Source organism: Choloepus didactylus, chromosome 5, assembly GCF_015220235.1.
Source record: "Choloepus didactylus isolate mChoDid1 chromosome 5, mChoDid1.pri, whole genome shotgun sequence".
In the NCBI taxonomy this organism is placed as follows: domain Eukaryota; kingdom Metazoa; phylum Chordata; class Mammalia; order Pilosa; family Megalonychidae; genus Choloepus; species Choloepus didactylus.
In genome coordinates this window covers 104,783,695-104,855,783 of record NC_051311.1, presented here as the reverse complement: position 1 = coordinate 104,855,783, position 72,089 = coordinate 104,783,695, and the positions used below count along the sequence as shown (strand labels likewise).

The window sequence follows — 72,089 nt, the reverse complement described above, 5'->3', positions numbered from 1 at the left end:
AAGTTGGCATTTAAAGCAAAAGATTCCAAAAAATCCATTCTCCTATTATTAATTTGAAAATAATAAAGAGCTACTAATTATTAATCCAAAATGACAAGTGATAAGTTAATATGATTAATCTGAATGTTTTGCTTTAACGATAACCTTTGAAATTTTTAAACTTGTTTAAAATCTAATTGAAAGTCATTGAAACAGAATAAATTTTTAAATTGAGTTTACAATTTGACCTACTGTCATGAAAGATGAAATTGTTTAACCTAAAGAATACCCCAGGGTGAAGGTAATTGAGAACAGAAGAGGGGTATGGAGGAGGCTGAGGGGAGAAAGACTGAATAAAAGAGAATTGTGGAATATTCTTAAGCATCTTTCAAAAAATAAATTCACTGCCTCCAGATTCACAGGCAGCTGGCCTGGTTCAAGGCAAAGAGTTGGACTATACAAGTGTTCTGGTTTGCTAAAGCTGCCGTTAGGCAATATACCAGAAATGGATTGGCTTTTACAAAGGGGATTTATTAGGTCACAAGTTTACAGTTCTAAGGCCATAAAAGTGTCCAAACTAAGGCATCAACAAGAGATTACCTTCACTGAAGAAAGGCCAATGGCATTTGGAACACCTCTGTCAGCTGGGAAGGCACATGGCTGGAGTCTGCTGGTCCTTTCCTCTCAGGCTCTACTGCTTTCAGCTTCTGATTCCAGTGGCTTTCTCTTTATGTGTCTCTGGGTTCTCACTTAGCTTCTCCGGTGCAAACTCTGGGCTTCATCTCTTAACTTAGCATCTCCAAACTCTTTCTGTCTGCATCACCAAGCATCTGGGTCTGTGTCGGCTCTGAACTCTCTCTCTCTTTCTCTCCCTGAGCTCTCTTAAGGACTCCAGTAAACTAATGAAGACCCACCTTGAATGGGCAGGGTCACATCTCCATGGAAATAATCTAATCAAAAGATCCCATCCATAATAGGTCTACCCCCACAAGAAATGATTAAAAGAACATAGTCTTTTGTGGGGCACATAACAGAGTTTACATTCCAGTGAGCCATGATCCTTCCAAACCAAGGGGCAAGATGGTCCTAAATAGTATAGGCCAACATCAAAATATCTATTTCCAATATCCACTCTCCAGGTCCTTTTGGCTTCTCCAGAACCTGTCTATTGTTAAATCTTCCTACTGAGAATCAAAATTTCATGTTATTTTATTCACTAAGAAATATGTCAACAAAAATATTCCATATATTTTGAGTATTTAATGTCCTAGAAGATTTTTAAAATGCAAATATAATAACAAATTCCTGTGGAAAATGTATGTCTCTCTACCTCAAGATACAGTATACTAGGAGGTGTATCCACAAAACACAGAGTGCACAACTATCCTTGTTAGTATATAAATGTGGACTCTTGGGTGTTTTTTTTTAATTGAAAAAGTTGCAAATGGGCATTATGATCTTAGAATATAAAACCAGAAGGGAGATAAATATCTTTTCTATAAACATTACATTTTTCACAGATGAAAACACTAAGGCCCATAGAGATGGAAAGACTTGCCCAATACTCACAGAGAGACAATGGCAGATCCATGAATAGAAACTGTGTGTCCCAATGTCATTCTTGTTCTGTTGATACATCACATCAATATGTGCTATATGTTTTCTCTCCTGTTTGCATAAAAAGTAGGCAAGTTTGCTGGATGCCCAAGTGTCTGTCTTTGCTGGGCTGTGACAGATAATGACAGGTACCTAGTACAGTGTCTGGCCACGGTACGGACTCAATGAATAGGGGTTGAACGTTGAATGCCTCTGTGAATACATTCACCTGTTGGCATCAACTACATCCATTAATGTAGAAGAGAATCCAGCGAAAAGCCTGAGACCCAGAAGACATTTTTTTGAAAAAAGAAACCCTCTGTTTTCTTGTCCTTCATATGCTAGAGAGGAAAAAGAGTTTCAGATGTACCGTAATGTAAAAGCATTACCATAATTCCAAAGAACTTACCCACGAAAAGGGAACTGTTTGGCATTTAAATAAAGGTAAATGAATTAATAAAATGGATAGGCTAAGAAAACATAAATTACCAGATGAAAACACAAATTATTAGTTATGAAATTCAGTTTCTTGATACATAAATATTAGGCTCTCTCAGAGAAACAGAATAACACAGTTTAAGATCATTCTTTGGGCTCCCATGGGGTCTACACCCAGGCAGAGGTAGCTGGAGAGTGCTACCTGTGGCCCACATGTGACTTCATATTGCCTAAAATTACGTGAATTTAAGGGGCACTATTGAACAGGAATTCAAAAATGAACATTCAAGGTTGAACCTGATTCATAAAAAGAGAAACATGAATTAAAACTACACCCTTTTCACCTATCACATTATTAGAATTTAAAAGTTTGATAACACTCTATTGGTCAGACTGTGGGGTATAAGGCACTCTCATATATTGCCATTAAGATTAACCCCTCCAGAAGATAATTTATCAATATCTATCAAAATGACTACTGCAATTTCACTTCCATGAATTTATCCCACATACATATTTGTATTTGTGCAAAATATAATGTTTAAATATTTTTCATTGCTGATTGTTTATGATAGTGAAAGATTAGAAACAACCAAGCGTTCATCTAAAGGGAGCAGTTAAATAAAGCATTATACATTGATATAAAGAATAATATTTACAGCTGTAAAAAAGAATAAGCAAGCTCCCTATGTACTGCTATGGAAAGATCCCCCCAAGAAAATTTGCTAAGTGAGAAAAGCAATGTGTAGCACATTATGTATGGCATACTCCCTTTTGTATAAGAAAGAGGGAAAAAATAAGATACTAGTATTTGCTTATATAGAAATTTATAAATTCTGGAAGAATGCATAAGAAACTGACAACACTGGTTACTGTGGCTCAGGGAGGATAGGAAATGGGCAGATAAGGGGCAAGAGTGGGATGCAGGATTTTCACTGGGAATCTTTTTATTTTCTGTAATTTTTGAAAAATGTGACTTATCTTTAATTTTAAAAAGTGGGAGTGGAGGTGGAATGGATAGGAGAGGAGACGAATGATGGCAAAATCTAAATAATTAATAGTGATTTTGTCACAGTGCTCAGAACTGATGTGGGACATCTCAGTAGGGAGTCTGGGGCAAAAGTAAACAGGTAAGACGGATGGGCAGAGCAGTCAGAGAGAGGGGAGAAGCAGAAAGTACCCAAAGCCAAACCAAGGCACTCACAACTGAACACAAGATTGACAGGAGAGAGGAAGCTGACTGGACTTTTGTAATTTGGGGATCTTCTGGCTTTTTCTAAAATGTAGTTGGATTTGGAATGTGGATCTGGCTGAGTTGAAACATAACAGATCTTGAAAATACCTTTACCTGTTAATGGACTACATACCTGTCCTAAGCAGATGATATGATAGGGGAGACCGTTGTAAATGGGCATAAAAATTAAGGCAAGATTAATGAAAATCTTGTCCTCCCAAGAACTAATGTACACATACTTCATATATGCATAGTGGTCTAATTCTATGGCCAAATGTTATAAATCCTAAGGCCAATATATTGTGAATCCATTTTTACTTAACTCTAGAGAAATATAAATACGAACTTACCAAAAACATAAAATGAAAAACAAAACAGTGTACTTGAAGATTTGTTGACAGGAGCATATTAACAATAACGATATTCTCAATCCTACACTTGAATACTATAAATAAGAAAATCACTTGGACAAAAGGATGAAAATATGATTCTTCACTGCAACTTTACTGAGCAGAAGCATGATTTTATTCCCATGGTCCTTGGCATAACCAGTTAGTTCTACTAAGAGATTTCCCAAAGCTCTTGGCAACTTGTTTCTCTTTAAATCTAAACATTATTTTCTTTTTTGAAATAAAGTCAATAAGACAATTACACAATTTACACTTCAGTTACTTTAGACATAATTTTTATAATATGCCATTGAGTTCTGCAAGCCCAAGAAAAGAAAGGTCTTGTAATTCCTCCTCCTCCAAATATGTCACAGAATCACAGCGCCAGAAAGTTCACAAGATGTTTTCTCTGGCCACTGTCTACCAGAGAAATGTACAGATTTATGGTATAGTTTCATTTGTTCTATTCTTCCTACCAAAGAATACTGATGTTTCTGATATTTTCCATCAGTAAATTTTCATTTTAAATTTTAATACTGAACTTAACCATGAACCCCAGGAAAGTCTTTAGTGCACCGGTTCTCAACCAGGGGCGATTTTGCCACTCCGTCCCCCCAGCAGGAACTGTTTGGCAATAGCTGGAGCCATTTTTGATTGTCACTTTGTCACTGCCAGGGAGGATGAGAAGAGTTCCTATTGATATCTAGTGGGTAGAGGCCAGGGATGCTGTTAAACATTCTACTATGCACGGGAAACCCCCTCTCCCCAACAAAGAATTGTCTAGTCCAAAATGTCAATAGTACCAAGGTTGAGAAACCTGGTCTAGAAAGAAAAGAGGGATAATTGAATTTATATTTTTCAGATGAAATTTGGAATTCTGACTAGAGCACATACCTGAAGTATGCGTCTGTTAAAATATCCATTCTTAATGTTAATTTTTGTTTTAAGTATATCTCAATTCCAGTACTTTAGAAAATGAAAATAGGACCCTGCTTTTTCACGTGCTTGAGTTTAATGGTATTTGCATTTTGCGCTAGGAAACATTTTCATTTGCTCACATTTCTGAGTCAAAGGATAAAGACAGCTTTGGGAACAGAAGGGATAAATCAAAACATGTCCATGATTTCACTAAATTTTCTTCCTGCTACAAACCACAACCAAAATTGTCTTTATCTGTGACATGCACACCTGTATTATTTTACAATTTGACGTATTATGCCAGCTCACGCCCAAAACATTAGCCAGATCTATACAACCAGAGCATAATTAAATGAGTCAGTCATTTACATTCGCTGTGGTTCACAGAGTGGCAAGAAACACAGGCTTAACAGACATGTTTTCAGACCCCCACTGCAGCCAAGTGGTGAAATTGTGATTAAACAAACTAACCAAACATTTTGGGCATATTCAATCTGTCAACAATTAGTAGAGATAGTATTTTCAGATTCATTTTTACCATTCCCAAATGTCACGGTTCCTTTTCAAATAATTCCTCCTGCCAAAAAAGCTTAACTTTTTAATCTAGGTCAAGTGGAGATAAAAGGTAAACAAACCACTGACATGGGAATCCATTGACCTCTGTTGAACTCCTTATACTGGGGAATCTATAATTTACTAAATGAAGCCAAGCAGAAAAATAAACATGGGAAGACCTAGGACTTTGGACTTGTGTGGTTTATAGAATAATACCTTTGATCAAATAATACATACTAATAGCAACATTTGATTATTTTTCAGAAAGAAGAATCAGTAAAATTCAATCTGAGCATGCAATTTTCTAGCAAGGTAACTACGAGATGAATTTTAAATTGTGCTTTCACAATAATGTGGAAATAATGTTCACACTAACATTATTTCAACTTAAATTTCAATAAAAATAGACAGTTGTGCTATTGAGTTTGCATTAAGTTTTATGAATATCAATACCAATAATTCACAAAGCTATTTAAAAGATATCTGAGACCATGTGTGTGCCAAAAACAACTTTGTGCCCTTTGGATTTTGTATATCATATAAAGCATATCATATACCCTCGGGAAAAGAAGACTCATATATAAAGTTGCATTATTTTTTCAAATTGGTAGAGATATACCACAGACTGTTTTGTTTTGTTTTTTTCCATGACTTTCTCACCTTTTAACAATTGGTCCTGAGAGTCAAAGCATATTAAGTTCAAGTCCTGACCTGACTTCTATGCTGTGAGTCACCTTGACAATGTAAGAATCTGACCTAGATTCACAGAACCTCGTTGCTCTGCTGGTGTTCTGAGGGGCCAGTGTTGGGGGGTGGGGGTGTCTTTTAATGGCCCTCTACCTCCAGTACATGCATTCCCATTGCTGTCCCTGATTGGTCTCATTTTTGTCCCTGAAGGACAACATTTCTTTCATTTCCATACCCTACAGCACAGCCCTCATGGAGTAAGCTGCAGCTCAGAAAATGTGAGCCGAATTTTTTAAACTCTCAAAGAATGAAAAAGAGGAGCTAAATGTCAGTTAAAGAAACTTGGAAACAAAATGGTGCCCTGTGCCTCTTGGAGATCATCTGAGAGATATTTGCCAGTGCCCTGTTTAAAGTTTCCCTCCCCTGTTTGTACCCCCTTGTCCAAGGTCGATAAGCTGATGCCCATCCCTTACTGATGGAAAAAGCAATTTTGAAGAACAGTAATACTGACTCACTTTTTCAGTTCCCTATAGTACATAAATGTCTTTCAGATATTCTTTCATTCAATCCTCCTAGTAACCATATAAATTAGATGTTACTATCACTATTAATGTAATTTCTGTAGCTGTGAGGGAACTTTAGTGAATTGGCAAAGTAAAGGACTTGGGGTCAGAAGAAGTGAGACTGATTCCTAATTGTATCTTTTCTATAGAAATTCAGTCAAACTGAATTTTAGGCCTCATTAGCAAATTAGGCCTAAAACAGACATATCATGGAGTTACAGGGAGAACTAAACAGTATAACATAAGTGAAAGCATCCTACACAGTGCTCACAGCACTGTAACTGTGCTTAACTTAACTTAACTGCATTTTTATAATGCAGTTTTTGATTTGGTTTTGTTTGATCCATTATTTTAAATGAAGACATACTGACTCACGGACATTAGGGAACTTCCCCAAGGCCCCACAGTCTAGTGTGGTAGAGCAGAATTGAAATTTAAATCTTTGAAGTAGCTACTACAGTGGATCAACCAGATCCTCTCCAACCCTCACCCCCACCCCAGCCCACCCCACTCCCAACTTCTTAAGCAATGCCCTCATGCCCTCAGCGGTTCCTCAGGTTGCTGGCTGACAGCTCACAGCTGCATACCTCTCAGGGAATTGCCTTAAGCCTGAGGTAGCTGCTGAGCCCAAGGTTGTGCCTCCTCCCCAGGGGCACCCTATATCCAATGACTGGTCCCTGAAGAGTACAAAGGACTCACTTGTTTGTCTCAATTCTGGAAAATGCTGAAGGACCATCCCAGTTCCAGATCTCCCCATAGAATCAGCCGAAATCCCTGTTGCAGTTGCATCATATCTCAACTTTGCCCCCTGCCCATTCTTCTGTGCTTCCCTCTCACCCCTCACAGGTGCTGACCCCAAGAAGCCTCCCTAATAAAACTCCCATTCATAAATCTCCATCTCAAAGTTACCCAGCAACTAGACTTAATACAGTCTCCTGACTCTAAATTCCATTTTGACAGCATTATGTATGAGTGTGGGCAAAAATTTATTCATGATAAAACTATAGCTGCCTGCAAAGATATCGATAAATCTTTCAAGAATGTTCCAGTAAAATAGAATCCATATATTTAGATCATTGAGGATCAGTGTCAGGATCATGAAGAAGGGAACCCAAAGCAAAATTAAACACCAAAAAAATACTCCTTGCCACCTATTTTATGGAAAGAGATACAAAGTGGAATTTGCAACTAGAATGCCTAGGATAACAACTCTCAGAGAAAAAGAACAGAGATGCACCCAGAAGCCCCGGCTTCAGTGGTATGACTCCATTAAAGTGCATAAACAAAGCATGCTGGTGACTGACCACAAAGTAGTTTCCATAGAAAGTTGTCTGTACAACTTTGAGACATCATGTTGAGAACCACACACTTTATCCACAGGAGCTTCTCAGAGCTGTTGTGTTTCTACTATCACTGTCCCCCTGACTAAAACTGATTGTTCAGAAGGTGCAATACCTGAGTCAAGCTGAGCCAATTAAATTCTCTCTTCCAATAATTTGGATTTTTAATGAAATGGCCCAGAAACTGTTGGTTCAATAATGTAAAACTTCAGAAGATGGAATATAAATGGTTCCTTCTAAGGCTCCATTTGTAGATTCTGAAAAAGATGCACCATTAATTTTTCAATAAGTTTGCTAAAATAATCTGAGTTGGATTGTGTTACTCAAAATCCAAAGACATTTAACTACTCTAATTCCTCTGTAAAATTTGGTATAAAGTCCCAGCATTTTTAATTATGCCTTTGGCAGAGAAAGAATATCAATCTGTCCAAACTGACTCCCACATGGCAATAATGGTAACAACAACAGGAAATTTCAAAAAGATGGCCACCTGAAGAGAGGCTTATGGGAAGATGGCTGAGTAGAAGTTCCAGAAATCAATCCCTCTACCAGAACAACTACTAAACAGGCAGGAAATACTCAAATCAACTATTTTGATACTCCATAGTCCAGTAAACCCTGCAGCATCTAGGGAAAAGTGGTAAATTGTGATAAATTCCAGTGATTTGTACTCTCTTCATGGCTCAACCGTCATTCATCCCCCAGCTTCCTGGCAGGCAGCAGTAAGGTACTGGCATGGCTTACTGGTGCTAGAATGAGACATCAAAAACCAGTTCCCCTGGTCTGAGTGTATACAGTCGAAGAACTGGTCACTACTCTTGATCAGCTACTTCAGTTCACTGAGGGCCTGGCTCTGAGAGCAGCCATCATTCCAACCCATACCAGACCAAGGCAGCAGAGGAGACTTAAAGACAGTAACTTCCTCAGAGTTGCAGAGGGCAGCTGAAGAACTGCATTTGCTGGGCAGGCGCTGAGACAAGAAAGCAAAGCTTTGAGGAGCCACTGGGGAAGCTCCTGGTGCCCTTCCTGATTCCTCTCCCAGCCCCTCCCCAGGGAAATGTGGATTTAGCTCTACATTTGTGGGTCCCTGGCTTTGTTTTAGCTGGGAAAGACTGACTCAGGAAACTACTCTCCAGAGTTTTCCCTCCAGAATTTTCCCTCCTGGCAAAAGGAGCTTGAGACAACAAAAGAATTGAGTCTGGCTGCCTAGGGCAAATGCTTACCTGCTTTAAGTCCCACGGAGGAACACCCAGAAGAGGGAGAAGTTCTGTTTTCTGGAAAGTAGAGGGAGCATTCAAATACCTGTAAACAGGGGAACTGCTAAGACCTCTAGCAAGCACAAGCCCAGGACAAGACAAGGCCCAGAAAAGACAGGGAGGAGCCTGCACTTAGCATTTGCATTGAGCTGACCCTCTTCATAGGAGGACTGAACTCTGATGGAGGGCACCAACAAATGCAAAGTCAATTTGCCAAGATGGTAAAAGGTATTTTTTGTTTAAGTTTGCTTGGGTTTGTTAACTCCCGACACTCAAAAAGCGTCTCTGCCAAATGATTACCTGAATACAAATTCAAGAAAGAGACATCTCAGGGTATAAATCCCAGAGTTCATAGTTTAAAATATTAAAATGCATAGTGTGCAATAAAAAAGTATAAGACAAACAAAGAAAAAAGAAATAATAGCCCATCCAAAGGAAGTGAATAAAAATCCAGAAAACATCAACGAAGAATACCAAACGGTGGTCATATCAGACAAAGACTTTTAAAAAATGATCTTTAATATGCCAAGGAGATGAAAGAAAACACAGAGAAAGAACTAAAGGATATCAGAAAATAAAATGAATTAACAATATGAGAACCTCGATAAAGAGATAGAAAATTTAAAAAGGAACAAAACAGAACTACTGGAGTTGAAGACTAGAATAACTGAAGTGAAAATTTTCCAGGAGGGTTTCAACAGCAGATCGGAGCTGGCAGAAGAAAGAATAGGTAAACTTGGAAGTCAAGACCATTGAAATGAGTTAGGCTGAAAAGCAGAAAGGAAAAAGAATTACGTAAAAGTGAAAAGAGACTACGAGACCTGTGGGAAACCTTCAAGCATACCAATATATACATTATAGGAGTCCCACGAGGCCACTCAGAAATTCCACTCTTACATATAAATCTAAAAGAAATGAAAACAGAGACTCAAACAGATGTCTGCATAATGAGGCTTATAGTGGCATTATTCACAATTGTCAAAAGATGAAAGCAAGCAAGTGTCCATAAATCTATGAATAGATAAACAAAATGTGGTATATACTCACAATGGAATATTATTCAGCCATAAAAAGGAATGAAGTTCTGATACATGAAATAACATGGATGAACCTTGAAGACATCATGTTGAGTGAAATAAGCCAGACACAAAAGGACAAATATTGTATGCTCTCACTGATATGAAATAATTATAATAAGCAAATTAACAGAGTCAGAATCTAGAATATAGGTTACCAGAGGACAGGGTGGTGGTAGGGAATGGGGAGTTAACTCTTAAATTGCACAGAGTTTCTATCTGGGGTGATGAAAGTGTTTTGGTAATGGGTGGTGGCAATGGCAGCACAATATTTTGAATGTAATTGAAAGCACTGAATTACATATTTGAATGTGGTTAAAAGGGGAAATTTTAGTTTGAATATATGTTACTAGAATAATTTTTTTTAAATCCATGGAACAGTACAATACAAACAGCAATCCCTAAGGTAAACCATGGATTCTGTTTAATAGCACAATTCTAAAAATGTGCTTTCATTAATTGTAACAAATGTACCACATTAATGCAAGGTGTTCATAATAGGTTTGGAGCTGTGTGCACCCCAGAAAATCATGTTCTTAAACTTAATCCATTCCTGTGGGTGTAAACCCATTGTAAGTAGGACCTTTTGATGAGGGAGGTTACTTTCAGTTAAGGTGGGGCTGACCTCAATCAGGATGGATCTTAATCCTTTCACTGGAGTCCTTTATAAACAGAGTGGCTTTCAGACATACAGGGAGAGAAAGCCACAGAGGGAGAAGCCAGAAGCTGAACAGAATCCAGACGAGAAGGGCGAGGCCAGGAGAGGCCGCCATGTGCATTCCCATGAACAGAGATGCCCAGGACCAAGGATCACTGGCAACAGCCCCAGAATGCCACAGTCTTTGGGGAGAAAGCATCATCTTGATGATGCCTTGAGTTGGACTTTTTCGTAACTTCAAAACCATGAGCCATTAAATTCCCATTGTTTAAACTGACATCTTGCGTGGTATTTGCTTGAGCAGCCCAGGAAACTAATACAGGTCGTATATGGGAACCCTGTACTTGATGTATTTTATGTATGATTTTTCTGTAAACCCACAACTACTTTAATTTAAAAAAAAAAAATTATATAAAAAAAAGGATGTCCACCTGTCTCAATGCCATGGAACAGGACCATGAACCTAGAAATAGGAAAAAAAATCCACATCAGCAACAGAAGACTCTTAAGGGGCCATGACACTTCTTTCTCAAAACCCTCCACTAGTTTCCATCACAATTCATATAAAATCCAAAGTGTTTACATTGACCAGACTCTACATTACCCAACTTACCTGAACCTTGGGCATCTCTGAATTCATCGTCTCCTCCTCTCCTCTTCACTCACTCCATCTGGTACAGTGGCCTCTGCTTTTCTCAAGCACCCTCCCACCTAAGGGCCTTTGCACTTAGTTTCCCCTGTAAGAACAACTACATATCCAACAGATATGACTCATGCTCTCTCTTTCTTCAGGTCCCTGTTCAAATGTCATCTTCTTAGAAAGGCCTTCCCTAACTATTCTATACAGATAGATCTTTATCCTCTTAGCCTTTATACTTACCGAGCATTACATTATAAAAGTGCTGCATATTTGTTAAGTATCTGTCATCTCTACTAGATTGTAATCTCTATTATGGTCATGATTTGTATGTTTGTGTTCAATGTGAAATCCACACAACATAGTAGGTTCTCAATTCATATTTATTAAGTGGATGACTAAATAAGTGATTAAAATCTAAGCACTGAGATATTTCCACTCAAAGGCAGGAGTGTCACGAGTCTGTGTTCAGGACTGTGAATTGCTTCAGTCCCTTGTGTCTTTTACATTGTACGTTAACAGCAAATACATCTCCCAAGAGAAGAGTCCTGGTAAGCTGAGGCCCACAGAGAAAGCAGCTGTCCCTCTGAGGGAATTTCAGCACATACCAGCTAGGGGACAAGGTAGTGAGCACTTTGAGCCTTTAGGAAGTCAGAGGGCGTCTGTGAGGTGGAGAGTCAGGTGAATTGAATGACTGCAGCCAGAGTAAGGCAGCAACCATCACTAGCAAGGGCAGGCCCAGGCTGGATTGTGGAAGAGGGAAACAGAAAGGAGGCGAACAACATGCCAGTTCTACTGAACACTTGCCCTGAGAATTGTGGGGTTTCTCTTACAGGTCTTATTTCTCTTGTGTATCAGGTTTTCCAACAACTCTACAAAACCTGGCTTTGAAATTTGGCAAAAATGTGTATCTTCAACTTATTCCATAGTCTCACTTCACCTGCAAAATATGTAGTTTCCCATAGGTTCAAAGGAAAAATCAAGATCTTATATATTAAACTTTACATGTCAAAGAATGAATTTTGTTAGAGAGTTTTTTAACCTTCTTAAAAGCCCATTTGTTTGCAGCACAATGGGCCAAAGCAGTAGTACAGCTGCCATTCTGATATACACATCAAGTGTAAGTTGAATTACAGTATGATCTCTAATCAAATATGGCTGGGGGACAGCACGCTCTGAGGCACCAGTGCCACAAAATCACAGGTGCTTTACCCCGCTGGCCATGGACTGAGCACCCAGGGAGGCTACAAGAGGCTTGGATGAGGATGTGTTCCCAAGAACTAAACTCACATAACTGGTAAATACCAGTTTTCTTGTATGAAGTATGATATGTGAGTATAAGTATACATGTCTTCTTATGTTAATTTCTCTCTTTAGATAGATAGATATATGAGAGATGATGATGATAGGTAGATGGATGGATGGTTAGATGAAAGAAAGAAAGAAAGAAAGAGAAAGAAAGAAAGAAAGAAAGAAAGAAAGAAAGAAAGAAAGAAAGAAAGAAAGAAAGAAAGAAAAGAAAGAAAGAAAGAAAGAAAGAAAGAAAGAAAGAAAGAAAGAAAGAAAAGAAAAGAAAGAAAGAGAGAGAGAGGAAGGCAGGGAGGGAGGGAGGGAGAGAGAGAGAGAGAAAGAAAAAGAAAGAAAGAGAAAGAAGGCAAGAAAGAAAGAGATGGATGATAGATATATCCTTATTTTACTTAGTAGTTGGAGACCATACTAGTTAGGAATGGAATATAAAATTTATGTTGCCAAGAGCAACAAAAATATAAAAATGTACACTTAGAGAGTGAAAATAGGCATGATCTTTGGGGCAGGAAAATATATTAAAAGGCTCAAAAATGAACTAATTTGATTTTCCTATTTTATTTCTGGGAATTTAGACTAAGACAATAATCACAGATGTTCACAAAGTTCCAGTGACAAAGACATTGACATTGTGTGTAAGTATGAAAATTTGGAAATGACATAAATGTCTAGCAACAGGCCTAAATGAGAAAAATAAGCTATGAACATCCATGCAGGGAGATACTATGAAACCATTAACATGACATTTAAGATAATATTCAAAGGCTTTAAAAAAAATTAAAACAAAGTTTTAAGTTTTAAAATGCATTTTAGTTTTTAAAATATGGTATAATGCCTATTTTGTTAAAAACAAATTAGTAGTTTCACTCAAAAAATTCTGGAAGGAAATGTACCAAATGTTAATAGTGTTTGCCCATGAGTATTTGAATTATGCACAATTTTTATTTGTTGCCCTTGTGCCTTTATTTCAAAATCACCTATAATGAATGCATATTATCTTTTAAATTAAAAAAAGTTATTTTAAAACTATATGATAAAGAAAGTGCACTTTATAAGCAGCATAAGATTGAAAAGCAGATGTTCGTCACAATGGCAGAGAATAATTTATATCATACTCCACAGAGATATAGTCCTATCTTGTCCCCTGAAATTATAACAAATAACAACCACTCTTACAATGGAGCAGTGTCAGTATGCTAAAATGGGAAACCAAAGTAATATTAATAGTGCCAAATTCATATGTCAAGGAAATGCAAAGTTCCCTAGAGAAAGATGCTGGTAGAATAAATAATGTTCTATTGGTAAATTGTGCTCCTAAATGTTGCATAAAGAGAACAAGTTTTAAAAGCATTTAAAATATTAATCACCATACTGATTTTTTTAATGTATGTTGGTATTTTAAGAGTTACATGTTCCAAGATTCATATAATTACCACATAAAAAATTGGTGAAAAGAAATAAATTTGCAAAATTTTTGTCCACATAACCACATTTAAATTTTTGTTTCCATGTATGGATTTATAAAATCATATCTGCAAGTTTATGAATATATCCCCTCTTCAAATGTAACTTCGTTTTTAATTTCTCCCTATCTTGAGCTTGCCTGCTCCCCAACACACACATACACACTCATCCACACACACAGCCATACACACTAGACACACAATTCCATCCTATTGCCATATCAAAAGCAACTAGCATTTCTTTGTAGTTTCATCTGATAAATTTTCTGCTCTCTAGACATCTGGTCACAATGAAGCATATGTTGTCAATTTTTGCAACCTAGGAAAAATCCAAAGGAAATTGAGTTTCTGTGATTCATACAGTCACTGCTAAGCTTATGAACTCCTCTTTTATATTCAAATCACACTGACCAGTACGTTGATTAAAGGAGAAAGGAGTCAGAGTAAAGTTTCATAGAAATAGTCACCTTTTCCTCATTGATTTCAAAGAGGACTGTGATCAATTCTGCACTTTCATTCAAACCCAGGAGGACAAATTTTCCCAGACCTGACAATTTATGAAGGGATTCTTACAGTCGTGCTGCAGGAAAAAAAAAAAAAAGAGAAGAGAAAAGAGCATGTGCCACACTCTGATTTGGGGGAATCAGGGAGTATATCAGCTAAGGAGAGAACATTCCAATCCGTGAGCTTCTCACCTGTGGAGTTGTTTAAATGAACACAAATTCTTTTCTTCTGCTCTATTTCTTGTTCAGTGACTCAATACCTCACAATCCCTATTGAGAATTCTAAAGAAAAAGAGTTCAAAGTGTGTAAAAATAAGATAATGTTTTAGTTTGAGCTCCCCAAGATGTAGACCCTGAGGCAAGGACTCAAGTGAAAATCATTTATCCGTGAGGTTCAGGAAACTCTGGTAGTGGAGTAGGGAAGAGATACAAAAAGGGAAGTTAGCCAATAGAGAATATGCTTCCGGTTAGTTCTTGCTGCATAGCAACCCACTTCTCTTAGTGGCTTAAAATAAATAAACACAATTTCTCACATATGCATGAGTCAGCTGGGTGGTGTCAGGACAACTCAGATGATTTACATTCAGCTGGCAGCTCTGTTAGGGCTAGAGGGTCTTCATGTCCAGATAAAACATCTAATGGTTGGCATGCTCGCTGGCCTAGGGGGCTTTAGCTAGGATAGCTTATTCCTAAATCGTCTCTCATCCTCCAACAGGCCAGCCCAGGCTTCTTTACCTGGCCGTCTCAGAGTTCCAAATAGCAACAAGAGAGCAATCCCCAGTACAGTTGTATGTAAGTGTTTTTCAATCATTGATTGTATTACGTTTACTAATCTCCCATTGGCTAAAGCAAGTCACCTGGCCAACTAGATTCAAAGACTGGGGAAATGGGCTCCAATTTCTGATGGGGAATCTCAATGTCACATGACAGGGAGGAGGAGAATTTGTGGTCACTTTACAATTTACCACTATCACCTGGAATAGTGGGTGACAAGAACTTAATCCATCAGAGAAACAGAATTAATCCATGCATTCTTATTAATCCATCCCACCTTTGGCCCAAGGAAACCGGGATATTCATACACCAGTCTCCATCAGTAGATGGAGAGCTGGTCCCAGGATTAATTCCCCAGCACTTCCAGCTGGCTGCACAGGAGCAGGCAGAGCAGCTCGGGAATGGTGCTCAGGCACATTGTGCCCTAGGATACAGTCCTCTGGCATTTGGGAGGTTTTTGGAACAACCAGAAGCAATAAGTCCTGAGGATACTAATATGGCTGTGTCCATGTATGATACAAAGAGCACATATTTACCTTCCAAAGTGATTCAAACCCTCTAAGGCAGTTAGCTTCAATTAGTCCATTTCTAATTCTAATTCTAACTTTTTTTTTTTTATTTATGAGGGCAAAATGCCTGAAAAGTGTCATTTGATAGCACTTAATTGTTGGGGAGTGGAGGGTGGGTAAAAGAAAAAATAGTCACTCTCTGGACCCCGTTAAGCAGCCTCCTACCAAGTGGGAACATCTAATTGAGAATTTGAACTAAAAATCAACTTGTTCAATTAGCACTACTCAATGTTCACACACACCTTCCCTCCTCACACAGAGGGAAATGAACTATGAGCTAGCCTGGTTTTAGACAGCATCGCACTGCATCCTTGCAATGCAGCAATAATTAAGGAACCAGTTTTTGTCAAATATTTTCTGAAGTAGAATTATCAGAGAAGAGTAGTGATAACATTATTTCAATCTCTTTGAGCCGGGTGTTACCAAAGACTCAAGTCCACATGTGATGTTAGAAATGTAACATTTTTAGTTCACAAAATATTTTTGTTTAGTGGAGTTAGAGATAGTGTAGTGTAGTAGTTAAGATTAACTACTGAAGCCAGATTGCTTGGGTTGAATCCTGGCTTGGCCGCAAACCAGCTGAGCTCTGACAATTTACTAAGCTATCGGGGGTGGGGGGCTCCATTCTTTTATTTGTAGAATGAGGATGATACTGTTTCCTAACCCAAAGAATTGCAGTGAGAATTAACACATGTGACACTCTTAGAACAATACCAGGTAATTGAGTTTTAGCTATTTTTACTACTGAATTACCATTTCCACATACCAAACAGTGCTCTATTGGCATGAGTTAACAAGTATTATTTGAAAACAGATGGAAAAAGTTCATAGATACATTTTACAGACTTCCAGATGTTAGTTAATACCATAAGGAAATGAGAATCTATGAAAATTAGAAGCAAGTGGCTTTGGCCTCAGTGGATTCAAACTTCTGTGACCCTTGATAAGAAATAAATTTTGCACTGCACATGGATGTGCATTTACTATACCCACATCTGCACCCGCATAAACAAGCATAAACACAAGTATACATGCACACACGCAAAATAAAATTTCATGAAGCAGCATGAGTAATATTTTTTACTGTCTTCTAATTCACTTTATGAAAATGTTGGTAGGGATCTGCTGTTAATTTCACGACCTATTAATGAGACATGACCTGCTGTTTGAAAAACACTAGACAACTATACAAGAAAAAGACATGAGACAATTACATGAGAAAAATAGGTGCTCTTGCCATTTCTGGCTATTCTTCAGCCGTGGTTTGCCTCAGTATAAAGGGAAACAAGGACTCTTTCGTGCCTTCTTGCAGTCAATTAGATCAAACTACCATGCTCTCAAGCCCTGATATCAGCTACTCACCCTTCTTGACACATTCTTTAACATGTCCTCACCCTTCTGAACATGTTGGACTTGGGGAATGAATGCTCCCGCTAGAAAATAAAGACCTCTATCACCTAGAGCTCTTCTGTCTGTGGCCGACATGGGAAGCGTGAGGTTATGGGAAGAAGGGGTCATCTAAACCTCTGGAGAACCGTGAAGAGCCTTTCACCTGCTCCAGCATAGAAGGTATGTCCACTGCCCTTTCGACCCCTGACCTTTTATCCAATTTTGGGGGGAAGCAGCACAGAGCACAACATCTAACTTAACCCTTGGCAATTACACACATAACAAAGTTTTAGAGACTGAGATGGAGGCCAGATGAAGTATATTTTTAGACAAATGGTGTTTATTTCATGCAACAAAATCACTTTTGCTATTTCATCTTTTCTACTCATGCCAGCTGTACATCACTAATTTCTACCTTTAAACATGATTACATATCTTATATTTCTGAGACATCTCTACTCCTTGATTTCCAGCCTTGGTAAATTGAATTGGAAACACAAGAATTTCCCCTCACAAAGTACTTTAATAGTTCTTTCAAATTCAGATTACACACTTAGGCCCACTTCCTATCTCACTCCCTCATCCCAGGAAAAAAAAAGAAAAAGAAAAAGAAAAGAAACACAAGCAAGTGTTATATAGTTTGCTAGTCAAATGAAACTTAGTTATTTAGATTTTTGAATTCAAGTATCTTCCATCGACGCTTGCTAATTGTGGCTGAGGGGAATAATGGAAATACCCTTCTTAATCTCTTATTTACTCAAACATTTCCATACATGCAACCATCCCCACCACTGAAAAAGTTCTCTATAATAAATATCTATCCATATATAGACTGACGTTTTTACTGATTCCAGAATTGACACATTAACTCAGACTTTGTGTCAGGAAACTTCTGACTTAAATTGGGCAGTCAAAAGTAATAAAAATATCTTCACAGTGTTACAAAAAGATACTCTTCTGGAAAATGGAGGACTGACAGTTTCTGCTTCACTACGCCTTGAAAACCAAAGACAAACAAGGACATTTTATTTGGATGCCTCTATCAAATGAGGCATAGTTTTTAAGCAAGGCCTTGAAGAAAACAAGGGAGCAGTTTATTTAACATGTGTTTCTCATTGACCTTGTGAGGCATCCGCCATCCAGCATCTTTAATAAAAGAACACTGTGAATAAGTATGTTCTCTTGCTTTTGAATTTTGATGGCCTTAGAAGCCACTCAAGCTTCACCTTTGTGGTTAATGTGTCATCAGAATCTATTTCCAGTCATCTGTGGATAGCTTTGTTGTAGCTTCCAATTACCGCAGTATATAGGCTTTTCTCTCATGCTCATCTTACTACCTAAACCAAACATTCTACTTATTAAGAAGGAATTTACTTCATGTAAGATCCATTTTTAAAATCTTTTAACTTTACCTTTTCCACAGTGCTTGAATAATGCATTTAACATCCCAGTCTTAATCTTACACCTGAAATCTACCTCATTCAAACTTTAGAGCTTGACAGTTACACTCATGTTCCCACCCACCCCCCCTTGATTTCTCAAAACAATTGATTACATATGAAAAAACGTTATTACTTAAGGGAGAAGGGAACCCACAAAATTTAAGACTGACTATGCAAACACCTGTTTCTCAACATATGAATCTTGTTAAGCTAAAGGCATTAAATAAAGTCTGTTTTGTGGCTTTGTCCTCATCTAGTACCAAAAGGAAATTCTAAATAAAAACAGCAAATCAAAATTTGCTGTTCCATTCTATCATACAGAACCCCTGCACTATGAGGAGTTTAATTTCAAGGACAAGGAACAGAATTTCAAGGACAAAGCAATGCAAATAGCCCTGGCTAGATCATATTTCATACAACCACTAACCAAATTATATCACTAATAAGATTTTTTTTAACTTGCCAGAAGAGTTTCCAAAATTAGCAGAATGATCAAAAGATGAAAATTTATACATGCACACCTTGAAGTGTAAACCTCTTTGCAAAAAAATCTCAACCTTGATATCTTAAATCTCTTTATAAACAAGGAAGTATAGCTCCCCCAAAATGTTAGTGGCATTTTATTTGTATAAAATGAAGAAGCATTAAATAGCTAACAAGGGTAAAAGACATCAAATATATTTCATACATTGTTCAATCCACATTCCTTTCATTTTTAGATACTCCTCCTGAAACTCTTGAGGCCCACATCCAGGAAACCTTTCCAAATGACTCATACATTTGAAACTCTTATTGTTACTACACTCCTCCCTGTTTAATTCTGGTGGTTTCCAAGAACTGTCACATATCAACTCCCAATCTTGATCCTGATTATCAACTAACTGATTACCACTTCTCACACCATCTATGATATAACTGAGTAGAAGAAGAAAGAGAATGGGGTTAGAAAAGTAAAATGAGGAAGGAAAAGACGGAGGAAATGGGAAGAATCAACGGAAGTAGAAAACAAGTAAAATTACTATTAAAATAGAGCAAAATACCCCATTCCATTCTTTTCTTTTTCCCCAACTTACTGAATTCAGTAGTCACGCATTAAAAACTTTTCTAAGAATAATAGCTAATGCTTACTGAGACTCTGTTAAGAGCCAGACATTCCTCTAAGTACCTAACAAATATTATCTCATTTAATACAACTCTGCAGAAAGTACTATATTAATTACTTTACAGAGAAGCTCAGGCACAGAGAAGCTAAGTAACTTGACCCAGATCACACAGTAAGCACCAGATCCAGGATTCAACCCAAGTAATCTAGTTCTGCAGCCGGTACTTTTAACCAGCAGATTATGTTGCTTTTCTGTGTGGCAGGATATGCTCACTACATCCACTCGTGGATTCCACACTCATGCAAAGGGGATCCTCAGGTGCATTCCGTTAATAAGCTTCATAAGGAACAGACTCTTTACTATGCCTGCTTTAGTTGCTTGAAAGGTACACAAAACTGGATAAATCATAGTTCAAGTCTTAGATAAATTCAGTCTAATGGATAATATACAATTGCGGCACAGTGAAAACAGTGCTTGTGGACCCATATCCAAATGCTATTAAGGACCTGAGCACAGAGTGGCTAACTTCTTGGAGAATACTAGCGAGGCGTCACCGTGAAGGTGATAAATGATCCAAGTTTTTAAAGAACAAGTAGGAGTTTCCAGAAGATAGGGAAGGGGAGGAGGAGGAGGAGGAGGAGGAAGAGGAGGAGGAGGAGGTTTGGAATGATAATAATGAATATTCATTTATTAACAAATTTTTATGCACATATATACAAGACTTTGTACTAGGCCCATGGAAGACATAAAAATAAATAAAATACAATCATTTCTTTCAACAAATTTATAATCTAGGAGAGAACATAACACAGAAATGAATATTACAAGGTTATATGTGAAAAATGTTCTAAGAATTCCATAGGTTGAGCCCTTAGTTTGTCTAAGGGCTTCTTAGCATGAATCAAAGAATTCTGGGGAACTGATAGCTGTTCTACTTCTACAGTCCTGAGTTAGCTGAACTAGCCTCAAGAGTCTGAGGATGTTGGGTAAGGATTGAATGTACTGTTGCAATAATAATTTGCATTATGTAACACTGCGATGGATGAGATACACCTGGGCCAGGTGAGGGGAGCAGCCAGCACATATCCAGACCAGACTATGTGCAGGACTTCTGTAGCCTTATGCACAAACTCTGAGTGTAAAAGGGAAAAAGTTACACTTCCAGAAGGATTTGTGATCCCCACTCACAATTGTTTGCATACCCTGTGGTGAGATGGAGACATTAGAAACTTGCGTCTTTGTCCTGGACAATGCTACTGATCTTGCTATTATTTATTCTAAATGTACTTTCTACTGCATCCTTCAGTTAATTAAAATCTGTTTGATTTATCAAAGGGTATCTATGTCTGGTCTTTCTGTCAATTCAGGCCTACTAATGAACAATATTGCTGTTGGACAAGCGAATAAACAATTATATAGGAGTTCAGAAGAAGATGAGGCCCCTGTTGATTAAATAATCAAAGAGTTCTTGTAGGAAATTGCATTAGGATTAAAACTGATTGAATCTATCATCAAACAATCAAAATTTCAATCTGACTCAGACCTTCCTGGTGACACATTCACTCATTAGATATTAGTAAATTCAAAAATACTGGAGTCCAATCTTGCTGGCCTGGGGTCTTCCTGCACTTTGCAAAGGTAAATTTTGCAATTTACCCATAAGGAGAATATTCTTAGTTCCCTCATTCCCAGGTTCTTGCAGGTATTTTACTACAGTGATCAAATTTATCAATGATAACAATGAACAGCTACTGTATTATTAAAGATACTATGTATTAAGTATTTTTTAACAAAATACTAATATATAATTTTTAATACTATATAATCAGAATATAAGTACATAGTATTTTTAAGACTATGGTCTCATTTGATTCCCCCAGTTACCTTGTGAAATATTAGCCAGGTTTAGTGGACTTGCCCCAGGCCACATAGCTAGTGTAGTTGAGCCAGCTCTTCTCTGTTTTCTCCACATTGAGTCCCAATTCTGATAGTAGTGGGAGGTAAGGTGCAGTGAACCCATTTTAGGAAGTCTTCTGAATCACTGACCTTTTTCTCTTTCGCTGAGAATTGCCCTCCCTTCATCCTTGCAGGGATGCCCAGTCATGGGCAGCCATGCTATAGAGCATAACATCTCACTCAGGCCCTGCTTAACTGGGCATCAAATATACCCCAGACCAAGCTGGAAAATCTGATTTCCTAAAAGAAGACTTTGGAAATTGGCACCAAGATAAGGCGAGTCTGTCTCTCCACGTGCCAAGAAATAAGATACGTGAATTTAGAGCCATAAGTGGCCACATTCTACCCTGAGAACAAATATTACAGAAAATGGCCTGCAGAGAGAAGGATGAAACAGAAGCACAAAGAGTATCAGGGAGCAGACACCGAGAGTGCCCAATGGCTTTGCAGTCTGTCCCAGTCTTTTGAGGCCTACTTGCATTCTTAGCCCTATATCCCATTTTCTTTAATCCAGCTTAAGTTGGTTTCCCTTATTTAAAACAAAGATCTTAACTACTAATATTGCAGAATCAGTGTAAGGCCAGTTAGTAGCAGCCCATTCACGAAGATACACTTGCCAAAAGAAAGAAAAAGAAAGGAAGAAAGGAGGGAGGGAGGGAAGGAGGGAAGGAAGGAAGGAAGAAGAGATTGTTTTCTATACATGTTATCTGTAGCTGCAACCTCTCAAAAATTCCCACTATGCTCTACCCTAGGAATGGGAATAGATTCATAGCCTGGGTTCCAAAGGTATATGCATGTGCTTGGTACAGAAATAATGGATTTGGTTGGGTGAATGTTTTTCCAGACACCTAAACAGTGCTTTGGGTAAATGAACCAGGTGGTAACAAGAAGGACAGAATGAGTTTGGAAGTGAGGTGGGAGGGATAGAAAAGAGGGATCAGTTAGAAATTGCTCCAAGTAAGACAAAGAATGGGCCTGAACAAAGAAAAGACTGTAAGAATATAAAGAAGATATGATATGAGTAGTGCTGAGAAGGAAGAATGGATGACACTTAGCAACCAATTGGCTATATGGCATACTGGGGGAGAAGGAGTCAAAGATAGTTATCCCAGTTCTGGGGCCTGGTGACTAAAAGAATGATAAGACCAGTAACTAAAATCTGAAATCAGAAGGGGGACAGGTTAAGGATTGCATATCATGTGTTCATGAGTTTTCTGCCTGGCATGGATGGAAATATCTACCAGTCCCGCAGGAAAGACAAGACTGGAACTACGGCAATGAGAGTTGTTCAGCAGAGCTGACAGTTGACATAAGGTCACTAAAGCAGGACTGTCCGGAGAGAGGGAAAGAAGGACATGAACAGAGCTGTGGGGGAGGGTCCACATTTAGGAATGAACAGATTGGGGGAAAGGTGACTGGAAAACAAAAGTAAAAGCAGGAGGAAATCAGGATAGCATAGTATCAGTGATGCTAAGGGAGAGAAGAGTTTTAAGAAAGAGGTGGTCAACAGTTTTAAGCACCTCAGAGAATTCAGGAGAATTGAGAATTTGGGAATAGTCACCAAAACTCACAAATTAAGGGGTTGCTTAGTACTGTCAGTGGTGTGATGGGAGAGAGTTTCAAATTACAAAGATGCTGAAAGTAAGTGGTTAGGAGCAAGTGAGGAAAACTTCAAGTGTTTGGAGATGAAGAGAAGCAGACAGAGAAGGGAGGCCTGGGCAGGAGGCTTTTCCTGTTCCTTTTTTTTTTTTTGGATGTAGGATGTTTGGCTTGTAGGCAGTGGAGAAAGGAGCAGTGAACCCAGAGACTGAAATGCATAAGGGTAAAGTTGGTGGAAACAAGATCCTGGAGTGAGAAAAAGCACAAGAGGAAGAATGAACCTAAGAAGAAATGTCTGATTTGGAGAGGAAGACAGTTAAGAGAGCATGATGTTCAAAAAAAAGAGCTCAATGTCTTCATCCTTCCTCTAAAGTCTCAGGTGAGATTTACCTAGGGTGGTGATGACGTTAACATGTGAAATCATATGCAAGCTTAGTTCATAGCACAGGCCTAGCATGGGATAAGCACTGAACAAACACTTGTTGAATGAGTGCGCTCATCTGATAATCAAATATATGTATGTGTGTGTATGTAAGTATATAGATAGATATTTTTGTTGCTGATGGTGTTTTAAAACTAGTTGAGAAAAGAGAGAGCATTCCATAGCCATTAGCACTAGGCAAGAGTCAAAAACAACAAACTGTGCTTGCCTTGAACATCAGAGAAGAGGAATGCAATTACGTACCATATTTGCATTAATTCAGCCACACCTATACAGTCAGAAAGTCATATAATCAGCAGAATAATTTGCCATTATGGGAGGCAAATAACATAAACAGAGAGCATTTTAATTACTATAAAGGAAATTCCATGACACTCTTTCCATGAACCTTTCTCTAATGTCACTGTTTTCCTATGCAATGATTTTATACCTTTCAGCAAAAACATTCTGGATGTTATTGTTCCCCATTTCCAGTGACAAATCAAATAAGGTATGTCCACATATGAGCAAGGCAGAGTAGAGATTCTCACACACTCAAAACCAAAACTCAGAGCTACTGATGATTAATTATTATATTATTTGGCAGAAAACCTAGTAACACTTGCTCAATGTAACTTAAAGAGCTGGTACACAAAATGCAAAGAAAATGTAAAGTAATTAAAGGAAACAAGGGCTTGAACAGTATTGGAAAACTGGAATGTTACTCACTGTCTTTCACACTATGACCTTGAAAAGAAATTTGCTAAACAACCCAGTTTTCTGAAGCAAATGATTTAGTCTCCTCAGACAATTGTCTTTCTTTCTAAGGATAAATACATGAATTTTTAAGTTTTTCTGTGACATAGACCTCTTGGCAGTCAGGTGAAGGCTATGGACTCATTTTTAGATTAATACTTATAAATGCATAAAATAAAATTGTTTTGCAAAAGCATTATACCAAAATACCGTTATCAAATTATTAAAAGAAAGATTTGTGATATGGTAATATGCAGCTTCTTTATTAATATATTAAATAACAAGATTGGTAGTGGGTCTAATAATTACATAATTTCAATATGGTAATAAGATGAACAACATGTCAAGATAACTATAAAAATGTAATGTAATATGAAAATATCAGTGATTTCTATTGATTCTATATACTGAAGTATTCCATGGCTCCATGGTTTAGAGCCTAAACTTGTAATTGAAAGAAATTCCAAGTTTCCATTTGAGCTTAATTAAAACAAAGACGTTATTTTTCTACCATCTGAATTCATAAACCCCAGGTTAAGAACCTTGGTTTTCCCATTTATAAAAACTATAAATTTAGTTGGTGTTCTCCAACTGTTACTAACTAAGCACAGGCTTTCACATTCTAGAACTATTAAAAGTTCATTTGAGTCTGCAGAGAGCACAGGAAGAGAACTGTGGCCACAGCTGTCAAGTGGAAGGTTAAAGGCCACAGATGTGGTGAACCGCTGGTACACTCTAAAAAGCAATGTCCAAGAAATTCACTTTACCACTAAACTGGCTCCAAGAATGGCCCCTGGAGAAGGATGAGTACAATAGAGTTTCTTCAGTTATCCAGAAAAAGTATGATTTGTTCTCTGTGCCCTGTGAACACATAATGTGCAAATGACACTCAAGTATCGACAAGCGTGTTGCTAAGTATGTGTTCTTTCCATAATATTGTGATTAAAACTTCTCTAGATGGTCCCAAGCACCATCAAAAAAAAGAAAAAAATGGCATTAGTTTGAACAAAATTGAAATCAGACATTGTTCAATAAAATACGATAATAATGGGAATTTTATAATATGTGCCTATATAAAACACACTTGAAATATTAAAAAGCAAACTATAGATATAGAGATTTCTCTTTGTTTAATTGACTGGTTGGTTGGTTGGCTATTGCCGTAGATACTGAGTTGTGGTTACTGTAAAGAGTGGGAGAAATAGCTCTTAAACCAGCTACTGGGAAACAGGAAACAACCATAAGGAAGCATTAGTCAATAACAGGAGAGAATCTTCAAGGACTCACTCAAGCCAGAATTTCTTTTCCTAAAATCCCACACCCAAAAATGAGCTGGGGCAACTCAAAAGAGAAAGATTTTTTTTCCGACAGTATTAGTAGAATTCTTCTGTATTTTTTAAAAATCTGCATATCATAAATCCCTGGAATTTGCAGATTTGTGCAAGAAACACAGCAAGTATATTAACTACAGAATAGAAATTGAGTTGCTGCAGACTGTATAGTTGAGACAGAAAGTTATGATGATACTTTAAGGACTTAAGTTTGAGGAATTATAAACACAAATCAGGCTCTCCCAGCAATCATCTCTGAAATAAGATGTGCCCAGGCCAATACTCCAAGGTGTAGGCCAGTGTAGGATGTAAAAACAGGATAAAGACAAATGTCTCCTTAGTCACTGCTGCCTGAGGGTGTTCCTAACTCCTTAATGAAATGGGCTGTGTATCACTCAACCCATGCTGGAGCTGACTGAATGGTTTAAGATATGCTGTGTATATTTGTGCTAAAACTAACTCTTGGTAAATTTTAAATAATCTATAGTTCATATGCTATGAGTGAGTATCCAAATCTTCCTAACTAATGCTTTTTATTTTTTCATTCAGTCCTAAGATATTGGGGGAAAAGATTCTCAATGTAGAACAAAGGGGGAAAAAATGGCACCTGTATTGACTAGAACAAGTGAAATTTGCAATCATATTGTTCAGAAAGCAGAGACTACCTGATATTCAGGTATGGATATTCTTGTTTAGATCCAACACTCCTTACATATCCTAAGATCTTGGAAGTTGTCAAGGTGCTAGGGTATGGTGATGTGGCCTTTTTTCACATATCCAATTTCATATTTTCCATATGTTCAAAATAGAAAGCATACTGTCATTTAAAAATTAGAAGTATGCATGCAAAGGTGTGAATATTTTATTAACCTATTTGTTTATTTTATTTAATGATATTTTCCAGTTATTTGTAGATGTATAAGCTTCTTAGACTTACTAAATGGACAAACACTCTGTTCTATAGCTCCCCTAAAGCTATAGATGTCTTATCTCTTCAGCTAAATTGTAAACTTGTTAACAGGAAATATTCCATCTTATCATTCTCTGGTATCTCTCTCAATGCATAGCATAGTTCTGGGTGATCAGTGAATGAATCCACAATCAATGCCAGCTACTAGATTTCCTATGCTTTGTACTAAACGGTTGTTCCTTCTTGTGGAAAGTAGCACTTACAAAAGTAATAATGCTGAAGGGATTCATGTAAGATAAATGCTGCTCAATACTTTTCCCACTGAAGTAACTAAATCCAAGTCTGGAGAGCCCCTAAATGTGCTGGTACTCGCTGTGCTCACATCTCTCATTTGTAAAATGGGAATTTTGAAGTGTACCTCTCTCAGAGGGTCAACGTGATGTTTAAATGAATTAATATATGCACAGTGCTCAGAAGGGTGCCTGGCACATAGTAAGCTCTATACAGGCACTTCTATTCACAGTGTTGTTGGTATTATCATTATTATTTACTAGCCTTCCAGAAATAGGTTTGTTTGAAGGACAAATGCAAGAATGCATCATTTATTCGGCATTGTTGGGAAATGTCTTCTAAATTATCAACATTACTACTTTTAAGTAGTAAATCAGTCACTCAGTATTTATTGAGCATTTACTATGTGCCAGCCACAGTTCTTAGCTCTAGGAATATAATAATGAAAAAGAGAAAGTCCCTGCCCTCAAGTAATTTGCATTGCAGTAGGAAAAGAAATATACAAACACATAAATAAAAAGAAATAAGATACTGTTCTAGTTTGCTAATGCTGCAGAATGCAAAACACCAGAGATGGATTGGCTTTTATAAAAAGGGGGTTTATTTGGCTATACAGTTACAGTCTTAAGGCCATAAAGTGTCCAAGGTAACACATCAGTAATCAAGTACCTTCACTGGAGGATGGCAAACGGCGTCCGGAAAACCTCTGTTAGCTGGGAAGGCATGTGGCTGGCGTCTGCTCCAAAGTTCTGGTTTCAGAATGGCTTTCTCCCAGGACGTTCCTCTCTAGCAAGCTTGCTCCTCTCCAAAACATCACTCACAGCTGCACTCCGTTGCCTCTCCTTGAGCCAGCTCATTTATATGGCTCCACTGATCAAGGCCCACCCTGAATGGGTGGGGCCATGCCTCCATGGGAGTATCCCACCAGAGTCACCACCCACAGCTGGGTGGGGCACATCTCCATGCAAACAACCTAATCCAAACGGTCCAACTTAATCCCCACTATTATGCTTGCCCCACAAGATTGCATCAAAGAATATGGCTTTTTCTGGGGGACATAATACATTCAAACCGGCACAGATACTATTAATTAAAATAAAACTGTAAATGAGATACACAGTGACTGCCTGACAGGTTGTGGGTGGGAGAGCTACTTGAACTAAGAGGGACAACAAAGGCTACTAGAAGGAAAGAAGTAGATTTTGAGACCAGAATAATGAAGCAATCACTTGTATATATGAGCAAGGAGCTTTCTAAGCAGAAGCAATGGCAACAGCAAAGTGTAAACTTCCTGTGATAAAAGCAAAATGTTCAAGGTTGAGACCATAAGGTAATGTTTGCATGTCATCAGATATAAAACCAATGGAAAAGGATAAACTGATGACTGGAGAAAGATGATAGTTGGAGGCGTGATGTCTTCACGAAAGCAGCAATGGGATGGGATCCAGAGCACAGCAAGAGAGCACTGCTAAGCAATGACACTTGGCAGTAGGGAAACAGTGGGCTGGCAGTGGGCAGTGGGAAAATGAGAGAGTGATTGTCTAATTCCATCTACTTTCACTTTAAGACATGAGATAGATCATAACCTTCAAGTGATAAGGGAGGGAAACTAGAGATCTAAGGAGTCATTTCAGAGAGTGGAAGACTGAATATGCTCAGCAGATATAATTGGATGCCCCTTGGTGTGGTATGCTTTTGACATTTGTGGTCATGGTTTTGAAATGACTATAGCCAGCACAATTGTTTGATTTTCTTTTCCCCAATGAGCAAGTTTGGATATATTATGTCCCCCAAAAGCCACGTTTTAATGCAATCTTGTGGGGAAAGAGTTATTAATCTTTTTGATTAGGGTGTGACCTCTTGATTGAATGTTTCCATGGAGACTTGACCCCGCCCATTCATGGTAGGTCTTGATTAGTTTACTGGAGTCCTTTAAAGGGAGCTCTCACAGAGAGCAGGGGGACAAAACACCCCAGGATATGCTAAGCTAAGAGCCTACTGAGATGCTTGCTATGCTTAGAGATGCTCAGAGATGCTTGGAGTTGCAGACAAAAGGACATTTGGAGATGCTAAACTAAGGATGCAGAGGAGCTGAGGGAGGAGATGAAACACAACCCAGGAGCAAAGGATCAGCAGATTCCAGCCACGTGCCTTCCCAGCTGACAGAGGTGTTCCAGATGCCATTGGCCATCCTTCAGTGAAGGTGTCCTGTTGTTGATGCCTTAGTTTGGACACTTTTTTGGCTGTAAAACTGTAAATTTGTAACTTAATAAACCCCCTTTAAAAAGCCAATCTATTTCTAGTATTTTGCATAATGGCAGCTTTAGCAAACTGGAACACCCACAAACATTTAGCTGCTTGGGTGGAGGTGCAAAGTAGGCAATTAGTTGGGTATAACCAGTATTGAAATTTTGCCAGGAAAGAAATATAAAAAGACGGTCAAGAGAATCAAGAAGCATTTACAAGAAAATGGTCTTAGCAGTAACGTAAAATCTCATCTGGGTAAGAAGGGAAGTGAAAAAGATGGGGGAAGCAGGAGCAAGTGATGAAAATGGGGAAAAAAAATGCTAAGAGCGGAGGATTGGAGGCCTTGATGAGGTTGGGCACTTGAAAGAGTGGGATAGATAAGTGCGCTGGGTGGACAATAGGTAATGACGTAAAATGAAATGTTTGAAATAAAAGTGGGATAGTTGTTAATAGTGAAAAGGTGGATGTTGTGACAAATGAGTGGTAACTAAGGGTGAAGGGTGGATGAAAAAAATCAGTATCAAAAACTGACTTTACATTTTTTAGTACAACCATTTTGAATAGAAATGTTATCAAAATGGTCTTTATACCATTCCTTACATTATTGGAGTAGATTAACATACTTTTGTTTTATCTGGTCAATAGTGTTATCAATGCAAAGATTAATTGTTACAGCATTTATGGACATTACCTCAGGATTTTCTGATTGTTTTCCTCCTACAATAAGTTGTCCTCGACAATTGTATTTGGAGTCCTTGAATTCATATTACTTTTCAGAGTTTTTCTATTTCCTTCCCTTGTTACCGCAAGCATAGTAGCCTGAAAATGGTCCCTAAGTGAAAGTCTTAAGGTCACACTTAGGGCTGAACCTGAGTGAACCAGTTTGGGTTCCTCAGGTGTCCTTTACTTAGGTGTCCGTCCCTCTGGATAAAAGAGGCTTTACTCTTTGAAGAGGAAGAGGTGGTACCAGGGCTAACAGATGTCAATCCCCAACAAAAAAAAACTTTATTTTTATTTCTAGCCAGTAGATTTTGGCAAGATTTGACAAATATTTGTTCTCTATTTAAATTTCTAGTGTCCAATTAAAATATTTATCTGTCTTACAAATGATCTTAGGGAATAAGCATAAAGTTATAAATGGCCCTGGAGTTAAGTTCAATGTTAAAATAGTTCTGGTGTAAGGTTTTCATTAATTCACATTTGAATCACCTAAAAAATTATAACCTACCTCCCCACTGCCTCCAAACATCCTTTTCCTCCTGTCCTTTATCATGTATAAAAGCTATCATATAATTTCTCCTTTACAAAAGGCTAGAAAAAGCACAAATTAAGAATATTCCCAAATAGCCACTAAAAATTGGATATCTTAAAGGAGACTGGTAGAGTGAGCAATTTATTTTGTTTTCCTCCACTTCCTTTTTTGCATGACAAAAATGTTTTTTACTCATGCCAACTGGGAGTACATGTCCACATCCCTTTTTCCTGTAAGGATTATACATAAAAAGAGATGCCACTTCTAAGAAACCAAAACTCTTTCAGTGGTTGCTATGTAGTTCCATAACCTGGAGAGGGAAAAGTCTCCCCTCCTTTCCGTATAATGAATGTTGGACACGCTGCCACAGCCTGATTACAACTGCTGACTCCTGGGACTTAGTAAACAATATCTCACTATAGAGACACTTTCGGCAAAAAGGCCCAAGAAGTCTATTACATTTTCACAAAATGCTACTGCCAGCATAAAAGATGTGAAGTTGGGAAAGAAGTAATTAAATGAAAAGGTTAAAGATGAAAAAGGACTCCTGAGAAAAAGCAGAATGCTGGTGTCTCAGTTTCCTCATTGCTAGAGCAAATACCATGCAATGGGTTGGCTTAAACAATGGGAATTTATTGACTCATGGTTTTGAGGCATCCTCAGGGGATTGCTTTCTTCCCAAAGACTGGTGTCCTGGGGCTGGCTGCTGGTGATCCTTGGTCCTGGGCTCCTCCATCACATGGCAATGGACATGGCGGCCTCCCCTGGCCTCTCTCTTCTCTTCCAGATTCCCTTGACCTTCAGCTTCTGTCTGCTCCCTCTGTGGTGTTCTCTCTCTGTGACGTTCCCTATAAGACCATCAGTAATAGGATTAAGACCCATCCTGGGCCACACTTTATTTGAAGTAACCTCATCAAAAGGTCCTATTTACAAGGGTTCACATCCACAGGACTGGATTAAGTTTAAGAACGTGTTTTTTCTGGGGTACATAGCTCCAAACTACCACACCTGGAAATAGGAAGAGATAAAGTAGCCAGAAGCATTTGGTCTTTTCTGAACAATTTTAGCACAAAAATGTTTGTCTATCAATAAAGGCAGATACTTGAGCATTCTACTTTAGCTGGTGAAGCACAGTTTTAACCTCACCAATACATTTTTAATATGCATGATTTCAAAGATCTTAAATTTCTGTATACCTTTTATGGGTCTTTATCAGCCCGTAATTCCCCCTTCAAACCATTCATTCATTCATTCATTTATTCAACAGTATTTATTGAGCACTTACTATGTGACTATGTGCCAGTCACCATTCTAGGTATTAGGGATACATTAGAGCACAAATTACACAAAAATTCCTTGTCCTCATGGAGTTTGCATTCTAGGGGAAAGACAGACAACAAGCTTAATAAATAATTGAACCATAGTCTGTTCCAGGGTATGAGTGCCATGGAAATAAATAGAGCAAAGTAAGGGAGTACAAGTTGAGAGAGCTAGGCAAGTGTGTGTACTTTTAAATAGGTCTGCTCTGACTGCTCTATTGGGAATGATTTCCAAATTACATTGTTAAATGAAAAACAAAATATAGTAGGCTGCAATTTACATTTTTTAAGAATTAATATACATGCTTCTATATGCATAGCCTGTCTATGTAAGGAGCCTGAATAAATTATCAGTTTGGTTGCCAATAAGCAGGGGAATTTGGTATCTGGGGAAAGAAAGCTTTTTAGTGTACCTCTTTTGTATCTTTTGAGTTTTGCACCTGTGCATTAATTTTTTTAAATATTTGAATTAATTCTTTAAAGTAGAGGCTTAATCTATAGTAGTTAATTCAATGGTTTGGCAAATAATCTGTGACTATAAAATAAACTGTTTAAATTCAGTATTTTCTTTTCAGCATGATAGTGAAAATTTTGGTTATCCTTAAAGCAATCCCAAGAAAGAAAAATAACTCTTAGGAAGTAATTGATCTTTACAGTTAAAAATTTGCATTAAAATGGTCCAATATTTTATTACTCTTTTCCTTTGCTTTTCCTCCTATGAGCTGCTTTATACTCATTTCAGTGCTAACTCCATTAGAAGGTGAGCAGGACAGTGGGTGAAACTACATTCACTCTAACTTTCTTTCTTGTCCCCTCTTTAGCAATAGAATTTGAAAATCCAACTAAACTTCCTTTACTGGCACTACGCACAGCTTGACCAGACTGGAATAACTTTGCTGAGAATACTTCCTGTATTAACAGTGACCACCACCCCACCTCCCCTCGTTGAATCATAGCTCTACCTCCCAGCAGTTTGATACGTCTGCCTCAGTGTCCAAAGACCAGAGTAAAGCTGAGATGGTCTATCTTCAGTTTTGAATTACCGAAAGACCATCTCTGTTAATGCCGGCGATGTTCATCAAATAATTAACCTTAGCCTAAATGCATCTTCATCTCTAAAGCATTTGAACATCATGTTCTTTGATAACTTCATAGCTATGTGACCTCCACTGAGGTCAGCAGGCATGGCTTGGGCCACCTCCAGATTTCTCGTAGTGCTGGTCAGTCCACAGTCCTGCTGTGCCCCAGAAGCCTCCAAAAATAACATAGACTTTGTGACCCAGGGAGTTCCAGACCTGATGAAAGAGGGCAGTTCCCAATTCCCAGCAGTAACCATCCCTCATCTCTAGACTTTGTTAGTGACTTTAAAAAATATTTTTATTTATTCACCTCACATACTCAACTCTTCACTTTTACCTTCTTTTGAATTTCTAGTAACAGAGTCAGATTCTTTAGGCATGTCTTATTTTTAAAATCTTTACTGTCATCCCTGACATCATCAACCAGCCCAGCCTCCAGTACTGTCAGTGTGTGGCATATTTTCCCATCTATACTTTTTTTGGGTACAGGTGGGTGGCATAATATTGTTTGCTTTTGTTTCCTGGTCTGTGTTGGCAGGACTCCTAGAAATTGGTTAAAGCCAGGAGGGTGAGGGAGCGGGGAGGTGTTTAATCCATTAGCCCACTTCCAGTACAGTAGGAAAGAGAAATAGAAAAAGAAATTTGCTGAGAGAGAAAATTAAATTCCAAAATCTACCAGTAAGTAGTTGAGAAACTTCAGCTACAGAAAATTATTGTTACCCAGGCCCCAAATCTGCTACAGAGAAACTCCGAAAGGATTTTTTGAACAATGAACTTCATCCTCTTTCTGATTGCATATTGTGATGAAGCTCAGCCTGACTGGGTAGGTGCCCTTTTCAACTTACCCAAACCCTACCCAATTAATGACTCATGCAACTGAAAAGTCCAGGATACAGAACGCTCTTCAGGGATGGTATTTCAGCACTTTCAGAAATCTGTCTCTTCCCATCTCTTGACTCTCCTTTCCACTGAAGTGACTTCTTTCTCAAGCACACTCTCCCCGCACAGTGACCTAGGTTTATGTTCTAACAGCCCAACCACCTCTGTAAAGACTGCACTTCCTTCTGAGTTGTTCCAGAAAAGAGTCCTATTGGTCTAGCTCCATGTCACATGTCATGACTGAAGTAATCACCATGGACATGAGACTAAGTGCTTTGATTGGCCAAGCCTAGGTCACATGTCTACTCTTGGAATCTCAGCGGTGTTCTCACTTCCACCTGAACCATAAGGACTGAAATTGTGCAAAAGTATTTCTCAAAGGAAAATGAAGATGTGATTAGCAGAAAGGGAAAGGGATGCTGCAAGGCCAGGACCAGGGTGAGCCCGGGGAGGCACCAAGGGGACTAAATGTAAGAAGACACTCACTTACAGGTTCATGAAAGTTCAAGGGCAGCCTCGAGAGTGAGGGCCTCCTCAAATTCTGTACCCTCAGCTCCTCACCCACCTCACCCTAGTCCTAGCCCTGGTTACCAGGCAAGCAAAAGATAAAATATTCATTACACACATATTCAAAAATACCTGAGTGCCTGAAATCCCTATTATTAGAGATGCATTTCATTGGGTTAGACAGTGTCATTCATCTCCAGGAATCCTTTTATTATTATTATTATTATTATTATTAATTTCAAAAACAGCCTGAGAGCAAATCTTTGAGTTATTATAGACCATCAGGTCAGTCACTTCAGGGCTATGGGGGAATGAGAAATATGGTCAGCACATGTTGAAAGTGCCACCCCATAATAAGGTATGGGCATTATAAGGAGAGGTCTTGGGGGAGAGGGAGGAGTGGCCAAGACCTGAGAGAGTAAGGAGGAGGTCCCTTGAAAAGGGGAAAAAAGACATAGAAAAGCAGGTACAAATGTTAAAGGCAAACTATTCAATCATTTAATCACATTGGATTAACACTGGCTCTTGACCTAATGGGAATTTGTGGGAGCAGGCTGGCAAGAGAGAAGTAGCAGGAAGACTCAGGGGCATGTTAAGTGTGGAAATCTCTAAATGGGAAATTTTGGGTGGTATGCAACATCTGGGGAGGCTTGCCTGGAGTTCTGATGATAAGGCTATGGGGAGAAGTATAAATCCTGCCAACAGCAAATCCTCCAGCATCCTTCCAGGTTGCTGGCATCTTCGGAAGCTTAATTTTCCCCTACAGCCAGGCTTTAAGGAAAGACTAGGAGAGTTATGAATTCTAGTTATGAGTCACTCCTGAATCCAAGGGGAAAATCATCTTTAAACCGCAAGATAAATAAGTCAAGGACCTCTTAAATTTAATACTAATAAAGACAATTTTTTTCTATCCCTCACATTTCAGTAATTTAATCTTCCTTTTCTGGGACTCTGGTTGCCTTTGGCAAAGAAAAGAGCTTACATAACTGAAATATATCTGCCTCTAATCAAAAAAGGAGTTTTAAATTTTTTTATCTGTCCGGTTACATTAAGTATATAAAGCAATGATTCTGTTATTATTTGGAGGCTGCATTTGGGAATATGACTGTTGCACATAATGGATCTAAACACCATTAAGAAACTGGAGTGAGCTGGTCCATAGACCCCAGCTCTCTGCTTCTGGTGACAGTTTTGGCACCGTGTTGTAGATGAATGTAGTTGACTCTCTCAGCCAGATGCCAGTAAACCTTGTACTACCATAATTCATTCCCTTGTTTACTAGCAGCCTTCTACATATAAAATGGCTTCCACAGGATGCGCCTACAGGGAAAGACTATGGTGGCCAGAATGTCTAGTGCCCTCAGCAACTGTATTTTCAAGGTAACTATCTGTTTTACATCCCATTAACAACTAACAAATCAGCATTCTGGTTGTAAGTCTTGGGTTCAGTGTTCTAAGAATCAAGTTTTCTGTACCCACAAGGCTTAAGGCCATATGACAGATGTGGAGAAAGTCACCAAAGCTGTGTTTACCAACCCTGAGCCTCTTAGGGACACCCCAGCAAGCCTTCTCCCAGGTTACACACCCTTCTTTCACCCTGTGGGTACTCAAACTAAGACAATTAGATGCTATAAAATCAATGAATATGTTTTTTAAAAAAAGTTTTCTATGGCCAAAGATTACTATCAAATGGTCTTTTTTGCAAAATAAAATAACTGGCAGTAGATTCAATACTTAATAAATACAAGATATTTTGAGTACCTTTTACATGCAAATCACCGTGCTAAGTGCGGTACAGAATTCCAGGCTGAGGAGAAGAGAGTGGCACTCTCTGAGTCTGCAGCATAGGGGGGGAGACTTGAGAGACATAATAACTATCAATGAGAGGCAACTTATCCTAACTGCTGTGTAGAAGCATGAACTATATTCTATGGGAAAAGAAAAGATTAGTTGCAACTAGTGGCTCGGAGAAGACATCTTGGAAGACATAGGGGTCTGAGCTGACTCCACAAGATGATGTGGGGAAAGGTGGCTCAAGCGTTCTGGGGTCCAGCCTCTGCGTGGCTGGGCATCTTCTCCTTGCAAGCACCCAGTGGAACTAAAGACCCCATGGCTGGGTGAAAGATAGACTAGGAGGTCACTGGGGTCTAGACAGCAGGAGTTGGAGAGTGCAGAGTGCTTTGCCCCATAGGTCATTGTGGTTACTTAAATATAAAATCCCCTTGGCTGTGACATTTGAGCGCCTCCTAAATAGAAAGACATACCAATTGCATATATGTAAACTGGAGGAACAATGATGAGGCATCGCAATATCATCAGCATCCCTCTCTTTCCTTTGGCTTTCTTTTGAACGATTTAATGTGCCTAAATTAAGACTCCCAAACTCAAGGTCATCCAAGCTCTGGGCCCCTCCGAACTGAGACAAAATGGCAATGGGAGAAACATCTATTTTCCTAGCACGGGTGGCATTTTCTCAGCTACTCAAAGAGGCCTGTCTCCTCCAGGAAAGGGGTCCTCCTGGGCCTCTACAATCCTCTGTGAGGATCCCAGGGGCTCTGGGAAAATCCTTTATAACCCCCGATCCCGGGGATCGGCATCAGTATCTGTAGCAAATAGGAGCAACAATGACAGGAAGTTCTGGTCATTCCAGCTGCCCAGGGGACTCCCTAATTGAACTCTTCCGGGAATCGCTTTCTTCACCGCTTCTCTTGCGAAATCTAGCGGGCTCTCCCTCCCCTCTCCAGCTTCTTATACTGGCGAGCGCGGCCAGCATCTGCACTGAGCTGCCGGCGACGCGAAGCTTCCCGCTCCGGTCCTGGCCGCGACGCGAACCGGCTGCCGCCACGCCGGACCGCAGCCGCCTTGGAAGCGCCTCTCCCGCAGGTGGGTCGCGTTGCTGGCTCCTGTCCTGTAGCTTTGGCCACCCAGCGCCGCTCCTCCCTATCTACTCCGCCTCAGCCCGCCTGGAGCCCCCGCTTCCGGAACCTCACTCCCCAGTCCACTGGTACTGGGGAGAAGGTGCTCGCAAACTCCCCACCGCTCTCCCGCACTCCTCTCTGGCAAAGGACACCGAGAGTGTGGAGCGATCAGTTAGGCAGTTCTGCAAGCTTCTAGCTGCCTGGAGTTCTATTACTCGTCACTGCCTCCAGACCCGAAAAAGGAAAACCTAGCTGTTTGCTTTCCTCTCTGTGTCTTACTTCTCAGCAAGAGCAAACTTGCAGCGCCCATCAGAAGAAAGCCTGGAAGAGTGTAGCTTTGGCAATCCCTGCGGCAAATCTGAGGCCGCATCTTGGCCAAGAGCTGAAAATTTGTCCTGATACATGCAATAGCTTCTATCCTTGATCATGATTTACATTTCCTTCTGCAGATTAGTGATTGCTTTTCCAGAGAAATATTAGTTGGAATGGAATTTATTGTAAAGAATAAATAGTCTTAGTTCCGTGTTAGTCCAGAGACAGGAGGCAGATAGTTTTTTTCTCTGGATGGTAATTCAGGAACTTTCTTTAGAAGTAGAAGGTAAATTAGATGGAGAATGAGGGGAGGGACAGTAAAGGGAGGGCAGAATTCTATTCCTGGCTCTAACTAGAAGTTCATCCTCTAGTTCACCCACACATGCAAAATAAAAGGCTATTAGACTAGGTGATCTGCAAAGTCCAATTCTAACAAGGTGAAAAGCTATGAGTAAAGATGCCTGTGGGTTTGAAATAAATTGAATATCTCATTAATGCTAAGTAGAGCCCAGTAATTGCTTTTTCCATAATAATGCAAGTTTCATTTTCATAGGGACACTACCCAGTGTGGAGGGAGAGTCCCTTCCCTCAGGAGAATCTTAGAGTTCTATCACATTTATCATTCAGGGAATAATACTCTTGGCTTTCAAAACCATACTTTAGCCTTGCCATGTGAGAATGTCCTATTCTCTATAATGGCAGTCATATCAATGTCACTCACATGAAAGAACATTTTTTCTGATACAGTAGATGTAATTTTATAAAATGGCACATTTATTTGAAGCAGTAACTTTTTTGAGATATGGCCTTTTGCAAGGCCCCCCGTTTTTCAGAATGCTGTGATTTAGCACCGTATGGAATTCTACCTGCGTGTATTCTCCCTGCATGACAAACACTGCCAACCCAGAAAACAGGATGCAGCACTCCCTATTTATCAGGCTTTGAAGTTTTAAAGTAAATGGTACCTGTGTATGGAGAAATTGGGTCTTAGCACTTTCTCCATTTTTCAACATTTATGGTTTTGCTGAAAATTACACAGCAATTGGAGATTCAGAAACCAACTTATACAAGGCCAGTCCTCTAACTTGACAACGATTTCCAGACCTCCGCCTTGCTTAAGCCTTCTAACAGTTATTTAGAAGGAACCAAATACATTTTTATAAGTCTGTTAATAAAGTGGAAACCCTGGGCCTTGAACCTTATTGTAAATAACTTCAAAACAAAATAAGTTCATTTTTTTAATAGAAATTTAAAGTTAAAAGAGCCCCAAGTGGTCACTCTTTGCATTACCCTGAAGAACTACACCTAAATCATCCTATCCCAAGGATACAGAGTCTCCTTTTAAAGGCCTCCTGAGTAGCTGATTCTGCAGTCACCCTTAGAAACTTATTCCTGTGTTTCATGATCCTTACCATCCAGTTCTCTTCATACTTATTTAGATCTTTTATCAGCTGCTATTTAAAAATCATTTTATTTTAAAATCTTAAGAAGACTGATAAGCTGAGGCACCAAAAAAATTACGTGTGTGTCTATTAATTCTTCAAAGCTTTCAAAGCTTGAAGACTTGCTAGGGCAACTTGTAGCTAGTTTCCTCTGGGTTGTCCTCCTCCAGGGAAGTTTTGTGTTTTGTCTTCATCTAAATCTGCCCATAATTCTGACTGTAAGAATCTAGAACAGGCTGTGGATTATGAAGTTTACTGAGTGGGGTTTTCTTTTTTGAAGTTGTAGGTAAGCCAGGTAATAATAAAAATATGATTTTACAAACACAAGGCCTTGAAATTACTTGTTTGAACTTGGTTCTTTATAGATCCAAAGTGAAAGGTTTATCATGAAGACTTCCTGAGCAGTTGCATACACTGTGTTAACCTACTCAGATATTTTGAATGACTTTTAGGTCATTTCCAAATGATTTGAATTAACACTTGTCTTTTTACAGAAAAGAAATCAGTCCTGGAAGGAATAAAGTTAAGTAAATAACTAAAGGATAATTAATACTTAAAACAACATATAATAATATATTTGGCCTGCATATTATAAACACTTTGTTCTTCCATAATCATTAAGGAAATGAGAACAAAGAATGTTTTCGCTGTTCGAAGATCATCTTTCAGAAATATATCACTGCAAAAAAAATATGTAATATTTTACTAACAGAAGTATTTCCACTGTAAAGTAATTAGGCATGACAATGACATCCTAATCTAAATTCATCTCTACAATGTTCTCGAAGAGTTTATTCAGCCATGTGTGGAGAGGTCTTGCTGTATTGTATGTTGACAGTCACATATTTCTGAAAAATTATTTTGGTCAAAACATGTTTCTATTAAATGTAGACTATATGATCTATCCTGAAGTTAGGATGAAGTAGAATTCACTTTTCATCTTAACAGGAAGGAAAATGTATACAAAGTGTACTTTTGAAAATCTAGAGACTGTAATTCTGAATTAAAAGAAGGCTAAGAAGTAACTTAATATAACTATACAGCACACCTCCTACATGGTTATTTATAGAACACAGACCAGATATTCTCTTTGGCCCCAGGACCAAAACTTACAGAAAAAAATTACATCAAGAAGGGTTATGAATAGACCCAATAGAAAACATTTTGACCTCTAACACCTGAATTAAAATTTGCACACAGAGTGTAAGGAAGATTGAGGTCAACACCTCCTAAAATCATTATACAGGACAGAAAGAGAGAGAGAAAAAGGAAAGAGGGAGGGAGGGAAGAGAAGGGAAGAAAGCAGAATGGAGGGAATTGAAGAGGAGAGAAAAGGAAGGGAATAGAAGGAAGTAATGCATGAAGGAGGAAGGAGTGGAGAGGGGCAGTATTTTGAATTTTGAAATGTTTATGGTTTTAAGCACCCCAGTTGAAAGAGACTGGGCAATGTCACTTTGGGTAGCGAGATGATCCTATCCACCAATGTTATGCTGGCTCCTTTTGTCAATATTGCTCTTACTAAAGATTATAGGGAAAGGCTTGCTCAGCAGACTTAAAGAACAGAGCGGGCACCTCTAAGCATGTCTGCAGTAGTGATGCCACCTGCACTGAGAAACACGTGAATAGGAGGAGGGCAGTTACTGGCCAACACTAATTATACATCTTTCATCTATACCTGCCAATTTTACAGGGTGTGAAAACAGTTTGGAGCCCAAGTTAAATGGTGGCTGAGCAATTTTGCACAGAGTTTGGTAAACTTTCTTGACCCGCTTCCCCGGGCTGATCGTTACCCCTCCCCTGGGCTCTGATCCACTCTGCATATTGCACTGCCCACTGCCATGGCCCTCACATGCTGCCTTGAAGCAGTCTGATTTTGAGTCTGCATCCCCCCAAGACCAGGGCTCCTTGTGGACAGGGACGGTCTAATTTATCACTTTATCCCTCTTGCCTAGCACAGTGCTTGGCACAGAAAGGCTGTTCAGTAAACCTCTGTTGGAAACATAAAATCTGAACAAGCCATTGTGAATAACACATTTTTATTTTTGGAAGATGATGACCATTATAGGCTAGTAGGTAATGAGTATGGGTGGCTCCTACACTGTAATAGTTAACAGGGTGAAACTGGCAAATTTCAGCTGTCTGCCACATTCGGGGAAAAGCCTGAGATCGCTTTGCACAGTGATTACAGAATATATAATTGAAATTTTATTGTTATAAAAAATTATAAATTGCAGGAGCTTTGGTGTTTCCTCTCATTAACCTTAATTTTAGTTAGCTTATGCTTCTATACTGGGTATGTTCAATAATAATTTTGTAACTATAATACTTTGGATACTAATTCATTTTAAAGAGTGACGTAATGTGATTAAGGCATTTGACTGAGTTCATAAAGATTGAAATCTTGAACTTTCAAAGGTTCTAATTAGTGTAACTTAAGTAAATCATTTTGGTCCATGTGTCTGAAAACATGGCAGAAGATATGAAGTTTATTAAACAGTTCAAAAGAATGAAAGCATGTCACATCACTCTTACACGCAAAAAATGATCATGTTTCCAGTTATTTTTTATCCAGTACTGTATTAGTTAGGGTTCTCCTTGGAAACAGAATCAACGAGAGATGTCTCTTATTATCAAATTGTAAAAGTGACTCACGCAACTGTGAGAGTGCACGAGTCCAAATTCTGCAGAGCCGTCAACAAGCTGTCAACTCCAAGGAAGACGTCCGGCAAACTCCTCGGGAAACGAACCGACAACTTTGACAAACTCCTCAGGAAACGAACCGACAACTTTGACAAACTCCTCAGGAAACGAACTGGCAACTTCGACGAGCTCCCCAGGAAAAGCTTCACTGAGCAGCTGAAGAAGAAGTGAAGGTTTCTCTAACTGTCTGGCTTATAAGCCTCCAACTGATCACCCAGACCAAATCCAGTCAATTGCATTCTCTCACTGTGGAAGCACGCCCCTTGATGAGTCATCAGTCAGCTACAGTCAATTGACTGATGATCCGACAAACCAGCCCATTGGTTTATTAACCAGCCTCAAATAGCCTCACAGCAATCGTCAGGCCAGTGCCCGCTTGACCAGACAGCTAGGCCACCTAGCCAAGTTGACACATGAACCCAACCATCACGGTCCACCCCTTGTCAACTTGGCAGTTGTACACATCACCTAAAACCATATCTTCAAAATTAACGTTACAGCTTATGCCATATGATAAGGGGATAAGACAGAGAAGAAAGCAAAAATATTTTCTTCACAGACAAATACAAACATAATCATAACAAAACGAGGAGGAAATATTCATATCATCATAGTCCTCGTTTCTGTACCTGGTCACGTGGCCGTAGTTCATATTTATCACGACCTTCTTCCGCTACCCATTCCATGTTCCCTTTACCCTCAGCAAGCACTTCAGCTGGCCATGGTTCTTTGCCTGGTGGGGTGACCCAAACCTTCATTCCTGAAGTTTCTTGGCCATTGGTAGTCCTGCCTGGATTGGGTTGTTGCAGTTTTCCATTGACTTTAATCACAGGGCATGGTAGTACTAAGAGACGCCCCAGGGGATCTCCTGTATTCCAGGAAAACTCTTCTTTACTTCCATTGTGTAGTTGCAGTGCTATTTCCCCTTGATAGTCAGGATCAATCACCCCAGCCAGTACAGTAATCCCCTTACTTGCCTGTTGATTCAGAGGCATAAGAAGCCCAGTGGCCAGGTGGCAGCCTTAACTTCCAGTTCAATGGGATTATTGTTGTGTTTCCTGCTGGAAGCACTCCTCCTTTTGGAACCAAGACTTGTAGACCAGCAGAGCTTAAACTTGCAGGGACAGGAAGCAAAAATTTCCCTAGTGGATCACTAGGAGTGATAGTGAGTGGTGCTACTCCTGTTTCCACCCCTTGATTCCTGGACCCATGAATCCTGGCTATGGGAGAAACAGCACCATAGAGTGGACGCTGATTCAGAGCATACACAGCCTCCTGGAGAACACTGCCCCAGCCCTGCAAGGTATTGCCACCTAGTTGGCGCCGTAATTGAGTCTTCAATAGGCCATTCCACTGTTCTATCAACCCAGCTGCTTCTGGATGATGGGGAACATGGTAAGACCACAGAATTCCATGAGCATGTGCCCATCCCCTCACTTCATTTGCTGTGAAGTGGGTTCCTTGGTCCGAAGCAATGCTGTGTGGAATACCATGATGGTGGATGAGGCATTCTGTAAGTCCACGTATTGTAGTTTTGGCAGAAGCATGTCGTGCAGGGAAGGCAAACCCATATCCGGAGTATGTGTCTATTCCAGTAAGAACAAATCGCTGCCCTTTCCATGATGGAAGTGGTCCAATGTAATCAACCTGCCACCAGGTAGCAGGCTGAACCCCCCGAGGAATGGTGCCATATCGGGGACTGAGTGTGGGTCTCTGCTGCTGGCAAATTGGACACTCAGCAGTGGCTGTGGCCAGGTCAGCCTTGGTGAGTGGAAGTCCATGTTGCTGAGCCCATGCATAACCTCCATCCCTACCACCATGACCACTTTGTTCATGAGCCCATTGGGCAATGACAGGAGTTGCTGGGGAAAGAGGCTGATTGGTATCCACCAAACGGGTCATTTTATCCACTTGGTTATTAAAACCTTCTGCTGAAGTCACCCACTGGTGAGCATTCACATGGGACACAAATATCTTCATGTTGTTTGCCCACTCAGAAAGGTCTATCCACATACCCCTTCCCCAGACTTCTTTGTCACCAATCTTCCAATCGTGTTCCTTCCAAGTCCCTGACCATCCAGCCAAACCATTAGCAACAGCCCAGGAATCAGTATACAGACGCACCTCTGGCCAGTTCTCCTTCCAAGCAAAGTGAACAACCAGGTGCACTGCTCAAAGTTCTGCCCACTGGGAGGATTTCCCCTCACCACTGTCCTTCAGGGATATCCCAGAAAGGGGCTGCAGTGCTGCAGCTGTCCACTTTCAGGTGGTACCTGCATATCGTGCAGAACCATCTGTAAACCAGGCCCGAGTCTTCTATTCCTCAGTCAACTGACTGTAAGGAACTCCCCAAGATGCCATAGCTGTGGGCTGGGAAAGAGAAGGTAAGGTGGAAGGAGTGGGGGCCATGGGCATTTGGGCCACTTCCTCGTGTAACTTACTTGTACCTTCAGGACCTGCTCGAGCTCTATCTCGTATATACCATTTCCATTTTATGATGGAGTGCTGCTGTGCATGCCCAACTTTATGGCTTGGTGGGTCAGACAACACCCAGCTCATGATAGGTAACTCAGGTCTCATGGTAACTTGGTGGCCCATGGTTAAGCGTTCTGTCTCTACTAAGGCCCAGTAGCAGGCCAACAGTTGTTTCTCAAATGGAGAGTAGTTATCTGCAGAGGATGGTAAAGCTTTACTCCAAAATCCTAAGGGCCTGCGTTGTGATTCTCCTATAGGAGCCTGCCAAAGGCTCCAAACAGCATCTCTGTTTGCCACTGACACTTCCAGCACCATTGGATCAGCTGGATCATATGGTCCAAGCGGCAGAGCAGCTTGCACAGCAGCCTGGACCTGTTGCAGAGCCTCATCTTGCTCCGGTCCCCACTCAAAACTAGAAGCTTTTCTAGTCACTCGGTAAATAGGCCGGAGTAGCACACCCAAATGAGGAATATGTTGTCTCCAAAACCCAAAGAGGACAACTAAGCGTTGTGCCTCTTTTTTGGTTGTAGGAGGGGCCAGATGCAGCAGCTTATCCTTCACCTTAGAAGGAATATCTCGACAGGCCCCACACCACTGGACACCTAGAAATTTTACTGAGGTGGAAGGCCCCTGTATTTTTGTTGGATTTATCTCCCATCCTCTGCCACGCAAATACCTTACCAACAAATCTAGAGTAGTTGCTACTTCTTGCTCACTAGGTCCAATCAACATGATATCATCAATATAATGGACCAGTGTGATGTCTTGTGGGAGGGAGAAATGATCAAGATCCCTGCGGACAATATTATGACATAGGGCTGGAAAGTTGATATAACCCTGAGGTAGCACAGTGAATGTAAACTGCTGGCCTTGCCAGCTAAATGCAAACTGTTTCTGGTGGTCCTTGCTGACAGCAATTGAGAAAAAAGCATTTGCCAGATCAATAGCTGCATACCAGGTACCAGGGGATGTGTTGATTTGCTCAAGCAATGATACCACATCTGGGACAGCAGCTGCAATTGGAGTCACCACCTGGTTAAGCTTACAATAATCCACAGTCATCCTCCAAGACCCATCTGTTTTCTGCACAGGCCAAATAGGAGAGTTGAATGGGGATGTGGTGGGAATCACCACCCCTGCATCCTTCAAGTCCTTAAGAGTGGCATTAATCTCTGCAATCCCTCCAGGAATCCGGTATTGCTTCTGGTTCACTACTTTGCTAGGCAGGGGCAGCTCTAGTGGCTTCCACTTGGCCTTTCCCACCATAATAGCCCTCACTTCAGGAGTCAAGGAACCAATGTGAGGATTCTGCCAGTTGCTGAGTATGTCTATTCCAATTATGCATTCCGGCACTGGGGAAATAACCACAGAATGGGTCCAGGGACCCACTGGACCCACTGTGAGATGGACCTGGGCTAAAACTCCATCAATCATCTGACCTCCATAAGCCCCAACTCTGACTGGTGGACCAGAGTGACGTTTTGGGTCTCCGGGAATTAATGTCACTTCTGACCCAGTGTCTAATAATCCACGAAATATCTGATCATTTCCTTTTCCCCAATGCACAGTCACCCTGGTAAAAGGCCGTAGGTCCCCCTGGGGAAGGCTGGGAGGAAGATTAACAGTATAAATTTTTGGCAGTGTGACAGGGTCCTTCTCCAAGGGTACCCGGCCTTCCCTTCATTCAAGGGGCTCTGGATCTGTAAACTGTCTCAAGTCTGGGAATTGATTAAGGGGCCGTGACTCTCTGTTTTTGTAATTCAAGGGAGATTTTTGTTCACGTGGCCTAGAATTCTTCTGCTTATATAGTTCAAACAAGAATTTAGTCGATTGCCCATCTATTTTACTACTTGGTACTCCATGATCCACTAGCCAACGCCATAAGTCTCTGCAAGCCATATTATTTTGATTGCTGCTTTGAGCCTGTTTTCCATTATGGTAGCCCTGTCCACCTTGTCTGTGGTGATTAACTGCAGCCACTTGGCTTCTGCTGACTCGGGACCCGATTATCCCCATTGTGTTTAAGGATTCCAGTTCAGTGACAGCAGTTCCTACAGTAATATCTGACCTACAGAGAAGGGCGACTACAGAGCTCTTCAGGGATGATGGAGCTAGTTTCACAAATTTATTCCTTACAGTCCTGGTAAAAGGTGTGTCCTCTGGACATTCCAGGGCTGTGTGAGCAGGTTTTCCATGATAAATCCACTCTAACATTCCAATCTCTCTAAGCCTTTGAATCCCCTCCTCCACATTATACCAGGGCAGTTCTGGCATTTCAACTTCTGGTAATGTCGGCCACCTTTTGATCCATGTTTCAGCCAGCCACCCAAACAAACTGTTAACACCCTTTCTAACCCCTCGAGCTACAACATTGAATGCAGAATCTCTGCTTAGTGGGCCCATATCAGTAAATTCAGCCTGATCCAACCTTATATTCCTTCCACCATTATCCCACACTCTCAATATCCATTCCCACACATATTCCCCTGGTTTCTGACTGTATAAGTTGGAAAACTCATACAGTTCTTTTGGAGTATAGCGTACTTCCTCATGGGTCACACTTTGTACCTCACCCTTTGGGGCTTGTTGGGACTTGAGCCTAGTTATAGGTCTTGAAGCAAAAACTGGTGGTGGGGGTGGGTCATGAAAAGAGTTAGAATTATCTCTCAAGCCATTCACCTCAGGACACTCTGTTGCATTTTCATCTCTTAAAACAGGATTAATCTCTCCAGACAGAGGAGTGAGGGCTGCTTCCTCAGAGGAGGTGATTACAAGATTAGCAGGCATTGAAGGGTTAATCTCCTTAGGTGGTAGTTGCATGGCAGGCTCCTTAGGGCAGACTGGAGGCAGAGAAGCTGTTTCCCCAGGACAGCCCTCTACAGGTAAATCTAACAATGACCCAGCAGAATCCAGGGTTCCAGTGTCCTCACTGTCATTATTATCAATCCATATGTCCCCATCCCAAGTTTCCGGGTCCCATTCTTTTCCAATCAATGCCTTTACTTTAACAGCAGACACCCTGAGAGGTTGAGATTTTAGTTTACGCTGTAAATGTGGTACTCGCACAATAAGAGACTGCGTCTGATTTTCAGAAACCTCCAGTCTGCGGGCACAGGAAATAAGATTTTCTTTCAGGGCACAGATGGAACCCTTTACATCTGTCATACGGCATTCAAGTTTTGAATTTGAAGCCTTTAGCTCATCCCTTTCTCTTACAACTGTATCCAAAGTATCTAAGAGCAGCCAGCCAACATCATTATACCTCTTAATACTGCAAAACTCCGTGAAAGTGTCGAAAACGCTGTCACCCAGAGCCTCGCTTCGTACTAGAGCACAATTAGGAGAATCAAATGGTGCTATTTTGCGTATTTCCTTTGCCAACTCCTGCCATGGACTCTTAGTACCCTCTTGATTATTGGAAATAGAGTCATTAGTGCCTCTGAATCTAATCAGAGTAGAAAACAAATTGTAAAAGCCCATTTTAAGATTCCGTTTCTCAAGAACCACTTCCGGTACCAAGTTATATTAGTTAGGGCTCTCCTTGGAAACAGAATCAATGAGAGATGTCTCTTATTATCAAATTGTAAAAGTGACTCACGCAACTGCGGGAGTGCATGAGTCCAAATTCTGCAGAGCCGTCAACAAGCTGTCAACTCCAAGGAAGACGTCCGAAGAACTCCTCGGGAAACGAACCGACAACTTTGACGAACTCCTCAGGAAACGAACTGGCAACTTCGACGAGCTCCCCAGGAAAAGCTTCACTGAGCAGCTGAAGAAGTGAAGGTTCTCTAACCGTCCGGCTTATAAGCCTCCAACTGATCACCCGGACCAAATCCAGCCAATTGCATTCTCTCACTTTGGAAGCACGTCCCTTGATGAGTCATCAGTCAGCTGCAGTCAATTGACTGATGATCCGACAAACCAGCCCATTGGTTTATTAACCAGCCTCAAATAGCCTCACAGCAATCGTCAGGCCAGTGCCCGCTTGACCAGACAGCTAGGCCACCTAGCCAAGTTGACACATGAACCCAACCATCACAAGTACCTAAGTAATAAACTGATTCTTCATTCTATTCAATTGCCCTGACTTGGGTGGTATGGGAGATGGGCGGCAGATGAGAAGAAGCAATTAACTGGCTAGAAAAAGGTTCATCACAGTTAATGATGAAAGTGGGCCATTTGTCTCTGGTTTCCCCAGATTGAGATCCGAAAATGTATTTACCCAATTTTTGAGACATGTCTGGAAGATTGGACCATACGTATTTGGGGGTGGTGGTACATAAGGGGTTCCTGTGTCCATCTCTCTGAGAAAATAAAGAGCGCCTAGAGCTATCAGGTTTACAGCCAAAATTACATTAAACCCATGTCAGGTTGGAGGGTAAGAGGAGGTGTCTGGAAACCTTGTTGGGCCTGGGAAACCATATGGATTCTGTTTTCATAAAGAATATAGGTGACTTCTGAGAAAGCAGACCCCTAGGAAAGAGATTTCAGGCATACAATACAGAGTCTGGATTGGAAAGATGTTACCATTTTGTCTGTCAATATTATTTTCCTGCTCCCATGCTCACATGCCAGAATCTTAGGGAGAGGTAAGGGAAACAGCCACTGGTGTGCTGGTAAACGGCTCCCTAAGGGAAAAAAAATGCTCTTATTTGCAGCATTTGCTGATTTCCGTGATGTCAAGATTCCCACCACCGCTGATTTCAAGCTCTCAACTGGCAAGCCAGCTCCAGCCACATCATTGAAACGAGCTGAGATTAAAGTTGTAGGAATTAAAAAGAAGTAGCTATTTCCTTAAAAAAATATTTAGCAATCGCTTGTGTATCAGATTAGAGCACAAAGATGGGGGAGGGAGTGTCAAGAGCACTTTCTCGACCTTGGTGTAATAAATGGAGCAGCTTCAAGGCCAGATCATGCTTAGCAGTTATAACTGATCCACCTGCGCAAACATTCGACACTGGCCATTGGGAGCCCTTGCCTCTGAAAGCCAGGTTAGAAATAGAGGACACTGGTACCCAAGAAAAGATGAAGGGGGCTATATTCATAGGCAGTATGAACCTCCTCCAGGGGATTTCCAAAAATAATGAGAAGATATTTGAAGACTGACGCTCCCTCATCAGCAGGATTGGAGATTAGGGTCAGATCCACAGCAGAACTGCTGAATCCCCACAGTGATTTGGCAGTTACAATATTTAGATAATTACTGGTGGCTTTTAAGTGAGGATAAATGGTTAGACATAAGAAATTTTATTTAAACAAAGTTAATTCAAAATTGAAATTATCAACTCACCTCCTAACTATCTCTAGAAAAGCAGAAGCCACGAATGAACACTAAAGATTAAGTGAATTGTTGCGGATCACCTAATTATCCAATAAACAAATATGCATGCAGTGTTTGCAAGCCAGAAACCACCAAGTCATGAGATAGGGTTGTGCTGCTGATAGGGTGATCAACTGGCCCTGGTTCTGATCCTGAATCTTAGGTGAACTACAGATTTGTAACAAGTTGTTCAGGATTTAGAATGTAAACAGAAGTCAAGGGAAAATAACACAAATATGACTGAATCCCTGACATTGTGTCATGAACCCCAGGTTTTAATCACATGAACAAACCAGCCTTGACAGCAGATAATGACCTACATGATGAGCTACTTAGTCATAAAACAATCTTAGTTTATCTTGACAGATGAGCTGAGGTCCACATGTGGCAACATGTATTAATAAAATTTTTAACTGTACTAGAATTTCACCAATGAACTTAAACACTATAAATAAACAGTTTATCTCCTAAACTACAAAAATAGATGATAGAGATTTGTATTGCCACACTCTCCTTTTAATTCCTTGGGTAGAAATGAAATGTTAAAAGCAGAATCACTTTAGTTGCATCACACACAGTAGCCAGTTGTAATTATCAGCAATTCATTAGAAGTACATATAATCCATAGAATATTAATGTAAAGCTTCTTTTGATTTGATCAAACTGTATACATTAAGATTACTTTTTTCTTTTGTGTTTTTCTTTTGACTAGCATAAAAACTATTAGTAAATTAGGTTGCTATGAGAAACTTGACATTTTCTCACAAAACAACTGAAATAACTATTCAGGTTTTCAGTAGCCAATCTGCAGTGGATTCTTTTTTTTTTTTAACACATTCAATTTTATTGAGATATATTCATATACCATGCAGTGATACAAAGCGTACATTCAGTTGTTCACAGTACCATTATATAGTTGTGTGTTCATCCACAAAATTAATTTTTTGAACATTTTCATTACCACACACACAAAAATCATAAGAATAAAAATTAAAGTGAAAAAGAACAACTAAAGTAAAAAAGAACACTGGGTGCCTTTTTTTTTTTTTTTTGCCCCATTTTTCTACTCATTCATCCATACACTGGACAAAGGGGAGTGTGGTCCATGTGGCTTTCCCAATCACATTGTCACCCCTCATAAGCTACATTTTTCTACAATCGTCTTCAAGATTCATGAGTTCTGTGTTGTAGTTTGATAGTTTCAGGTATTTACTGCTAGCTATTCCAATTCATTAGAACCTAAAAAGGGTTGTTTATATTGTGCGTAAGAGTGCCCACCAGAGTGACCTCTCGGCTCCTTTTGGAATCTCTCTGCCACTGAAGCTTATTTCATTTCCTTTCACATCCCCCTTTATTACTGTGCCTAAAAGCCTCCTCCTGAATGCCTCTTTGTTGCTCAGATGCGGCCCTCTCTCTCTAGCTAAGCCAACTTGGCAGGCGAAATCACTGCCCTCCCCACTACGTGGGATCTGACACCCAGGGGAGTAAATCTCCCTGGTAACGTGGAATATGACTCCTGGGGAGGAATCTAGACCCAGCATCATGGGATGGAGAACATCTTCTTGCAGTGGATTCTTTAATTACATATAGCACTTCAAAATATAGACTTCTGTTAATCTATGGCCATTAGTAACAATAGGAACATCTATAGTTTGAGTACTTATTTTGGAAATCACAAAATGCTTATTTATCATGCTACAGTATTCTCTAATTTTTACTTAAACTGATGTACTAAAAATGGACAATATGAATTTGTGAGAAATGCACACATCTAAGAAATTAGATGTGGGGTCTGATAAATTACTTTGGGCAAGCTTTTAATCTTTTAACTCAAATTTTTCTTGCTTTTGAGAAAGGGTATATTTTCTTTACAAAATATGAGTTTGGTATAATTAGCATTAAAATTTCCCATTGAATTATATTTTAACGGGCTTATCTTTATTCTGATTGGTATTCAATTAGAAATGGATACCAATACACAAGCTTGAAGTTTCTTTTCCAGCCAACCCTGCCCCTCTGGCCACATTACTTTCTTATTCTCTCCTCAATTAAAAAGATCACAATGACATAAAAGCACCCAATAGTCTTCCATTTCATGTGACCCAGCTGCGAAATTATTATAGTGTCAATAATAGCTTCTATACTAAGAAGTGGTTGTAAATTAGGCTATTTTAAATTGAGGTGTATTTTTTTAAAAGAGTGGTCATTTACTAACTTAGGTAATACATTTGCACTTACTTTTCTTTCTGCCTGGAAAGCTCTTCACATGGCAAGCCCCTTCTCATCCCTCACATCTCAGCTTGATTTAGGGTTGCTAGATAGAGTACAGAATGCCTAGTTAAATTTGAATTTCAAATATTATGTGGGACACACTTACACTTAAAAAATATTCATTGTTTATCTGAAATTCAAATTTTACTGGGCTTCCTGTGTTTTTATTTGGTGAATCTGGCAAACCTAGCTTGACTGGTACCAATTTAGAAAGACTTTTGCTGACCACTTCTCTAAAGTAGACTGCCTGCTCCACTCCCAACATTTTCTATTCCTTCACCCTGTTCTTTATTCTTCAGAGAACTTATCATTATCTGAAATCATCTTATTTGTCATACATGTGACCATTGTCAAACTTTCTTACAAGAATGTATATACACACACACATTATTTTTGTAGAACAAAAATTTAGAGATTTGGGTCAGCACTTTCCAAGGAGTTAACACCTTTAAACTCTATGAAAGATCTGTATGCTTCATCTCTTTATCTTCAGAATATAAAAATAATTATTTAGTGAAGGAATGTGTTAATGTATATATTTTAAAAATTTGAAAATTATGCATAAATATTACCAGTAAGAAATTACCCTTGCAAACAGAGCTACTTCTGACTACCAGGTTAAATAAGAAATACAGTTTTATGTTTTCAAATTATATATATATATATATATATATATATATATATATATATGCACACACACACACACATACACACACACACACACATAATAAAGATTGAACTGCCAAAAAGTAAAAGAAGAATTAAAACTAACATAAAAGTCATTGATAAAGATAGCGTTAAGTTTTTAATAGGCTGTAATTAGTGTTTTTTTTAAAGTCAGTGTCTTCTGATTTGCTACAGTAATATGTACCTGTCATAAAAGAATATGTGCTTGAATATGAACATGTTTGCTTTCCCTAATGGGCCTCGATCTCACTAAATACAGAAATAGCTCCATGAATAAATTGGATGGGTTTATTTGTCAACATAAGGCTTTTTTAAAAAAGTATATTTTTTTGCTTTCCAATTGTCAGTGGGACGTATTAAAACAAATGCTTGGAACCACGAGAAGTCTAACACAGTTGCACAACTCCCTCATGCCCCTTTGCCTTGTGATAAAAGGAAACATTTGATTGATGGGCTTTAGCTTATTACAAATGTGTTGTCAAATCATCTGGGTTTTCAGGCCAGAATTCAGAAGGAATATTAAAACATAAGGAAGGATTTTTTTTTTAAATCCCTGTTTACAAGTATCAAATTAAAATGAAACATCTCATCACATCTTTTAAAGTTTAAAGGTATTATTTGTATTGTAATTCCCTGGAAAGTGCCAAGCGGGATCACTGGATTGGTGTGCTACAACGCCAGTGGGTTATGTTTGTGTTTCTAGAAGGGCTAGAGTCTGAGGAATTCAAATGCTTGCATGAGCCATCATTTCAGAACTCAAATGGAGAGAGAGGCAGAATGTCTTTAATAATGGTTTCATTCAAATGATAAACTAGATATTGTGCTGCACCAAGTGGGAGTTGCTATTAAAGAATGCCATAGTTGATTTCATCAGACTATAACTTTGTGGCTCAGGGAACACAACTCTTCAAGTCTTCCTTGAGAGTTACAGAGCAAAGCTTACCTTGTGGCCTGACACCAAGTCTCCTTTGTGGCCCTGTACACTCAAGTGCACTCAATTCACCTCTAATTTAGTAGAGGGAGGAATTCCAGCCTCTCAGCTTCAACCAAAGATTGCTTTGGGGAGAAACTGTAAAACAGGTGAAATGTTTCTGCAACTCCTACGGCCTCTTCATCAACAACCTATTATCTCTTGTCCTTCCCCTACCCACCATCCTTCTCCAAAAAGATACCCTTCCATTTTTCCATTTCCCATGGTTCTCAAGATTGAGTATTCATTAGAATCACCTTGAGAGTTTGGTTCATTTTGGTGTTTTAAATACAGATGCCTGGGCTTTACTTCGGATCAATTGATTCAGAATCTCAAAAGGTGGTGCCCTGGCATTTAACAGCTCCACAGCTGATTCTAGTATGTGACCAACGAGAGGTAGCCCTTTAGCAGGCCATTACCTGAAAGCTATCATAACCGCTCATAAAAGATTTAAAGCAAGGGTTCTCAGTCTTGGCTCTACATTAGAATAAGCTGGGGGAGCTTATTTAAAAAGCCTGTGGTGAGGCTCTGCCTCCAACAATTGATTCTGACTCTCCAAGGGTGGTTCCTGGTCATCAATATTTTGCACAAGTCCTCCACATGATTCCGGTTTATAGTATAACTCGTTGCACAGGTATTGCATTGTTGTAAGCCTTAATGATCTAAGAAGTTGCTTCAATGACTGAATGAAAGAGGAGAATGAGTGGCAGAAAGACATCTGTCTTTACACTGCCTTTCCCCTCTCCTTCCATACCCCTTCAAACCAAATTCCATACACAGTTCCTTCTTTGCCTACTTAAGATCTTGTAATGGATCCCAGCACACTATTGTCTATTACTAAAAATTGTATGTTGTGATGATAAAAGTTTTGTCTTTATAGTTATTTTTATAATGATCACCTTCATAGTTTTTTATATTAACCATTTTTTTTGCATTTTCAGTTTGTATAAATACTTTAAATTATGTGAGCTAAGAAACAAATAAGATTTCTAATAATGCAAAAACTAAGGTTGAGTCTTTACATAAGATTTTATCTTAATATATTTTCTGTGGAGTTCTCAGAATAAAAATAAGATGAATTTATGGAAATTAATATTTCCTTCCAGGACCATCTGCACCAGAGAGACAGGAAGATTTTCTTTCCTTTTGCTTCTACAAATGGTTTTACATACATAGCATTTATATATTTTCCCCTCCTTACCATGAAATCTTTTAGGGAAGCCTGTTTTCCTTATAACTCAGCAATCCCAGTCCTGGGCATTATTATTATGTAAAACTTATGAACACACACAAACCAGTACAAGAATGTTCATATCACCTTTATTTGTAATAGCCAAAAACTGGAGACAACCAAAATGTCCTAGAGTACTGAATGGTTAAACAGACTGTAATACATCTATCCTTTGGGATATTAATTAATAATAAAAAGAAATGAACTAACTATTGTTATAAGCAACAACTTGGATGGATCTCAAGGGTATTATGTTGAGTGAAAAAAAGCCAATCTCAAAAGATCACGTTTGTACAATTCCATTTAATGTACCATTCTCCATATGACAAAATTATAGAGCTGGAGAACAAATTAGTAGGCTGCCAGGGGTTAGGGATGGTGGGGGAAAAGGGAGTGGAATGGCCATAAAGGAGTAGCAAGAGGGAGACTTTTGTGGAGATGGAATAGTTCCGTGTGCTGATTGCATTGGTAGTTAGATGAATCTACACATGCGATAAAATGACATGGAAGTGTACATACACAGTGTACCAATGTCAGCTTCCTGGTTTTGATAATGTGCTATATTATCAAAGTTAGGTAAGATGTAACTTAGTTAGGTAAGATGTAACTATTGGGAGAAACTGGATGAAAGGTACACAGGGACTTCTCTCTACTATCTTCACAACTTCCTGTGAATCTATAATTATTTCAAATAAAAAGTTTTAATTCTTTTTTTTTTTAAAGCATTGGTTTGTGAAGTATAAGCATTTAAAACATACAATTGCTGTAACCTGCTTTGACATTTCCATGTTTTTAATATGCCAGAATCCTTAAAAGTAGAAAATGGCCTGGGCCACTCTGATCTCTGGGAGGTGAGAGAAAACCCACAAGCCAGATTGACCCTAACAAGCCTCATGCGATGTCTAGTTGGAAACATCCCAGAAGAATGTGTCATTATGCCTAGAGCTTCCCAAGACCTAGTGTGGGATCTGCAGATGTTTCCTGACCCAGTTCTGTTCTCCATCTTATGCCCCACCCTGCACGTGCAAAAACACATGCAAACACACACACATGCAAACACACACACACAAGATTGTCAGTGATGGACATGCAAACACACACAGACACACACACACACACAAGCTTTTCGGTGACAGCCTTCCCAGTTGTCTTTGCCACCTTTGTCATCGGCATCTTTGGTTACGGATCCCTAATGGATATAAACACGATGGTGGTGTCATTTTACCTATCTTGGCTCTACTCTCAAGAAACCTCTCTGAGAAATGCTTTCTTGGGAGGCAAAACTGTCTTGGAGATTTTCCAAAGCAAGAGATATTCCTATTGTGTTTCCTGTTACATAACTGAGGTTTGTGGATCGCTGAAGGAAGAAGAGGAGACCACGATGCTGCGTTTTAACTATTTTAACCCGTCTTTCTACTCCTTAATAACTCCTCTTCCTGTTTGCCACCTTTCTTATTATTTTCTTTATTCCTTCCATCCTACATCTGAGATGAGTACAGTAGGACTAGAAAACTATTTTGCTCAGTCTTTGAACAAGGAACCATATACTTCCATGAACATATGAGCTGCTTTGAATTACAAAGATGTCTTGAAATGGGTGTAGCATTCTTCTTTATATAGCACTTACAGTAAAATACGCCCTCAATTTGATCTCCCTTGTGGTGGAGAGTAAGCATACATTCCATTTTTTATGCATTCCTATTACTGGATATTTTTCCAAGAGTTCAAAAATAAATTCTTCCAGAGAATCACTAAATTTTACTTTTTTACATGTTATTTCTTCATCCTAGTTTATGGTGACCCTAGGTCAGATAAATTTTCTTTTTCCATAAGGAGTAAATAAATATTGTATTGCCCTGGGTTTTTCGGTTTTTTGTTTTTTGTTTTTGCAAGGGGAGCCTATGACAAAGGCTTGAGTGCAAATCACTTATTAGGGAAGTGATTCTGGGGAGCAGCAGGGAGGGACAGGGGACACAGGGGAGGCAATACCAGGGCGTGTTATCAACAATAACACAGGGCTGATGTGTTATTTCACTGGGACTTTCTCAGGAGCCTTACAAATTCTTTAAATGTGTCAGAACTGCGGGCCTGAAGATAAAGGGAAAGCACTTATCCATGTGGTCCTGTCCCCCATTGATGCATGGAAGCCTCACGGGTTGTACATGCCTGAGTGCTAAGGAGGCAACGATCTCAGAGATGCCCCAGGACAAGGATCAAGTAATGCAAGATGTGGGGTCCCAAGTGAACCTCTACTAGACTGCGATTGCTGAGCAGAGCTCAGTTACTGCCCCGGGGTAGAAGACGGAACAGGAGGATTTGAAGGATAGCTCAGGAAGTGGCCAACGCAATTTGCAACTTTAGGGTTTCTATAACTAAGGTTTCTCTAACTAACTGCCCAATGAATAACTATACATCTTTCTATTAATTCAACCAGTGATATAATATCTTCTTACTGTTTTTGGTATCTTCAATTTGCTCAGTGATGTTTCTGAAAGTTTAAGACTAAAAGTAAATGTTAATGGTTAGGGTAACAGCACAAGTATGTTACATTGTGTTTTCAAGCTGCATTTTAAGAGGGAAATATTAAAATAAAATGTGACAGAATTACAAATTAGAGAAATTCACACTTGAGATGGTTTTATACATCTGTTTTGATAGATTACTATGCTCTAAAGCCATTTCATATACAGTTTTATTTATAAGAAAAGAGTGGGGAAAGTGGGAGCTTCTTAAGAATCATTGCATTCTATTTCAGGTAAATTTTATATATTTACAATAATCACAGTTATATCTAAGTAATTAACCCTCAATTTGTAGAATTAATATAAAGTTTACATTAATTAGATAATTGAGTATATTAACTAGATAATTGATTAGATGATTAATAGATTATTAAATAAACTATTAATAATAGCCTTGTTTATTAAATACTTACTATGTCTCAGGAACTGTTTTGAGATATATTAACACATCTAGTCCCCACAATATCTCTGAAGAAGGTTCTATCAATCTCTCATTTTTAAGATGATGAAACTAAAGCACAAAGAGCTTGAATAATTTGCCCAAGGTCACATTGCTAATAAGAGGTAGAGCAAAACATAATGGCTGTATAATCAATGTCTTCACTTCAAAAAAAAAAAGTTCACGGTAGGTTAGAAAGAGTGAATCATTAAAATAGAGTCTGGAATCCTCTCTTCACAATGGTTAAGATGATCCAAGTGAGAATATAATGATAAAGAAATCATCCATCCTATTACAGGACACTGGCAACTTAATCAAATCTGTATTTTGCTTTGAATGTTCATCCCAGCATGAGAGAGGGAAAAAATATATATATTTTAGGATAGAAGAATGGAAAAGTGAGGGGATAGGAAGTTAGACCTACATTGTTTCAACACCCTCACAAAACCAGTTCCACAGGGTGGAATAATCAAGGCATCCATCAGCAATCTGAGGTTTTGAGTTATAACAACTAGTTGTTAACTGATTAGCAACTAACCAATGTATTATAAATAGCTCAATAGTTTGCATCTGTAGATGCTGCTAAGAATTTTTCCAAGGCACATCTGTGTCTCCAGCCCTGCTGACCGGTGAGCACCGTCTGTGAATAGGGAGGCGCTGGCCCTCTGATCATCTACAGGTGCTTGCCATACGTGGGCATGATCTTCTCTGACACCCTTCCAAGATATCAGTCACCAGCTTGTTTATAAAATGATTCCACTGTGCCTTGGTGTTTCTCGGAAAGCACGGGAAAGTCCTGTATTTTTTGGCCCTTTTCCCCTTGACTTCTGAGTACCTACAGCAACCTGGATGGTCTGCTTGCCATCTAAGTACATTCTTTCAGATAAGCTCAGCTAAGAATATAGATGCGTTTCATAGGCTCCAATAAAAAAGGCAAATTTCTGGAACCCCAGGAAAAAAGGAAGGGGCAAGCTTCATATGCACCACAGGATGTGTGAAATCCACTGTGCAAGAGTCGGAGAGTGACTATGTCTGATTTGAAAATTCCACATCAAATTCAGTGAGTTCTTTAAATCTACTTGGGTGAAAGAAGTAATGTCTTCAAAACATTCTCCCCCACTCCTCTCCTGCCCCCTTGTGCTCCCCCATTAGTCACTCTTCAGTCATTCAGCTTCCTCTTCCTTAAGTACCTCACGCTGTGCCTGGCACAAAGAATAAACACTGCTACTGTCAACTCCTACATTCCGTCCTTCCAATATTTGTTCAATCCGTATCTATCCAGTGACTAGGATCTGTAGTAGGTAATACTCTTCTAGCACTGAGGATACATCACTGAACAAAAGAGACCCAAAAAAAATTTTTTTTTAATTAAATGCTTAAACTATATGTTAGGAATAGAAGAATTTTGAGAAAAATTCAACACTGAAAGAAATAATATTCTTCAAAAGTATAGATAATAAAACTTACATTGATGTATTAGATCATAACAAACTCTGGGAAGTCTGGTTTGTTTGTTTTCAGTTTAAATTTCACAAACTTTCAAAAAGAAAAACAATCACATGTCTCTTAATGGTTATCTCAGTTTAGTTTTAACTTGCATTTCTTTTGAGTGAAATTGAGAATCTCTTACTGTGTTGAAGTTTTTTGTATCTCTTCAAGATGAGTTGCTAGCTTATATCCTTTGCCCAATTTTCTAAAGGGAAAATGGAGTTTTTATTTTTTCATGTTTTGTTATAGATATTTGTGGGGTTTATTTTTTCAGTTATGGAGAAAAATTGTACAGACGCACTTCCTCTTACTATGAATTCTTCAAAAAACCAAGAGACTGTGTGCATCTTTGGAACTGGGGATTTTGGAAGATCACTAGGATTTAAAATGCTCCAATGTGGTTATACTGTTGTTTTTGGAAGTCGAAACCCCCAGACGTCCAGTCTGCTACCCAACGGTGCAGAGGTCTTGAGCCATGCAGAAGCAGCCCAGAAGTCTGACATCATCATCATCGCCATCCAAAGGGAGCATTACGATTTCCTCACAGATTTAACTGAGGTTCTCAAAGGCAAAATATTGGTCGACGTCAGCAACAACCTCAAAATCAATCAATACCAAGAATCTAATGCAGAGTACCTTGCTCAGTTGGTGCCAGGAACCCACGTGGTGAAAGCATTTAACACCATCTCAGCCTGGGCTCTCCAGTCAGGAGCTCTGGATGCAAGTCGACAGGTAAGATTAAGTGAGGAATTTACACTTAAATCTAGCCTTTTAATGTGCAATTCCCTACGAGATTCCAAAATACAATTCCAAAATAAAATACCTCCTAAACATTTCATTCTAATATGTACAATTTTCTTGTGTTTGACCAGGTAGGGAAGTCAATTGTTGGGAGGCATTTCCTACTATCTGCACCCTCAGGTTTTAATTAGATGGAACCTAAAGGTATCAGTCTATGGAGGTCTCCTATTGGCACTAAAAACTAACACAACTAAATTGTTAGTGGATATGCTTTTCCTCTCCATTACCTTTTATGAGACTGGTTTCATTCATGCACTGAGATTGGAAGGAAACTATAAGTCATGTGGCACACACAAATACAAAAGAGAGACCAAATTACTCACACTGTGGAATATGGTGATGTGCCTAAACTACTCTTAACTTAAAACCCAGGTCCTTAGTTATCCAGCACACATGCAAATCTAAAATGTCATCTTGTTAAAAATGTTAATTCTATGTCCTTGTTTGAAAAGCAGCCCATTGTTCTGCACAGTGCTTATATAAACTTCCAAAATAATTAAGTAGATAAAGAATAAATAGGGAATTAATTAATTCTTTTAACCCAGGTATTTGTCTGCGGAAATGATAGCAAAGCTAAGCAGAGAGTGATGGACATTGTTCGTTCTCTTGGACTTACTCCATTGGATCAAGGATCCCTCATGGCAGCCAGTGAAATTGAAAACTACCCACTGCAACTCTTTCCAATGTGGAGATTCCCTCTCTATTTGTCTGCTGCATTGTGCATCTTCTTCTTTTTCTACTGTGTTGTAAGAGAAGTCATCTACCCCTATGTTTATGAAAAAAAAGATCAAACATTTCGCCTGGCTATTTCTATTCCAAATCGTGTCTGTCCAATAGCAGCACTTGTACTGCTTGCCTTGGTTTACCTCCCTGGAGTTATTGCTGCCATTCTCCAGCTTTATCGAGGTACTAAATACCGCCGATTCCCAGACTGGCTTGACCACTGGATGCTTTGCAGAAAGCAGCTTGGCTTGGTAGCACTGGGCTTTGCCTTCCTTCACGTCCTCTACACACTTGTGATTCCTATCCGCTATTATGTACGATGGAGGATAAGAAACATAACCATTAACCAGGTAAATCTCTACTCATTTTTATTTTCTTTTTCCTTAAATCAAAGAGTAATGTTGCTATATCATATTCCACTTCCCAACTGTAGAAAATCACTCTTCTAAGCACTACTTTTTAAAATGATTAGAACTAGAAACCTCTTGTCTGTTTCTTTAATGAATCCACTTGAGATCTCATACAGCTGTTGAGAATAAAAGTTAGATTCCCATGTTCACTGGGGCCCAGATCTGTATTCTCTGGGCTGGCTGGGATATTGGCAAGCTGATGAATTTGGGGGCTCAAGAAACTTAATGACATCTGCTTGAATCCCTTTGGACAGCAGTCAATAAATGTAAGCCAATGTGTTTTCAAGCTTCTGTTTTTATTCAGGTTACTTTCTATGGAAGTCACAACCAATCATGTTGTAAGTAAAGGGCTGCTCACACCTGTGCCCCAGGGAAGTAAACAGATTCACAAAAGGGTGCTTATAAATCCATCTCTTCCCTTGCAAATGACATTAATGTCTGATTTGTGGGAAGTTCCCCTCACTAACTAGAAAACTGAGCAGTTTGAGAAAATGTCAAAGATTATCTTCCAAATAGTAAAAACACTCAGAGAGAATCAGTTTAGGGATTCGAATAACCACCCCAGAGAAAGTGCTGTAAGTTGGTGCTAATTCAGAAATACCTGACTATGATTCATCTCAAAGATTATTGGCCAATAATTAATTGATGATGTTTCTATGGCTTTCTCTACATTATTTCCCTAATAATATATGATAGATTCTTGAATAAGAGTCATGCTGAAAGAGCCTATTTCTTCTCAACCTCTGGTGCTACAGATCTGATGCTATATTATAACATAATAAACATATAAGAACCCAAATTTTCTGTGTGTGAAGAATCATCCTATAAAGCAGAAACACAGAATCCTGATGTAATCATTTGACCACATCAAGTTTTTCTCAGGGACCAAAAAGCCATATGGTAAAGCAAGTTTAAGTAAATGTTTCCTTGGTTTTAGCATTTATAGGGTAAGTTAAAACTCCCAGCACCACTTCTGGAGTTAAGTATTATGATAAAGTCCTGGCAGAACCAATTTTTCTACCAAAAGCATAATTTCTAGATGTATTTCTCTCTTCAATTATTTTTAAATTATTAAGAAATGCTCCAAAATTTGCTTTGAACAAATAAACACACACAGGGGGATTTTCAGACCCCTTAAAAGTGTGGGCAATTTGTAAAAAATGTAATTGTTTAAAATTGTTTATAATTTTTCTTAGGTGAAAAGTAATAAAGACGATCCATTTAGTACTACCACAGCCTGGCTTAGTGATTCATATGTGGCTCTTGGAATCCTTGGATTTTCTCTGTTTGTACTCTTAGGCATCACTTCTTTGCCATCAGTTAGCAACATGGTCAACTGGAGAGAGTTTCGATTTGTCCAGGTAAGGACTTAAAAAATTTAATCTGCTGCATATTGCAAAATGAGTATGGCTTCACAAATGTGCCATTTTTCTCTTTTATCACGCCTAATTTTTCATTTTGTTCCATCACTTTCCTAAGCAGTCTCATAAGAATAGCAACTGAAACAAGTTCAAATTAGAAAATGGTAAACTCAGGTACAAAAAGGGAGATTCCATAATGATTTGACTTGCCAGCAGGACATCCCTTGCCAAGATTCGTGACTGCTTCCAGAACCACAGCTAAAACTCGAGAGTAAGAAACACCAAAAGCAATTATTCTTTGTGTGGAGATATACTCGTGAAAGGTGAAAAGAAACCCAAAGACAGAATTTCTACCTCTGAAAATCACCTTACAATAGGGACATATCAATATGGAAAGGACTGTGCTAAAGTGTAAAACCTTTGAAGCAAGATATGATAGACTGTCATTACCCCAAACTTAATGCTGTTCTATAAGACAGAAAAATGTTTTTCTATATATCAACCACCCAGACACCTCATTGAAGGTGGTTGGTAACTACCCTTTATTGACCAGTGGTTCTCCAAGTGTCATCCCAGGACCAGCAGCATCAGCACCAGCTGGGAACTTGCTAGAGACACAAACCCTTAGGCCCCATCCCAGACCTACTCAATCAGAAACTCAGGAGGTGGGGCCCAGCAATCGCTTTTAACAAGACCACCAGGTATTTCTCATAGACCATTAGTATTGGAAGTAGACTTGAATTTTATAGAACTATTTGAATTTCAAAATATTTGCATTTCTCCCAGCGGGCAATTGCAATCAACATTTTCTCATGGTAACACCTTTACTCAACGCATTAAGACAGAAACAAACATTGAACTTTAGAATTTAGGCCGAAAAGAAAACTTTGCTAATTGCTCTTTATTACTACAGAAATTAGCTAGCATCTGCTTTTAGTCAGTAATATATAATAATGAGGTATTTCATGAAGACATATAGTGTCTCATGTGTCTCTGACCTCCAGTAAAAGAGACCAATAAAAGAATTTTACTACTGGAAAATGGAGGCAAAGTACATTATTAATTCTAACTCAATAGAGTTTACCCCTGGGAAACTCTCCCATCCAGCCAGATGATGAAGAAAATGAAGCCACTATTTCTCTTGTGAGCAACAATTTTTTTTTTTTTTGGTACTGAAATATTTATCATCCTGAAGAAGATCTGATACTCCCTTCAGTAATTAGTAGTGTCTTAAATATTATAGATCTCCAATGTTTGTGGTTGTTGATTAAAAAAACAAAAAACCTCTCATTGGCTTATAGCATTTCACTTGAAACGTAGTGTTTAATGTACATACTTTTGTTTCTTACTTCTAGTCCAAACTGGGTTATTTGACCTTGATCCTGTGCACAGCCCACACCCTGGTGTATGGAGGGAAGAGATTCCTCAGCCCTTCAATTCTCAGATGGTACCTTCCTTCAGCCTACGTGTTGGCGCTCATTGTCCCTTGCACTGTGCTGGTGCTCAAGTTTGTCCTCATCCTGCCATGCATAGACAAGACTCTCACCCACATCCGCCAGGGCTGGGAAAGGAACTCGAAAATTTCAAAATCCACCCTGAATGGAAAAATGGATATTTAAAGCAAATTTTAAGTTACCCAGACTTCTCAATTATAGCACTAAATGGTAAGAGAAGAATAACCAGACAATCAAGCAGGCTCTTTTCTCCCTTTCTGGCCTTAAGTTTGTAGACAGAGAAGGAAACTTTGTCTGGCTTTGAGAGGTCAGCAGATTGGAAGACAACACCAGGTTTTATCTCAGGTCACTGACGAAGCAGTGCAAGGTTCCTGCCTCACCTTTTCCAGAAACTGGGTTGAGGCTGAGATTAGCTTTGTGGTTTCACACTGAGAAGCTTCTTTGTTGTGGGCAACTTGCATGACCTAATGTCTTGCGAATCCCAGAAGTACATGCAACTTCCTCCTCTGGCTTACGTAATGAGTGGAGTCAGAGAGAAAACAGTAAGATGGTGACCACTGGCAAAGGTTTTATTAGGTATGACTGAAGAAGGCCAAAAGCAGAAGGTATGAGATTTTTTTAAAATGTTTTTTGAAAGTAAAGGCAATCATAAATATTGCCATAATGAATTTTGTAGTTAAATGTACTCCTTAATTTTTTTTTCTATTTTATAACAACAGAAATACCACAATTGATTGGAAGTAAGCATGTCTTGGATGTATGCAAATCTATACAATTGGCATAAGACTCTTCCTCTCTAAGGAATAGTTACAGGAGAAATTGAGTAAAAATGGACGGATATCTGCATGGATTTTCTCAATGAGCAATAAGCATGAGAGGGTTGATAAGAGCTCTTGTACAAAAAGTTCAAAACAAACAATTTTAGATAGCACAATAAATAAATATTGTGAAGTTGAACTATGTTATGTTTGATATTAGGCTTTTTGCTTTGGTGTATTTTGTAAATTGTGTATTCCAAATATTGTTAATATTAACCATTTATGGAGTGATAACGTATTTTATTATAATTTTAAGCAGGGAAATGGAATAAATAGTCTGAAGGTATAAGTCTGACCAATATGTAAACCAGAGAGAAAGATGAAAAATTCAGGGCAGACGTGTGAGCAGCAGTTGCAAGAGGAGACTTGGTTCTTCCTCAGATGCTTCCTGGAATGCAAAGCGGTTCTTTGTTTTCTAAACTGATAGTGCTATTTCCAAGATAAACTTCAGCAGGATTAGCCTTTCTAGATCAAAAGTGAAGCTAAAAGAAGCCCTTATGTCTAGTCTTCCCACATGCTGAAGTAACCAAAAGGCACGGAGTTGACGTTTTTCTATGCACTCTACAAAGGCATTTATTTTTCTCTTTTTTCCCACCTCTTTATCATATATTACACTAACATTATACAAAATGACTAAAATACATTAAAAATCACCCATAGTTCAGGTTCTTTTTCAGTCAAACTTTTTGAAAAGTTTGTTTTCCATACTGTATATTCAATTTTGCATTCTTCGTTTTTCACTTATTAGAGATTTTGTTCTCTTAATTCTACAGTATTTAGATGTATTTAATGGTTGCATACTTCATCTCATGAACATTTATTTAACCACTGCCTTAAGTAGACCTGTAGAGTGTATCCATTTTAATGAAAACAACATTTCAGAGAATATCTTTGTACTTACACTGTTTTCCATATTTTCAATTATTATCTGAGAATTGTTGCCAGGAAGTAGGGTTATAAAATTAAAGAACTTTTGAAAACATTTGATAAATATTGCCAATTTATTTCTAAGTGACCTTATTGCTTCCATCAGCATTGGATGAGACTGTCGGTTTCATCCCATCTTTATAGATTTTGTTATTTCAATTTATGGCCATTTATAAATGGCTGAGAAGGTACACAGAATATATGCATACACAGAACATTTGAGAAGGTACACAGAATATAATTTATCCTTGATCCTTTCCACCCAAGCAAGGGTACAAAAAAAGCCAGAAGCCTTTAAACAGAGCCACCGTTTATGGTGGTGACCACTGGATGCATCAGTGGGAAAGACGGGGAAAATGTCACTACTCCCCCACTCCATTTCACGGAAAACAGCCACGTGCTCTGCTCTTGGGAGTCAGTTGGTTGATTAAAGATTAAGTACCATCCAGGCTGGTCTGGAGGAAGCCTTTGGGATTCACCAGGCTCCTTTCCGTGAAAGAGTAATATGTTTTCACTCAGTCATAGTTCAACACAAAAAACAGAAATGCCAGACCTAAGTAAACAGCTTTCCCATAGTAAAAGGTACTCTACTTTTTATAGCCTAGTAAAAAGGCTCTACCTGAGAAAGTAAAAGCTGACCAGCAGGTCTGAAGGTAAAGAGCGCCCCCTGCTGTTTTGGTCTAGCAGTTGCATTGGCCGGGTCAGACCATAGGCCCCAACCAAAGGCTCCAATGACAAGAGAAAGTCAATTTCCTCCCTTCCCTTCTCAACAACCTTGCTTCCTCCCAAAACCATCAAACCAATTTATCCACTTAAATACAGCTGACTCCTCTGGATTTCTTTTAACAGGTCCAAACTCTTTTATACTAAAATAAATAAATAAATAAATAAATAAATAAATTTCTTTACTATTAATGTATTTCCTGTATTATAGGAAAACATTTTAAGCTCATAGACCTTTTATTTTTCTATGTTTCCCCATGTAAAGGGATGATTGCTTTTGTAAATATGTGCTCATTAAAATTTACTTTAAAAATATTTTCTAGTTCTGCTTAATTCTGATTTTGATTCATCAATGTTCCAAAGACAGTGAATGAAAGGTTTTTAAATCACAGTAGTTCCAGCATCTGTGACTAAAAATATCTCCCTTCAGGCATCAGGAAAAGGAAAGCAGTAAATGGGTTTAAAAATACATTAAAGGATTTGCAGCTTCACGCAATAGATGCTTGAGCTCAGCTAGGTGGTACATTCTATGCATGCTTCAGAATTACCCTCAGAGATGGAGAGCATCAGCCAGCTAAATAGAAAAGACTGTACTATCCCACACAGGACTTTTGTGTGAGTTACAAAAAGGCTTTCCTTCCCCTAGGCAGATGCCACACAGACCAGCGTAAAGGCTTGGCAAGTGGACTTGGGGTTGGATTTCAGCCTGCGTGACTGGACACTAAATAACCAGCACAATTGGACAGCTGCAGCCCTGATGGGTGTTATCATGCTTTGAAATAAAACCTGATGAATAAAGAGAGGGCTGGTAAGCTAGAGTAAGATGGAAGCAAATGGAAAAGCTCCTACTCAAATCTGCATCAATTAGAAATTCATTACAGAGCTCTTCATTCATATATTGCTCAGGGATCACCAAAGAGCCAGGATAACGCTAGAAGTATGTAATGAATCTCACCTCTGGGAACTCAGAGGATCTGGAACTCCCAAAATTAAGGTGAAATGACAATCGAGGTGTCCCACACAAAGCTCACCATTTTCATCCTCCACTACCACCACAACATCCTCACCACCACGTATCTCACACACACACACACACACACACACACACACACACACACACACGCAACGGAAGTCCAAAAATATCTTTACATGGTCCTACTCCCACACTTTATAGAGTGAATTGGAATTACAATGTAGAAAATCCCCCACTCTTTCTAAAGATTTGTTCAGTAGAATTTAGGAAAGGAGAATAAGGTACTCTGCTATGAATTACCTTTTATCAGGCTCAAAGCAAAGCCCTGAACTCTTAGATAAGGGAAAGTAAGAAAAAGAGTAAAATTCAGGAGGGAAAGAAGCAAGGGTGAAGGGCAAAGTAATTTGGGGACGGGGGGGTTAGAGAAAAGAGAAGTGTACAACAGCAGGACAATGCACCCCTGCCCTAGCCCAACCAGTACAGAAGCATCCAGTACTACTTGCTTCCTGCTTCAAAGGAATCTTAGAAGATTTTTAATAAAGTTTATTATATGCTATTATGAACCAAGGCCTCTACCAAAAACTTGACATACATCATCTTACTTAATCTTTATAACAATTCTTTAAAGTACTCTTATTATCCCCATTTTTCAGATGAAGAAACTGAGGCTAAAAACATTACGTGCCTTGCTTTAGTTCGTACACCTAGTAAGAGTCAGAACTGGAATTTTAATGGAGGCAGTCTGAACCCAAGGCCATTCTCTTTCAACAGGACTATGTAATGGAGGGCACCCATACTGTCCTCCAAAATGTCACTTTGAATCCAACTATTAGGCCAGATGAACCACTGGCAACTCTTTTTTTTTTTTTTTTTTTGCTTTGTTTTGTTTGGAGACATTTTTCAAAACATGAATTTAATTAACATTTTAAATATTCTAGATTTCCCCATCTTAAGCACTCTATCTTTGCTTATTATTGATTTAAATATATCCTAAAAGGTTTTGGTAACCTAGGTTCCATGATTTCAGCATTGAGTTCAGCCGGATTGCAACTGCCACTCTAATCTTGCCAGTCCAGTCTGGCCACAAGATTTTATAAACTCCTAAGGGAGCTCTGTTCATGTGGAAGAAGGCACAATCGCCTGCCTGCACTCAAAGGAACAGCCAAGGAAAGCATAATTCTTCTCCAGGAGCTGAAAGACAAATGTTTTCTTTCGCTCGGGTTTTGCCTTATCACTCTGTGTATTGAGTGAATTTATTTGTTCTTGAGATCCAGTGACTCACCTGGGAAATCTCACAACACTTTTTCATTTAGTATTTTAATACTAATTGAGGAAACTTAGGTAAAAAATAATAACAATGGTTCAATCCCATTACCTGTAACTGCTAGGTTCTCAGTTTTATAAATATGAATGGCAGCTGGACAGGACCTCACAGAATATCAAAAACTGTCAGAATGTGACCAAGTAGAATTAAGTTTTCCTCTATGATTTTTGGATTCAACATGTTTTTAAGGAGCACAACCAGTAGGAAAGTATCATTTTATTAATTCTTTCTTTCATACTAAGAGATTCAAAAGAATGAATGAATTACTATTCTCATTTGATTAGAGCAGAATACTAATAGAATCTGCTACTGAGCACAGGAATTCTCTACAGCGCCTCTAACAGCCAGGCCTCCAAACACACTCAACTCTTCTCATGAGAGAGTAATCACTGCCCCCAGAGGGAAGTCTCTTCCAGTTTTAGGCACTCTGGGAACATATTAGAAAGTTTTCTCTTCTATATAACCAAAATTTTCCTACTCGTAAATTCTACTCATTGTTCTTAGGGCCATCATTTAAGCAGTGCTTCACCAATCAGATTCATCTTTTTTTTTTTTTTTCTTTTTCCATTTTGTCACAGGCACGTGTCAGAAAAACACAAAATCACGCACGTAAATACTATGGCAATGTCAAATTGTTATTAACATTTCTAAACTCAATCTCAATTTCTGAATTTATCACAGGCAGGTAACAAACAGTTCGCCGACCAGCGCCACCTTCAGGCCACGGTTTGAGTAGCACCCACAGATAGGTCTCACAGCCTGGTCTGGGTTGCCCAGAAGCAGACCCCGAGGAAAGGATTCTAGCACAGGTAGTTCATCCTGGAAGTGAGCTCATTAAATACTGGGAATGGAGGGAACCAGTAGACAGAAGAAGGAAAGAGTGAACTGAGTTTTCAAGTCAGTTACCGTGATGAGTAACTGCAGCTCAATTCTGCTGAGAAACCGGAAGAATGTGTCAAATATGCCACAGAATTATCCCTATTGAGGAGAAAGAATTTGGTATTTTTATCCACCAAACTCCAGTTCATCACTGGTGGAGAATACCTTCCAGGGTACTAACTTCCCCGCACTTCTGACTTTCCCTACACACTGGCCATATAAAGTACCATGGCCAAGAAAAAAAGCCACAGGCAAAATGTTACAGCTGTGTGCACAGGCAGCTTTGGGCTCGTAGAATCGAATGCCAGGGGCAAGTGGGTGTGGTGCTAATACCTGCTACACAACCCAACAGAAAATTATACAAAGGGTGGAAAAGAGTTCACAGAAAAAAACAAAAACAACAACAACAAAAAACAAAGCTCTCCAACATATGAGAAGATACTCCATTCATAATGAGATACACCAAAAATGAAACTACATTAAGATGCAATTTCTCACTTAACAGATGGGTAAAAATCCAAACATTTGAGCGTATATGCTGTGGCAAGGCTGAGGAAGCACGCATTCTCAGGCACTGATGATGATTGTGCCAACTGGGACAACCACTATGGAAAGCAATTAGGTAATGTTTTTGAAAATTAAAAATGCATTTAATTTTTGTTCCAGGAGCCCACCTTCTGAGAAGTTATCTTACAGATGTGCCTGTAGGCATTTGAAATGAAACGCATGCATTGCTATTCATTTTTCTTGTTTTTCCTAATGACAACATTGCAATGGGAAACAGTGAGAACTCAAGCACTCATCTTTGGGACTCGTTTCAGTCTGTGATGCATTCGGATGCTTTCACAGAATGGAATTCTATGCAGCTACTTAAAACAAATGAGTCACTTTCTCTATATGTATATGGAAAGATCTCAAAAAATTTATTACGTTCAAAAAAAAAAAAAAACCAAGGTGCCAAATAACATATATAGTATGTGTCTTTGTTTGCGAGGGCTGCTCTAACAATGTCATGCAGTGGTGTGGCTTAAACAACAGGAATTCACTGTCCCACCATTCTGAGACTAGAAGTCCAAAATCAAGTGCTTGGTGGGCCATGCATTTTCCTGGACTCTGTATCGTTCTGGACAGGCTGCCACAGTCCTTGGGGTTCCTTGGCTGGCATCTCTGCTTTGTCACAGGGCTTCTCCTTCTACCTTCTACTGACTTGTGGCTTCTCTGGCTCACTGTGCCCACATTTCCCCTTTATAAGACCTCCGGTCATAGAGATTAAGGCCCATCCTGATTCAATTTGGCATCATCTGAATAGGATCTTCAAAGAAACTTTAATGATTCCACACCTTAACTAATTATAACATCTTCAGAGGTCCTATTTACAAATGAACTCACACCCACAGGAAAATGGATTAAGGCTTGAATGTGTTTTTTGTGGGATACATGATAAAATTCCCAAAAGTATATTTCCATTCGTATATGTGTATTTGCTTGCAATCCACTGCCTAAAGAAACACTGGAAGGATTCAAAAGAAACTAATAAAAATCACCCCTAAATTGAGAGGGGGAACAGAATGGTGGGAGTAATGTATACTTTTTTATCATTTTATTTTTAATAACATAAATGGATTACTTATTTTTTAATAAATTTAATTTTAAAAGTGATTGGCTGCATATCCCTGCTCTCTTCTCTCACTCAGGCTAAACCTCTCCTTCTTATTTAGTCTTTCCTCTTATATAATAATTGCCAAATCTTTCATCATCCTGGTCCCTCTTCTTCAGATCTCCTCCAAACTTTTCAACATTCCTTTTCAAACATCATTCCCCTGACTGGAAGCAGAACTCCAGGTGAGATCCAGCCAGGTGAAAGCCCCATGTGAGTGTTGCCTCCCTTATTCTAGATTGGGTGATTCTCTTAATGTAGCCCAAGCTTTCATCAGTGTTTCTGATAGTCACATCATGTCAGTATTGCATCAAATAATATGCCTAAGTTATTTTCACACAGAGCATTTTAGGTCAAGTCTCTTCACAGCCCACCCCACTAGCCCCATCCTTGCCCTCTTCCATCACCAATATCACCCACCACATTACTATTTTTTTTTAACTTAAGTGCAAAACAAAAACAAATAAGCACTCTGTACTACTTTAGTATTAATTCTGTAAATTTGAAACTTTCTAAAATTAAAAGTTTATTTTTAAAATATAGACAAACCACCCACCCTACACTTATTAAAGTTTGTCTTGTGGAAATTAACCTATACTTCATGCCTGGAAGTTTGTTTTAAATATTAATTCCATTTTGCAGTATACCACACAGGTCCTAAATATGGATTTCAAACCTTATTTTAGTTTTTGATAACAAATGTACAAACATTTTATCCATACCCTCAGACTTCAGCTACAATATTTCATAGACTAGATGAAACCTAATATTGTAAACTCATTTTGCAGATGTGGAAACTGAAGCTCAAAGGAGAGAAGTAATTTTTCTGGGCCACACAGCTAC

General features: G+C 39.0%; 1 protein-coding gene across 3 annotated transcripts; it reads left to right on the top strand.

The window, feature by feature from the left end:
• Positions 1-37,199: 37,199 nt before the first annotated feature.
• On the top strand, positions 37,200-70,211 carry STEAP4 (STEAP4 metalloreductase). Of its 3 annotated transcripts, XR_005217014.1 has the most exons (6): positions 37,200-37,304; positions 59,471-59,928; positions 60,543-61,070; positions 62,327-62,491; positions 63,847-64,550; positions 64,665-65,745. XR_005217014.1 is itself a non-coding variant. In XM_037836604.1 (5 exons), the coding sequence occupies exons 2-5, from the start codon at positions 59,473-59,475 to the stop codon at positions 70,116-70,118; spliced, it is 1,173 nt and encodes a 390-aa protein (XP_037692532.1). In that variant the 5' UTR covers positions 37,200-37,304; positions 59,471-59,472; the 3' UTR covers positions 70,119-70,211. The 3 variants fall into 3 exon arrangements, 2 of the variants coding, with proteins under 2 accessions (XP_037692532.1, XP_037692530.1); XM_037836604.1 differs by lacking the exons at positions 63,847-64,550; positions 64,665-65,745 and adding an exon at positions 70,095-70,211; XM_037836602.1 differs by having other exon boundaries at positions 63,847-65,745.
• Positions 70,212-72,089: the final 1,878 nt, after the last annotated feature.

Coding starts and splice junctions, on each gene's coding strand:
- STEAP4 (XM_037836602.1), top strand. CDS start 59,473: ATGGAGAAAAATTGTACAGACGCACTTCCTCTTACTATGAATTCTTCA. Junction 61,071..62,326: donor GAAACATAACCATTAACCAG/GTAAATCTCTAC, acceptor AATTTTTCTTAG/GTGAAAAGTAATAAAGACGA. Junction 62,492..63,846: donor GAGAGTTTCGATTTGTCCAG/GTAAGGACTTAA, acceptor TCTTACTTCTAG/TCCAAACTGGGTTATTTGAC.